This window comes from Tachyglossus aculeatus, chromosome 23 (assembly GCF_015852505.1).
Source record: "Tachyglossus aculeatus isolate mTacAcu1 chromosome 23, mTacAcu1.pri, whole genome shotgun sequence".
Classification (NCBI taxonomy): domain Eukaryota; kingdom Metazoa; phylum Chordata; class Mammalia; order Monotremata; family Tachyglossidae; genus Tachyglossus; species Tachyglossus aculeatus.
The window spans coordinates 35183146-35244093 of record NC_052088.1 but is presented as its reverse complement, the minus strand read 5'-3'; the positions used below and the strand labels follow the sequence as shown (position 1 = coordinate 35244093).

The 60948-nt window shown below is 44.5% G+C and overlaps 1 non-coding gene across 1 annotated transcript; it reads left to right on the top strand.

Moving 5' to 3' along the window:
• Window positions 1-16838: 16838 nt before the first annotated feature.
• Window positions 16839-16976, top strand: LOC119944884. Its single transcript, XR_005456026.1, has one exon. It is a non-coding gene; the product is annotated as a small nucleolar RNA SNORA7 (small nucleolar RNA).
• Window positions 16977-60948: the final 43972 nt, after the last annotated feature.

Below are 60948 nucleotides of genomic sequence, written 5' to 3'. Positions count from 1 at the left end.
TATCGATCTGGACTTCTGGCTGCCCTAAATAAAAATCATTTCCTGCATCCCTTGCCACATCTAATGTAGCAATGCTGCAAGTAAAATGTAATCTAAACTGTTTGGGCAAGAGCGGTATTGGCTCGTTCACAATGCTTTGAGGTCCAAGCTGGTGACACCCGGCATTTGGAAAACTAGAACTGATGATACACTAATGTTGAAATACAGTCTGTGAACACATAATTATTTCTTCAGGATTTATTTCCCCGCTATGGAGTATTTAATAACAAACACTAGAAGAATGGCCCTGAGTCACCCTTTCTGTGTGTATGTTTTGGTCTTTCACACGCCACTCACTTGTTATCCCCTAATTAAAATATTCTGTTTGGGATGATTGCGGATGCACAAACATGAGCACACCTGCATACACACACACACACACACACACACACACACTCACACAGCATGGAGTATTGGATAGAGCACGGACTTGGAGAAGGTCCTGGGTTCTAACCTCCGCTCTGCTTTGTGGACTTGGGAAAGTCACTTCACTTCTCTGTGCCTCAGTTACCTCCTCTGCCAGATGGAGATTAAGACTGTGAGCCCCACGTGGCACAGGGACTGTGTCCAACCCGATGTGCTTGTGTCCACCCCAGTGCTTAGTACAGTGCCGGGCATGTAGTAAGCGCTTACCAAATACCACAATCATTATTATTATTTAAGTTTCTCCTTTTACATGCTCTTCCAGATGCGGAGTGGAAATTCTTCCCTCCCGCTGATCAGGGACTAATCAGCTCCAAATGCCACATAATAGTAATCACTGTGGTATTTGCGCAGCCAAGCTGTTCTAAGCCCTGGGGTAGATATAAGCAGATCAGGTTGGACCCAGTCTCTGCCCCACATGGGGCCCACAGTCTTGATCCCCATTTTCCAGATGAGGTCACTGAGGCCCGGAGAAGTGACTTGCCCAAAGTCACACAGCAGGCATGTGGCAGAGCAGGGATTAGAACCCATGACCTTCGGACTCTCAGGCCCAGGCTCTAGCCACTAGGCCATGCTGCTTCTCACGGACTGTGAGCCCGTTGTTGGGTAGGGACCGTCTCTATATGTTGCCAACTTGTACTTCCTAAGTGCTTAGTACAGTGCTCTGCACAGAGTAAGCGCTCAATAAATACGATTGAATAAATGAATGAAAGCCACATGTGTGATTCTCCCCACCCTCCCCTGACCCTTCCCACAATGGACTGCTCTGACCATTAGCTTTCACTAATCCCTCAATTATTACCCTTCCCTGATCCCTCGGCTATTAGTATTAATTAATAAGATCCTGGAGGGCAGAGATTGTGTCTACTTACTCTATTGTACTCTCCCAGGTGTTTAGCACACAGAAGCCTCTCATAAATCCCACTGATTGATTGATTGCTCCATCCAAAATAATAATAACGATGGTATTTGTTAATTGCTTACTATGTGCAAAGCGCTGTTCTAAGCTCTGGGGGGTTACAAGGTGATCAGACTGTCCCACGGGGGGCTCACAGTCTTAATCCCCATTTTACAGACGAGGGAACTGAGGCACAGAGAAGTTAAGTGGCTTGCCCAAAGTCACACAGCTGACAATTGGAGGAGCCAGGATTTGAACCCCTGACCACTGAGCCACGCTGCTCCTCTATTTTTTCGCTGCAATAGCCAAAAACCCCAGCTATTGACATGTTCTGTGGCTGCTGAATCACAATTACATCAATCATCAGTCAATCAATGAGAGTGAGATTACATGTCCTTACCTTTCATGATTTGACTTGACTTTCAACCTTCACCTTTTTAGCAAGGGTAAAAATGGCAGATACAGTTTTTTGGTTTTTTCTTTTTAATTGACCTATGAATCTAGAGAAGCAGTGTGGCTCAGTAGGAAAGAGCCCGGGCTTTGGAGTCAGAGGTCATGGGTTCAAATCCCGGCTTCCCCACTTGTCAGCTGTGTGACTTTGGGCAAGTCACTTAACTTCTCTGTGCCTCAGTTACCTCATCTGTAAAATGGGGATTGAAACTGTGAGCCCCACCAGGGACAACCTGATCACCTTGTAACCTCCCCAGTGCTTAGAACAGTGCTTTGCACATAGTAAGCGCTTAATAAATGCCGTTATTATTATTATTATTATTATTATTATTATTAAAGACAGACAAAGCACGGGCCTAGGAGTCAGAAGGTCATGGGTTCCAATCCTGACTCTGCCACTTGTCTGCTGTATGACCTTGGGTAAGTCACTTCAGTCTTTTAGACTGTGAGCCCACTGTTGGGTAGGGACTGTCTCTATATGTTGCCAACTTGTACTTCCCAAGCGCTTAGTACAGTGCTCTGCCCACAGTAAGCGCTCAATAAATGCGATTGATGATGATGATGATGATGACTTCACTTCTCTGTGCCTCAGTTACCTCATCTGTAAAATGGGGATCAAGACTGTGAGCCACATGTGGGACAGGGACTGCGTTCAACCCCATTTGCTTGTCTCCACCCCAGAGCTTAGTACCACTCCTGGCGCATAGTAAGCGCTCAAAAAATACCATCATTATTATTATTATTATTATTATTAAATATCTGACCCTAAAATGAGCTGCGAAAGTATTATTATTAAATATCTGACCCTAAAATGAGCCTCAAAAGATTTGGAGATTGACACACTGAGAGGATTTTCTGCAACTCAGAAGTTGCTCAGTTTGTTTCTGGAGATGGAGAGGAAAGGAGGGAGGGAGGAGTGTTTGTTTTGGATCCATCCTCCCCGTCTGTAAATTTGTGCCAAGACAGATAACATTCCACACATGCTAACGTATATGTGGAGAAACCCATTTTTTTTTCTTTCTTTCCCCCCCTTCTTCTCCTTACCTCACCTCTCATGTTCCTCGGATACCGAGGACATCAAGAACGTGTAAAATCTGTGGCAGTGTCCCTGGCAAGCTATTCCCCTTTAGCCTGCCTGTTCCAATATTAAGTTCCCCTGGCTAAAGCACGAAGCCAAGATTCCATCCGCCTGAATGACTTCCACAAGTGCCACCCTCAACCGTGGCTTCTGAAACAGGTGAGGCCTTGGCCAACTGTACGGTGGACGAGAGCCAAGGCCGCAGAATGCCAGCTGTCCGACTGTTGGCCACAGGACCACCAAGCGAGGGAATGCGGATGACTCGGGGCAACTTGTCCCCGCTCCTGGAACAAACAAATCAAATAAATACCCTCTTAGAGTTGGAAACCCCTTCTTCCCGCCCTCCAATCCTAAACTGAGAACCTTTCGACCAACCTTGGTTTCTCAGTTGCTGAAAAGGCGCATTATCTTTACCGCCAGATCTACCTTGGTAGGATTCAATTCTACACCCGGCAGGGAAAATTGAATGGTTCTTAACGATCTTCATAAGGCAGTGTGGTTTAGTGAAAATCTCCTGGGCTTGGGAGTCAGAGGTCGTGGGTTCTAATCCCGCCTCCATCAGCTGTGTGACCTTGGGCAAGTCGCTTCACTTCTCTGTGCCTCAGTTACCCCATTGGCAAAATGGGGATTAAGGCTGTGAGCCCCAAGTGGGACAACCTGATTACCTTGTGATTACCCCAGTGCTTAGAACAGTGCTAGGCACATAATAAGAGCTTAACAAATACCATCATTATTAAAAAGTCTAGAAGAGGTGAAGTTTTGGAAGACACCCTGACAATGAAATCTAAGGATAATAATAATTATTATTATGATGGCATTTGTTAAGCACTCACTATGTGTGAAGCACTGTTCTAAGCGCTGAGGGGGATACAAGGTGATCAGGTTGTCCCACGTGGGGCAAACAGTCTTAATCCCCATTTTACAGATGAGGTAACTGAGGTTCAGAGAAGTTAAGTGACTTGCCCAAGTTCACACAGCAGACATGTGGTGGAGCCGGGATTAGAACCCATGATCTCTGACTCCCAAGCCCGTATTCTTTCCACTGAGCCACACTGCTTCATCTTTGAATAAGAAGGGCAGCCCCCCTACCCATCCCCTTCCCTATTTTTTTAATAGTATTTGTTAAATGCTTACTATATGCCAGGCACTGTACTAAGTCGCTGGGGTAGACACAAGCTAATCCAGTTGGACACAGTCCCACATGGGGCTCACACTTAATCCCCATTTTCCAGATGAGGGAACTGAGGCCCAGAGAAGTGAAGTGACTTGTCCAAGGTTACATGGAAGAAAAATGGCAGAGCCGGAATTAGAACCCACAACTCCCTGCCTCCTGGGTCTATGCTGTTCTCCCATCACCTAAGACTCATTCCAAGTAGTAAGGCTATTTAAACTTTCAAACTCATGCAAATCACTTTTCTGGGCTTCATAGAACTCATCTGTAAAATGGAGATGAAGACTGTGAGCCCCATGTGGGACAGGGACTATGTCGTCCAATTTAAATGATCGCCCCGAGCCCACAACCTTGGTGTCTCCTCGACTCCGCTCTATCGTTCACCCCTCACATCCAATCCATCACCAAAACCTGCTGTTCTCACCTCCACAACATCGCCAAGATCCGCCCTTTCCTCTCCATCCAAACCGCTACCTTGCTGGTTCAATCTCTCATCCTATCCCGACTGGATTACTGCATCAGCCTCCTCTCTGGTCTCCCATCCTCCTGTCTCTCCCCACTTCAGTCTATACTTCACTCTGTTGCCTGGATCATCTTTGTGCAGAAATGCTCTGGATGGGTTACTCTCCTCAAAAATCTCCAGTGGCTACCAGTCAACCTACGCATCAGGCAAAAACTCCTCACTCTCGGCTTCAAGGCTGTCCATCACCTCGCCCCCTCCTCCCTCACCTCCCTTCTCTCCTTCTCCAGCCCAGCCCGCACCCTCCGCTCCTCTACCACTAATCTCCTCACTGTGCCTTGTTCTCGCCTGTCCCGCCATCGACTCCCGGCCCACGTTCTCCCCCGGCCTGGAATGCCCTCCCTCTGCACATCCGCCAAGCTAGCTCTCCTCTTCCCTTCAAAACCCTCCTGAGAGCTCACCTCCTCCAGGAGGCCTTCCCAGACTGAGCCCCCTCCTTCCTCTCCCCCTCCCCATCCCCCCGCCCTACCTCCTTCCCCTCCCCACAGCACCTGTATATATGTTTGTACAGATTTATCACTCTATTTATTTTACTTGTACATATTTACTATTCTATTTATTTTATTTTAATATGTTTTGTTTTGTTGTCTGTCTCCCCCTTCTAGACTGTGAGCCCATTGTTGGGTAGGGACCATCTCTATATGTTTCCAACTTGTACTTCCTAAGTGCTTAGTACAGTGCTCTGCACACAGTAAGTGCTCAATAAATACAATTGAATGAATGAATGAATGAAAAGGTCCTCTGACACCTAGGCCCAGGCTCGATCCACTAGGCCATGAAATGGATTCATCGGTGGGGATGGAGTTGCTTTAATGAGTTCCCAAAGAAGAAACCAAAGTCCAATAGCTCCCATCGGCATCTGAAAATCCAGTGGTGGCGGCAGATGAACACAGAGATAATGATAATAATAATAATATTTGTTAAGTGCTTACTACCAGCGCTTAGAACAGTGCTTGGCATATAGTAGGTGCTTAGCAAATACCATCGTTATTATGTGCCAAACACTGTACTAAACACTGGGGTGGATACAGGCAAATCGGGTAGGACACAGTCCCTGTCCCACGTGGGGCTCACAGTCTCAATCCCCATTTTACAGATGAGGCAACTGAGGCCCAGAGAAGTGAAGTGACTTGCCTGAGATCCCTGGGGAATTGAAGGCCTCTATTGCTGCAGACCAGGATCTGCGTGGCGGTGGTGTGGCCTAGTGGCTAGAACCCGGGCTTGGGAGTCAGTAGGACCTGGGTTCTAATCCCTGCTCCTCCACTTGTCAGCTGTGTGACCTTGGGCAAGTCACTTCATTTCTCTGAACCTCAGCAATCTGATCTGTAAAATGGGGATTAAGACCGTGAGCCCTGTGTGGGACAACCTGATTAGCCTGTATCTATCCCAGCACTTAAAACAGTGCTTGACACAGAGTAAGCGCTTAACAAATACCATCATTATTTGTTTTGTCCATCACAAATCCCACCCACCAGTCTCTCTTTGTTGCTGAACTGTACTTTCCAAGCTCTTAGTACAGTGCTCTGCACACAGTGAGCACTCAATAAATATGACAATGACTGAAAGAATGAAAAAGAATTTGTACCTTGGAGGCGTGGAACATTTTCTGGAAGCGGGACAGAAGTGAGACCTTGGAATGGTAAAGAAAGAACGAATGGAGAATTATAGTTTTGCACCTCCCCTGTCTGGCGGCAACTCGAGAAGCCCGTGGGTCGGAGGAGATAAGCGCTCCGTTCCCATCTGCAGTCTGGATCTCCTATCGGCGAGCTGGATCTTTCTCGCCTAAGGAACAAGTGTGATTGAGCACAGAAATCCCTTATGCGGGCTCTGCGGCCTATTTTGCCTCTCGTCTCAGAGCTGGGTTTCTGTCTTTATAGACCAGCGCTATCAGGGGAGAGGGAAAGAGGGAGGGAAAAGATTGCTTAGGTAGCTGAGCAGGGAAAACTTTCACCCTTGGAAGTAAAGAAAGACGTCCAAATGAGTCAGTAGGGTGGCGCGGGAATCACGCTCGAGGAACCAGAAAGCGGTGTGTGAAATGCGTAAAGAATATCATTTTAAGAACCTGAGAAAACCAAGGGGTCCGATCCGTAGTCCGGAAAAATGACGGGAAATGGGATAATATTTTAGACTGTGAGCCCAATGTTGGGTAGGGACCGTCTCTATATGTTGCCAATTTGTACTTCCCAAGCGCTTAGTACAGTGCTCTGCACATAGCAAGCGCTCAATAAATATGATTGATTGATTGATTGATTGATAATATGGTCATCCACCCCCTACTCTTCCGCATCAATTCATTCATCCAATCGTATTTATTGAGTGCTTACCATGTGCAGAGCACTGTACTAAGTTCTTGGGAGAGTACATCAATAGACAAAGATAATCCCTGCCCACAGTGAGTTTACAGTCTAGAGCGGGGGACACAGACATTAATATAAATAAATAGACAGATCTGGACATAAGTGGTGTGGGGCTGGGAGGGGGAAAAGGAAAGGGAGGGAGTCAGGGCGACGCAGAAGGGAGTGGGAGATGAGGAAAAGTGGAGCTTAGTCAGGGAAGGCCTCTTGGAGGAGATGAGCCTTCAGTAAGGCTTTGAAGTGGGGGAGAGTCATTGTCTGGTGGATTAGAGGAAGGAGGGCTTTCCATCATCATCAACCGTATTTACTGAGCGCTTACTGTGTGCAGAGCACTGTACTAAGCTCTTGGGAAGTACAACGCTTTGTAAGTACAAGCCTGAGGAAGGACATGGGCCGGTGGGATGAATAAAAAGAAATCGATTGGAAACAGCCGCCTATCCCATGTGGGGCTCACAGTCTGAATCCCCATTTTTCAGGTGAGGTAGCTGAGGCACAGAGAAGTTAAACTATTTAATAATAAAGATAATAACAATAATGACGGCATTTGTTAAACACTTACTATGTGCAAAGCGCTGTTGTCCCATGTGGGGCTCACAGATAGGTGAGATAGAGATGCAGTGAGAAAGTTAGTGTTAGATCAATCATCATTAGGCTATACTAAGAATTCAAATCTCAAGAGAGACCTCTTGCCCTCTTGACTGTAAGCTCATTGTGGGCAGGGAATGTGTCTGTTGTATTGTACTCTCCCAAGTGCTTAGTACAGTGTTCTGCACACAGTAAGCGCTCAATAAATACCACTGACTGAACGAATGGCCCTCTTGGCCTGAGGTCTCTGTTCCATGTTGAAGAGTGGCCTGGGGTGGATTTAGAAGTCATAATAATAATAATAATAATAATAATAATAATAATAATAATAATAATAATAATAATAATGATAATGGTATTGGTTAAGCACTTACTATGTGCAGGCATTGCACTAAGCACTGTGGTGGATACAAGCAAATCAGGGTGGACGGAGTCCCTGTCCCATGTGGGGCTCACAGTCCCAATCCCCATTTTACAGATGAGGTAACTTAGGCACAGAGAAGTAGAGTTAAGGAGAAGCAGCATGGCTTAGCGGCAAGAGCCCGGGCCATTTTATTTTGTTAATATGTTTGTTTTGTTGTCTGTCTCCCCCTTCTAGACTGTCTAGACTGGGACTAGGACCCAATAAGCTCCCCCTTCTAGACTGGGAGTCAGAGGTCGTGGGTTCAAATCCCGGCTCCTCCACTTCTCAGCTGTGTGACTTTGGGCAAGCCACTTCACTTCTCTGTTCCTCAGTCATCTCATCTGTAAAATGGGGATGAAGACTCTGACCCCCACGTGGGACACCCTGATTACTTTGTATCTATCCCAGCGCTTAGAACAATGCTTGGCACATAGTGAGCGTTTAAAAAAATACCATCACAATATGACTTGCCCAAAGTCACGCTGCAAAGTGGTCATGTAGTAAGAACGGTGTAACATAATGTGACAGACTGTACCTCAAGACCACACATCAGTAGAGTTTTTCCAGCATACTAATAATAATGTGTTTTATTTGTTAAAGCGCTTACTGTGTTCCAGGTACTGAACGCTGGGATGGATAAAAAGAAATCGATTGGACACAGTTTCTATCCCACGTGGGGCTCACAGTCTGAATCCCCATTTTCCAGGTGAGGTAACTGAGGCACAGAGAAGTTAAACTATTTAATAATAATAATAATAAAAATAATAACAATAATGATGGCATTTATTAAACGCTTACTATGTGCAAAGCACTGTTCTAAGCTGTGGAGGGGATACAAGGGGATCAGGTTGCCCCATGTGGGGCTCACAGTCTTAATCCCCATTTTACAGACGAGGGAACTGAGGCACAGAGATTTGTGATTTGTTCAAGGTCACACAGCAGATAAGTAGTGGAGCCGGAATTAGAACCCAGGTCCTTATGACTCTCAGGCCCGGGATCTGTCCATTAGGCTACGATGCTTCTCATCCCTCAAACCGGTAGCCCCAGTCATCATCTTTGTCCTTCACGAGCAGCACGGCCTAGTGGAAAGCGTCCGGGCCTGGGAGTCGGAGGACCTGGGTTCTAATCCTGGATCCTCCAGTTGCCTGCTGTGTGACCTTGGGCAAGTCACTCAACTTCTCTGTGGCTTAGTTTCCTCATGCGTAAAAGGGAGATTCATTACTGTTCCCCCCTAACTTTGACTGTGAGCCCTCTGGACTGTAAGCTCCTTGTGGGCAGGGAACATGCCTATCAACTCTGCTACGCTGGACTCTCCCAAGCGTTTAGTACAGTGGTCTGCACCCAATAAGCTCTCAATAAATATGACTGATCGATTAACTTGTATCTCTCCCAGAGTTCAGGATAGTTCTTGACACAGAGTGACCTCTTAACCAATACTACAACATTAATAATAATAATAATAACAATAATGATGGCATTTGTTAAGCGCTTACTATGTGCAAAGCACTGTTCTAAGCCCTGGGGGGATACAAGGTGATCAGGTTGTCCCACAGGGGGCTCACAGTCCTAATCCCCATTTTACAGATGAGGTAACTGAGGCACAGAGAAGTTAAGTGTCTTCCCCAAAGCCACACAGCTGACAATTGGAGGAGCCGGGATTTGAACCCATGACCTCTGACTCCAAAGCCCATGCTCTTTCCAATGGGCCACGCTGCTTCTTGTGTAATAACAAATATAATAACACATATGAGACATCTGTAGACAGTAATCTGGTCTCCAATCAATCATTCATGGTATTTATTGAGTGCTTACCATGTGCTGAGCACTGTACTAAGTGCTAGGGAGAGTCCACTATGGCAGAACATCTTGGGAGTCCATTTCCCAGAAAAATGACCAACTAGAGGATGCCCAAACTGAGGGGGTGTGATGTTGCGCTGTCACCCTCTGGTGAAGCGAATTGGATTGATGGGCTTGGAAGCCTCAGAAATAGTGGGAAATAAGGGCTGGACTTAAGTGTCAGTCAGTCAGTGGTATTTATTGAGCGCTTACTGTGTGCACACCACTGTCATGGCCTAGTGACAAGACCTCGGGTTTGGGAGTCAGAGGATGTTGGGTTCTAATCCCAGCTCCATGGCTTGTGTGACCTTGGGCAAATCACTCCACTTCTCTGTTCATTCATTCATTCATTTATTCAATTGTATTTATTGAGCGCTTACTGTGTGCAGAGCACTGTTATGGCTGAGTGGCAAGACCCCGGGTTTGGGAGTCAGAGGATGTTGGGTTCTAATTCCAGCTCCACAGCTTGTCTGCTTGTGTGACCTTGGGCAAGTGGCTCAGTGGAAAGAGCCCGGTCTTTGGAGTCAATCAGTCAATCAATCAATCGTATTTACTGAGCGCCTACTGTGTGCAGAGCACTGTACTAAGTGCTTGGGAAGTACAAGATGGCAACATATAGAGACAGTCCCTACCCAACAGTGGGCTCCCAGTCTAAAAGGGGGAGACCGAGAGCAAAACCAAACATACTAACAAAATAAAATAAATAGAATAGATATGTACCTAAATCAGAGGTCATCGGTTCAAATCCAGGCTCCTCTACTTGTCAGCTGTGTGACTTTGGGCGAGTCACTTCACTTCTCTGCGCCTCAGTTCCCTCTTCTGTAAAAATGGGGATTAAGACTGTGAGCCCCACGTGGGACAACCTGATCACTTTGTAAACTCCCCAGAGCTTAGAACAGTGGTTTGCCCATAGTAAGCGCTTAATAAATGCCATTGTTATTATTATTATTATTATTCACTTCTCTTCATTCAGTCATTCAATCATATTTACTGAGCGCATACTGTGTGCAGAGCGTTGTACTAACCACTTAGAAAATACAATTCAGCAACAGATAGAGACAATCCCTACCCAACAACAGGTTCACAGTCTAGAAGGGGGAGACAGATGACAAAACCAAACAAGTAGATGGTCATGAGCAGCTCCGAAATAGATAAATAGAATTATAGATATATGCACATCATTAATAAAATAAATAGAATAATAAATATGTACAAATATACACCAGTGCTGTGGGGCGGGGAAGGGGGTAGGGCAGACGGAGGGAGACGGGGCGATGGGGAGGGGAGGAGGAGCAGAGGAAAAGGGGGGCTCAGTCTGGGAAGGCCTCCTGGAGGCATCTGTCCCTCAGTTACCTCAACTGTAAAGTGGGGATTAAGACTGGAGCCCCACAGTGCTCTGCACACAGTAAGCGCTCAATAAATATGATCGAATGAATGAATAACCTCGTCCCCCTCTCCATCCCCCCATCTTACCTCCTTCCCTTCCCCACAGCACCTGTATATATGTATATATGTTTGTACATATTTGTTACTCTTTTTATTTATTTATTTTACTTGTACATATCTATTCTATTTATTTTATTTTGTTAGTGTGTTTGGTTTTGTTCTCTGTCTCCTCCTTTTAGACTGTGAGCCCACTGTTGGGTAGGGACTGTCTCTAAATGTTGCCGACTTGTACTTCCCAAGCGCTTAGTACAGTGCTCTGCACACAGTAAGGGCTCAATAAATACAATTGATGATGAATAACCTGATTACCTTGTACCTCCCCCAGTGCTTAGTACAGTGCTTGGCACGTAGTAAGTGCTTTAACAGAGACCACTGTACTTTTCAAGCACTTAATCCAGTGCTCTGCACACAGTAAGCACTCAATAAATACTATTGAATGAATGATTGAATAACAATAATAATGATTATTATTACTAAGCCCTTGGGAGAGTACAATAGAACAATAAAACAGACTGACCATCAGAGTCCCATGTCCATCCATCAATCAGTGGTATTTGTTGAACACTCACTGTATGCAAGGCACTGTACTAAGCGCTTGGGAGAGTACAATACAACCGAGTTGATAGACACGTTCCCTGCCCATAAAGAGCTTATCGTCTCTATGCCGCAATTATTATTCTCCACTGATCAATCGAAGAATGGTATTTATTGAGTGTTTACTATATGCAGAGCACTGTACTAAGCGCTTGGGAGAGGTCGATACAACAGAATTAGCAGACACCTTCCCTGCCCATACGAGCTTACAGTCTATCGGGGGAGGCTGAATGTCTAGAGGATATGGAGAAGCCGCATGGCATAGAAAATAGAACACAGGCCCGGGAGTCAGAAGGTCATGGGTTCTAATCCCGGCTCCGCCACTTGTCTGCCGTGTGACCTTGGATGAGTCACTTCACTTCTCTGGGTCTCAGTTACCTCATCTGTCTAATGAGGATTGAGACCGTGAGTCTCATGTGGGACAGGGACTGCGTCTAACCCGATTTGTTTTTATCCACCCCAGCGCTTAATACTGTGTCTGGCACATAGTAAGTGCTTAACAAATACCATTATTATTATTATAAATTCATAAGTGTTAGCTTTAGCCAAAGGGATGATATGGCTCCGTGTTCTAGAATATTAGCCAGGGAAAGTTTGTTGGAAGAAGCGGGATTTTAGGAAGGCTTTGAATGTGGGCAGAGCTATGTTCACTCAATCAATCATATTTATTAAATGCTTACTGGGTGCAGAGCATTGTACTAAGCACTCACTACACTGTACTATACTACACTATACTACAATAATAATGGCATTTGTTAAGCACTTACTATGTGCGAAGCACTGTTCTAAACTCTGGGGGGTGGGGTACAAGGTGATCAGGTTGTCCCATGTGGGGCTCACAGTCTTAATCCCTATTTTTCAGATGAGGTAACTGAGGCACAGAGAAGTTAAGTGACTTGCCCAAAGTCACACAGATGACAAATGGCGGAGTTGGGATTAGAACCCATGTCCTCTGGCTCTCAAGCCCGTGCGCTTTCCACTGAGCCACGCTGATTCTCTATACTATACTGTACTATACTACACTGTACTACACAATACTATACTGTACTGTAGATGGAGGGAGGGAATTCCAAACCAAGGAAACAGTGTGAGGGAAGGTATAAAGGTAGGATAATTGAGAGAGGTTTTGTATATATATATATATATATATATATATATATATATATATATATATATGCCCAGTGCAGCATGGCTCACTGGAAAGAGCCCGGGCTTTGGAGCCAGAGGTCAGGGGTTCAAATCCCGGCTCCGCCACTTGTCAGCTGGGTGACTTTGGGCAAGTCACTTCACTTCTCTGGGCCTCAGTTCCCTCATCTGTAAAATGGGGATTAAGACTGTGAGCCCCCTGTGGGACAACTTGATCACCTTGTATCTCCCCAGCGCTTAGAACAGTGCTTTGCACGTAGTAAGCGCTTAACAAATGCCATCATCATCATCATCATATATACATGCAACCCCTCTCTCAATTATCTATAATTATAATTATATTATATTAATTAATTAAGTTATATATATATATATAATTATATATATGGGAATATAATTAATTCTATTCTATTATATATATGTATAGGAAATGCCCCTTTAAAGAATCTGGCCTATATGTTGGAGAGAGGTAGGGGAGAAAGTTCCAAAGAGTTATAATTGCCTTTGGAAACTACTCAAATCATTGCAGCTGCTCCATTTGACATTTTTGGAGACACTGGGTTTCGTTAGAAAATCTTTCCAAGGGCAAGAAAACATTTCTATTGGTCTAGACTGGTTGTACCACAAGATTGGATGGAGACGAAGTGTTTCTGGAGACGAAACCCTTTGGATAGTGGGCCCACTGGGCTAAGAGCCAGTCATCATATTTATTTATTCATTCATTCATTCAATCATATTTATTGAGCACTTACTGTGTGTAGAGCACTGTACTAAGTGCTTGGGAAGTACAAGTTGGCAACATACAGAGACAGTCCCTACCCGACAATGGATTCACTGTCTAGAACGGGAAGACAGACCTCAAAACAAAACAAGCGCTTACTGTGTGCAGAGCGCTATACTAAGCGCTTGGGAGAGGACAGGAGAACACTATAACAGACATGGCCTTCATCATCTTTACCTAAACCTCCCCCTCTTCCCTTCTGGCCTTCCTTCCAAGGCAGGGTGGTTTGGTGGAAAGAACCCAAGCCGGGAGTCAGAGGACCTGGGTTCTAATCACAGTTCAACACTTACCTGCTGTGTGACCTCGGGCAAATTACTTAACTTCTCTGTGCCTCAGTTACCTCATTTGAAAATGGGGATTAAGACTGTGAGCCTCAGGTGGGACAGAGACCATGTCCAACCCAGTTAGCTAGTATCTATCCCAGCTCTTAGAACAGTTCCTGGCAAACAGTAAGCGCTTAACCAATGCCACATTTATTATTATTATTTGGCAGGTGAGGTCACTGAGGCCCAGAGAAACTAAGGGACTTACCCAAGATCACCCAACAGATAGGTGGTAGAGCCGGGATTAGAACCCAGGTCCTTCTGATTCCCAGGCCCCCGCCCTATCCACTAGGCTAAGCTGCTTCTCATTCATTCATTCAGTCATAGTTTTGTTTTGTTGTCAGTCTCCCCCTTCTAGACTGTGAGCCCGTTGTTGGGTAGGGAATGCCCCTATATGTTGCCAACTTGCACTTTCCAGGCGCTTAGTACAGTGCTCTGCACACAATAAGTGCTCAATAAATGTGAATGATTGATTGATTGATTAGTACAGTGCTCTGCACACAGTAAGCACTCAATAAATACGATTGAATGAATGAATTAAGCACTTACTGTGTGCTGAGCACTGTACTAAGCTCTCAGAAAGTACAATTCAGCAATAAAGAGAGACAAACCCTGCCCATACCAGGCTTACAATCTAGAAGGGTGGAGACAAACATCAAAACAAGTAAGCAGGCATCAGTAGCATCGATATAAATTCATAGAATTATAGATATATACACATATAAAATGAGTAAACAGGCATTAATATAAATAGAATTATAGATATGTACATATATACACAAGTGCCGTGGGGTGGGGAGGGGGGTAGAGAAAAGGGAGCTGAGGAAAAGGGGCGCTTAGTCTGGGTTCTCCGCTACAGAGGGTAAAACAGAGGCTCTCCAGGGATTGCCCATCCACCTCTGTATCAAACAGAAACTTCTCACCACTGGCTTTGAAGCTGTCCATCCCCTCGCCCCCTCCTACCTCATCAATCATCATCATCATCAATCGTATTTATTGAGCGCTTACTGTGTGCAGAGCACCTTACTAAGCGCTTGGGAAGTACAAGTTGGCAACATATAGAGACAGTCCCTACCCAACAGTGGGCTCACAGTCTAAAAGGGGGAGACAGAGAACAAAACCAAACATACTACCAAAATAGAATAAATAGAATAAATATGTACAAGTAAAATAAATAAATAGAGTAACAAATATGTACAAACATATATACATATACACAGGTGCTGTGGGGAAGGGAAGGAGGTAAGATGGGGGGGTGGAGAGGGGGACGAGGGGGAGAGGAAGGAAGAGGCTCAATGTGGGAAGGCCTCCTGGAGGAGGTGAGCTCTCAGTAGGGCCTTGAAGGGAGGAAGAGAGTGAGCTTGGCAGATGGGCAGAGGGATTGGGGGCATTCCAGGCCTGGGGGATGACGTGGGCTGGGGGTAGATGGCGGGACAGGCGAGAACGAGGTACGGTGAGGAGATTAGCGGCAGGGGAGTGGAGGGTGCGGGGTGGGCTGTAGAAGGAGAGAAGGGAGGTGAGGTAGGAGGGGCGAGGGGATGGACAGCCTTGAAGCCCAGGGTGAGGGGTTTCTGCCTGATGCGCAGATTGATTGGTAGCCACTGGAGATTTTTGAGGAGGGGAGTAACATGCCCAGAGCGTTTCTGGACAACGACAATCCGGGAAGCAGCATGAAGTGGGGAGAGACACAAGGATGGGAGATCAGAGAGAAGGCTGATGCAGTACCTACCTCCCTCCCCTCCCTTCTCTCCTTCTCCATCCCAGCCTGCACCCTCCTCTCCTCTGTCGCCGCTACCCTCCTCACTGGGCCTCGTTCTCACCTGTCCCGCTGTCGACCCCCGGCCCACGTCCTGCCTCTGGCCCGGAATGCCCTCCCTCCTCAAATCTCCCCCCTTCAAAGCCTTATTGAAGGCCCATCTCCTCCAAGAGGCCTTCCCAGACTAAGCCTCACTTTTCCTCATCTCCCACTCCCTTCTGCATCACCCTGACTCTCTTCCTTTGCTCTCCCCTGCCCCCACAGCGTTTATGTACATACCTGTAATTTTATTTATTGCTGTCTGTCTCCCCCGCTCTGGACCGTGAGCTCATTGTGGACAGGAAATGTCACTGTTTATTGTTGTATGTACTTTCCTTAGCACTTAGTACAGTGCTCTGCACACAGTAAGTGCTTAATAAATGCGTTTGAATAAATAAGGGAAGTTCATGGTGAAAAAGGGTAGACTAGACAAAAGGATAAAGAGCAAATCTGGAGAAAGAAACAGAAACTGAAAAATATATGAGGCATCAGTCTGTTTAATCAATCAGGCAATGGGGTTTATTGAGCACTGACTGTTCAGAGCACCGCAATAATAATAATAATGGCATTTGTTAAGCACTTACTACGTGCAAAGCACTGTTCTAAGCACTGTACTAAATGCTTAGTACAGTGTAGTAGAGTCCAAGGTCTATCTTGGATCTTTCTCAGGGGGAAGGAACCCCATCCTTCAGATATGAGGTAGGGAGTGCCACAATCTATGCCAATTTAAGCCCCTTCTTGTCAGGGATCATGACTATTACCTCTTATTTTATTTTCCCAGGAGTTTAGTACAGTGCTCTGCACACAGTAAACGCTCAGTAAATTCCATTTGCTTGGTTGTGACAACAGAATGAATGAATTGTGATTGCTTGGTTGTGACAGCAGATTTTACCAATTGTTTCCACATCTGTCACTCCTGTGCAACTCCAAATACGTACAATATTGCTCATCACCTTGGGCAGGGGATGTGTCTGTTTACTATTGTACTCTCCCAAGTCCCTCTCAGGGTCGCACCTAGAGAGTTTCCAGTCCTCTTTCAGTCTCAATTATGGGAGGGAGAGTCAGGCAGAGGCCGACCCATTCCATTCCTAGCTTGGCCAGTGGCTAGCGAGTGGAAGACAATCTGCTACGAGTCACAACTCCCCTGTGCTGGGCAGCAGCAGCACGGAGACAGTCAAGGGCGGAGACTTGAGATGACTGTGTGGAAGGAGGCAATGGTCAACCACTTCTGGATTTTTACCAAGAAAACTCTGGATCCACTACTGGAATGATGGCAGATAACAATAATAATAATGATGGTGCTTGTTAAGCACTTACTATGTGCCAAACACTGTTCTAAGCACTGGGGGGGATAGGAGGTAATCAGGTTGTCCCACATGGGGCTCACAGTCTTCATCCCCATTTTACAGATGAGGGAACTAAGGCACAGGATAGTGAAGTGAGTTACCCAAAGTCACACAGCTGACAAGTGGTGGAGCCGGGATTAGAACCCATGACCTCAGACTCCCAAGTCCAGGCTCCTGCCACTGAGCCACGCTGCTTCACCGCAGATGGGGGGGCCCCGGGAGAGATGTGTCCGTTGCGTCGCTATGGGTCGGAGATGACTCAACCGCATAAGACAAGATGAGACTCTCCCAAGACCTTATTTCAGTGCTCTGCACACAATAAGTGCTTAATAAATATGATCGAATGAATGAATGAATGAATTTAAGCAACTTCTCAGTCATATATTCCATTCCCCTCTTCCTCCTTTCTGTAAATTATTTTTTGACTGTCCCCACATGCCCCTCCATTTCACCTCCTTCCCTTCCCCGCAGCACCTGTATATATGTATATATGTTTGTACAGATTTATTACTCTATTCATTTATTTATTTATTTATTTTACTTGTACATATCTATTCTATTTATTTTATTTTGTTAGTATGTTTGGTTTTGTTCTCTGTCTCCCCCTTTAAGACTGTGAGCCCACTGTTGGGTAGGGACTGTCTCTATATGTTGCTAACTTGTACTTCCCAAGCGCTTAGTACAGTGCTCTGCACACAGTAAGTGCTCAATAAATACAATTGATTGATTGTTAGATTTTAAACTTCCTTGAGGGCAGGGATCAAGTGTTTTAACTCTGCTGGGCTCCCCTACTGCCCTATTCCCAGTAGGTGCTTAATAAATACCAATGATTTTTCAAATTTTCAAATGGTATTAGTTAATCACTTACTATGTGCCAGATCCTTTACGAGGCTCTGGGGTAGATTCAAGCTAATCAGGTTGGACACAGTCCCTGTCCCACATGGGGCTCACAGTCTTAATCCCTATTTTATGAGGTACCTTAGGCCCAGAGAAGTGAAATAATAATAACAATAATAATAATAATAATGGCATTTATTAAGTGCTTACTATGTGCAAAGTACTGTTCTAAGCACCGGGGAGGTTACAAGATGATCAGGTTATCCCACGGGGGGCTCACAGTCTTAATCCCCATTTTACAGATGAGGTAACTGAGGCACAGAGAAGTTAAATGACTTGTCCAAAGTCACACAGCTGACCTCTGACTCCAGAGCCCGTGCTCTTTCCACTGAGTCACGCTGCTTCTCAAGGTCACACAGCAGACAAGTGGCAGGGCTGGGATTAAAACCCAGATCCTTCTCACTCCCAGGACTATGCTCTATCCAAAATACCACACTGCTTCTCTAGGAGCATGAGAGCTTTCTTTTCCTTTGCAGAGAAATGTGCTTCTTGGTAGCTTGAATGAGGAAAGGGACCCAATAATAATAAAATCTGAGTGGATTTTAAGAAGTATTTTGGAAGGGAGGACAGAAGAGCAGAGTTTCTTGGTCTCCTGGAAAAGGAGCTAATTTTTAGCCTTATTAATAAATCAATCATTGGTTTTTATTGAGTGCTTACTATATGTGCAGCACTGTTCTAAGCGCTTGGGAGAGTATAATGCAAGAGAATTTAACCTCAGGATCTATCCTCCTCTTTGCAGGGCAAAGGATAGATCCTTCTAAGTTCTGAGGAGAGTACAATATTAGAGAATTAAAGGTAAGGATGTAACTTTCTGTTTGCTCCCAAAGAGAATGCCAAACTCACTAAGCCCAGAGGAGAGGGAGAGAGAAAGAGAGCCAGATACCAAATCTCTTAGTTTTCCCCCTCACACTCATACTTCCTGAGGAATAATAATAATAATGATGGTATTTGTTAAGTGCTTACTATGTGCCAAGCACTGTTCTAAGCACTGGGGTAGAGACAGAGTGATCAAGTTGGACAAGTCTGTGTCCCATGTGGGGCTCACACTTTTAATCCAGTTTTACAGATGAGGTAACTGAGGCAAAGAGAAGTTAAGTGACTTGCCCAAAGTCACACAGCTGACAGGTGGTGGAGCCAGGATTAGAACTCAGGACCTCTGACTCCCAAGCCTGTGCTCCTTCCACAAAGCCATGCTGCTTCTTAAGGCATGCCGCTTCTTGGAAGGGAGGAATAGCTCTTCAGGAACTCCAAAGGGAAAAGGAGAAAAGAGAGGGAGAAATGGAAACGGAGACAGAGAACCCCAGAGGCAGACATGAAGAGACACAGAGAAAGGGAAAGGGAGATAGAAAGACAAGGTGAGAGATAGGGAGAGATCTAGAGAGGGAGACAGAGACAGAGAGAGAGAAAGAGAGAGAGAATCCCAGAGGAGGATCCAAAATAACGCAAAGGAAGGGAGACGAAAGAACAGAGGCTTAGAGAAAGAATCCCAGGGGCAGCCATGAAGAGACACAAAGAAAGAGAGAAGTGGGGACAGAGACACAGAGAGAAATCCAAAGGCAGAAACAAAGAGATACACAGAGAGATGGGGACAGAGACAGAGAGATCTAGAGAAAACTCCAAAGGAGAAGCGGCATGGCCTAGTGGAGAGAGCACGAGCTTGGGAGTCAGAAGGACCTGGGTACTAACCCCAGCTCTGCCTATTGCTTGCTGTGTGATCTTGGGCAAGTCACTTCACTTCTCTACGCCTCACTTTCCTCAACTTTAAAATGGGGATGCCTGCTCTACCTCTCACTTAGACTGTGAGCCCTATGCGAGACAGAGACTGTAACTGACCTAATTCATTTGCACCTACTCCAGCACTTAGAACAGTGTTTGACACACAGCACTTAAATACCCCCCGAAAAGAGGCACAGGGACAGAGACATAGAAACTCAGAGAGAACTCCAAAGGCAAACACAAAGAGACACAGAGAGAGATGGGGACAGAGACATAGAGACTCAAAGAGAACTGCAAAGGCAAACACAATGAGACAGAGAGAGAGATGGGGACAGAGACCGAGAGACTCAGAGAGAACTTCAAAGGCAAACACAACGAGACACAGAGAGAGATGGGGACAGAGACCATGAGATTCAGAGAGATCTCCAAAGGCAAACACAAAGAGACAGCAGAGGGAGATAGGGACAGAGAAATAGAGACCCAGAGAGAACTCCAAAAGGAAATACAAAGAGACATAGAGAGAGATGGGGACAGAGACCAAGAGATTCAGAGAGATCTCCAAAGGCAAACACATAGAGACAGCAGAGGGAGATAGGGACAGAGACCCAGAGACCCAGAGAGAACTCCAAAGGGAAACACAGAGAGACACCGGCGGGAGATGGAGACAGAGACAGAGAGACTCAGATAGAATTCAGTAGAAAGAGCCCGGCTTTGGAGTCAGAGGTCATGGGTTCAAATTCCGACTCCACCAAATGTCAGTTGTGTGACTTTGGGAAAGTCACTTAACTTCTCTGGGCCTCAGTTACCTTATCTATAAAATGGGGATGAAGACTGCAAGCCCCCCATGGGACAACCTGATCACCTTGTAACCTCCCCAGCGCTTAGAACAGTGCTTTGCACATAGTAAGCGCTTAATAAATGCCATCATTATTATTATTGTTAACTCCAAAGGCAAACACAAAGAGACACAGAGAGAGATGGGGACAGAGACCAAGAGATTCAGAGAGATCTCCAAAGGCAAACACAAAGAGACACCAGAGAGAGATAGGGACAGAGAAATAGAGACCCAGAGAGAACCCCAAAGGGAAACACAAAGAGACATAGAGAGAGATGGGGACAGAGACCAAGAGATTCAGAGAGATCTCCAAAGGCAAACACAAAGAGACACCAGAGGGAGATAGGGACAGAGAAATAGAGACCCAGAGAGAACTCCAAAAGGAAACAGAAAGAGACACACAGAGAGATGGGGACAGAGACACAGAAACTCAGAGCAAACTCCAAAGGCAAACACAAAGAGATACAGAGAGAGATGGGGACAGAAAGACTCAGAGAGAACTCCAAAGGCAAATACAAAGAGATACAGAGAGAGATGAGGACAGAGACATAGAGACCATGAGAAAACTCCCAAGGCAGACACAAAGAGACAGAGAGATAAAGAGACAGATGACCTTAGAAGGGGGTTCTGGTCATGCACTAAACACCACTGCCTCGGAAGGACAACTATATAACTGTATTCCGAATGCCTAATTTAGCGCTTTACACATTGCAAGCATTCAATAAAGATGGTTGGTTTTGCCACCGCTGCTGTCATTTGATGGGGAAAAACATTTAACCAACGTGATTGAATTATTGGGTGTCAGTGAACTACCATTTTGAAGTAATTATTTTAGCTAAGTAACCACTTTTCAGTTCGTAGTCTGGATGTCATTTAGAGATACAAATCACTACAAATGTTTCATTACCAATGTTTTACAACTCCTCACCACCTGCAGGTCTTTATAGAGGCAGAAAATGATTGTTCAAGCCCTTGGTCTATATTACCTCTCGGGAGTGGTCCGTGCTTTTTTCGAAGGGGTTTTTTTATTTTAAAATTTAATTTTAATTACCTTTTAGTATTATTAAATACTGTGTGCCAGGCACCACACTAAGTGCTGGAGTTGTTGTGAGATTTTTAGGTAGGACCCAATCCACATCCTACATGGGGTTCACAGCCTTAACCCCATTTTGCTAATGAGGGAACTGAGGCACAGAGAAGTGAAGCGAGTTGCCCAAGACCGAGAGCCCCATGTGAGACAGGGATGGTGTCCGGCATGGCGTAGTAGCTAGAGCCCGGGCCTGGGAATCAGAAAGTCATGGGTTCTAATCCAGCCTCTGTCACTTGTCTGCTGGGTGACCTTGGGCAAGTCATTCCACTTCACTTGCACTTGTATATTTTTGTACATATTTATCACTCTATTTTATCTGAACATATTTACTATATTTACTTTATTAATGATGTGCACATGGCTATAATTCTCTTTATTCTGATGGTATTGACACATATCTACTTGTTTTGGTTTTTTTGTCTGTCTCCCCCTTCTAGACTGTGAGCCTGTTGTTGGGTAGGGACCATTTCTATATGTTGCCGATTTGTACTTCCCAAGCGCTTAGTACAGGGCTCTGCACACAGTAAGCATTCAATAAATACGATTGAATGAATCAATGAATGGACTTCCTTGGGCTTCAGTTGCTTCATCTGTAAAATGGGAATTGAGACCGTGAGCCCTGACGTGAGGCAGTGACTGTGTCCAACTCAATTTGCTTGTATCTACCCCAGTGCTTAGTACAGTGCCTGGCACACAGTAAGCCCTTAACAAATACCATCATCATTATTATTATTATATCTACCCCAGTGCTCTGTACAGTGCTTACGGTAATCACTTAACAAATGCCACTATTATTACTAAACATCTCTCGTGTTCCTTTAGAATTCCGGGAAAATGGGAAGAATGTTTTGCGGCTTAAACGCTTGGCATTTTCATTTTTCCATTCAAATCAAGCATTCTTTCTACATCTTTACCTTAGGAACTACCGAACTATGAACATGCTCCCTTGAATTTTTTGTGGCTTAAATATTTGCCATTTTTATTTTTCCATTCCAATCCAGCATTCTTTCTCCATCTGTACCTTAGGAACTACCAAACTGTGGAAATGCGGTCCCACGAATTTAGCTTTAGATATTGTCCCCTGCCCCATATAGTGTGGTCTAGTGGATAGAGCATTGGCCTAGAAGTCAAAATAATAATAATAATGATGTTATTTGTTAAGCGCTTACTATGTGCCAAGCACTGTTCTAGGCGCTAGGGTAGCTAAAAGGAAATCAGGTTGTCCCACGTGGGGCTCACAGTCTTCATCCCCATTTTCCAGATGAGGTAACTGAGGCACAGAGAAGTGAAGTGACTTGCCCAAGGTCACACAGCTGACAAGTGGCAGAGGTGGGATTAAAACCCACGTGCTCTGGCTCCCAAGCCCGTGCCCTTTCCGCTAAGCCACGCTGCTTCTCAAAAGCAAAATAATCTGCTGCGCTGCCACTCGTTTGCTGTGTGACCTTGGGCAAGTCACTTCACTTCTACATTTCCATCATTTATAGAATGGGGATGAAGACCGTGAGCCTAATTGGGTCATGGACTGCTTTCCACCTGATTATCCTGTATCTACCCCGATGCTTAGTACAGTGCCTGGCACGTAGTAAGCACTTAATGAATACCATAAAAAGACATAACACTGGAATGGTGCTGTTTCGTTCTTAATTTGTGTCCAACAGAAGAATAGCATCTTGCAGAGTAACTGCACGGAAGAAATCATTTTAATATGGGACTAATCTCGGCACCATTGGCTTCATTGTGGAATTCTCATCCCTTGCAACTGATGAATAGGAGAAAGACAGTGGAGTTAACAAAACAGTAGTTAACCAGTTATTCGTAATCCTTCCTTCATAGAATCATCTGGGCTATATTAAATACATCTCCCCTCTCCCACTCTATAAAATTTAAAGGGAAGTAAATAATTTTGAAGCGGTGAATCACTCCCATTCGCAGGCCGAGGGATACTCATGCTTCTTTCTTTGTTAAAGAAATCCAAAATACGATATACCGCACACGGTCTGGTCTGGCCCAAATGAAAAGAAAAATTGGAACCAAGATTCAGGGAAAAAAAATGGGTGTAGTATACAGGATCTGCGATGGGAAATACTCAGAACGACCGAGAAGGAATTTTACATATAGTCTACGCATCATATGTCTTTACATATTAGTAACGTCTTCCAAAGCTGGACATAAAGCGGAAAGTGTAAAAGCCAAAACCGTGTCAATGTGGACCTCGGAGATGAAAAGCAGACTATCTGAAATCTTTCTCATGTGCTCTACCAAATCCTTTTTTTCATTAACTTGTTTGTGAGTTCTCAGCCATAGGTGTAGGGTACGTGATCTGGAAGTGGGTATTTCCGTGGCTGTGGGGGGAAAAAAATGGGGCAATGAAATGTGTTTTCACAGTATCCACACGCAGATAGGGGAGTGTCTGATGTTTGGAACAGGCAAGAAATGGAAGTAAGATCATAACACTGGAACAGATTTCTCACTTTCTCTAACTCAACCTGGAGCTCTGCTGTAGCTGGAAGACTTTTGTGAGGGTTTTTGATCTTCATGGGTGAAGCCGAGTATGAAGAGACTTCACTCCCATCAACAGCTCACAACAAGCCCGGCGTAGAAGAGACATTTTCAATTCCCAGCGGTGACTTTTCCATAAAAACATTTAATCAAGGAAGCCTAGAATGATTATGTTTTTTAAATATTGAGGGGTGGTTTACTGAGGGAATCAGAATTGCAAGAAGGCAGTTCTCGCAGGAATGATGCATAACTGTGCAGTAATAATAATAATAATAATAATGATGATGGTATTTGTTAAGAGCTTACTATGTGCCAGGAACTGTACTATGCACCAGGATGAATACAAGCAAATCGGGTTGGACACAGTCCCTGTCCCACATGGGACTCACAGTCTTAATCCCCATTTGACAGATGAGGTAATTGAGGCCCAGAGGAAGTGAAATGACTTGTCCAAGGTCACACAGCAGACAAGTGGCAGAGCTTAGATTAGAACCCATGTCCTCTGACTCTCAAGCCTGGGTTTTACCACTAGGCAATTCCTAGTGGAAAGAGCCGGGCCTGGGAGTAAGAGGACCTGGGTCCTAATTTCATCTCTGCCGCATGTCTGCTGTGTGTCTTTGGGCAAGTCACTTCACTTTTCTGGGCCTCAGTTTCCTCATCTGTAAAATGGGGATTCCCTCTTACCTAGACAGTGAGCCACACAGTGAACAGGGACTGTGACCCCACCTAATTAATTATCCCTGCACTTAGAACAGTGCTTGTCATGTAGCACGTCATAAAGCACTTCACCCCCTTGCCCCTTCCTACCTCACCCTGCTTCTCTCCTTCTCCAATCCAGCCCTCACATTTGGCTCCTCTGGTGCCAACCTTCTCACTGGGCCACCATCTCACCTGACAATAATAATAATAATTGCATTTATTATGCGCTTACTAAATGCAAAGTACCGTTCTAAGCATCAGGGAGGTTACAAGGTGATCAGGTTGTCCCATGGGGGCTCACAGTCTTCATCCCCATTTTACAGCACAGAGAAGGTAAATGACTTGCCCAAAGTCACACAGCTGACAATAGGCGGAGCCGGGATTTGAACCCATGACCTCTGACTCCAAAGCCCAGGCTCTTTCCACTGAGCCACGCTGTTTCCTGATGTGCCACCAACCCCTTGCCCACATCCTGCCTCTGGCCTGAAACACCCTCCCTCCTCAAATCCAATTAGAGAAACAGTGTTGGCTCAGTGGAAAGAGCCCGGGCTTGGGAATCAGAGGTCATGGGTTCTAATCCTGGCTCTGCCACTTGTCAGTTGTGTGAGTTTGGCAAGTCACTTCACTTCTCTGTGCCTCAGTTACCTCATCTGTAAAATGGGGATGAAGACTGTGAGCCCCACATGGGACAACCTGATCACCTTGTATTTCCCCCCAGCACTTAGAACAGTGCTTTGCACATAGTAAGTGCTTAACAAAAAAAACATCATCAAATCCCACAGACAGACAATGACTTTTCCCTCCTTGAAAGTCTCACTGAAGACCCATCTCTTCCAAGAGGCCTTCCCAGACTAAGCCCCACTTTTCCTCATCTCCCTCTCATTCATTCATTCATTTATGCAATTGCATTTATTGAGCGCTTACTGTGTGCAGAGCACTGTACTAAGCGCTTGGGAAGTACAAGTTGGCAACATTTAGAGATGGCCCCTACCCAACTACGGGCTCACAGTCTAGAAGGGGGAGACAGACAACAAAACATGTAGAAAGGTGTCAATCATCAGAATAAATAGAATTATAGCTATATGCACATCATTAAAAAATAAATGGAATATTAAATATGTACAAGTAAAATAGAGTAATAAATCTGTACAAATATATACAAGTGCTGTGGGGAGGGGAAGGAGGTAGGGCGGGGGGGAAGGGGAGGAGGAGAGGAAAAAGGGGGCCCCACAGCCCCTATGTCAATATCTGTCATTATATCTCCCCCTCTATACTGTAAGCCTGGTAGGGAGTGTGACTTTTTTGCTGTATCGTACGCTATCAAGTGCTTAGTACAGTGCTCTGCACACAGTAAGCTCTCAATAAATACAATTGAATGAATGAATAAGTACTTAACAAATACTATAATTATTATTACTATTATTATTATTGTTACTGGCTCTGCTTCTCATTGGCCCCAGCTCCATGCAACTGGGGGAGACACCCCTGTAGACTGAGATAATTAGAATCACTGTGCTATTGATTGCTCCCTGATGAGCTTCCTCAGCCTGCCCAGGACATAGAACATAATAATAACAACAATAATAATAATAATAATGGTATTTGTTAAGTGCTTACTATGTGCAAAGCACTGTTCTAAGCACTGGGGGGATACAAGGTGATCAGGTTGTCCCACGTGGGGCTCACAGTCTTAATCCCCATTTTACAGATGAGGGAACAGAGAAGTTAAGTGACTTGCCCAAAGTCACACAGCTGACAATTGGTGGAGCCAGGATTTGAACCCATGACCTCTGACTCCAAAGCCTGGACTCCTTCCACTGAGCCATGCTGCTTCTTCTCCGCATTAGATAGGAACTCATTACCATCGACTTTAAAATACTCAAGATAATCAATTTGGACAGTCTCTGTTCCACAGTGTAAGCCCGGAGGGAGTATAGGTATTTACTATTCATTCATTCAATCATATTTATTGAGCACTTACTGTTTGCAGAGCACTGTCCTAAGCCCTTGGGAAGTACAAGTTGGCAACATATAGAGACGGTTCCTACCCAACAAAGGGCTCATAGTCTAGAAGACATTTTACAGATGAGGAAACTAAGGCATAAAGCCCTTAAGTGTGCCCAACACTTAGTAAAGTGTCCAGTGCTTAGTTAATGCCTGACACATAGTAAGCGCTTAACAAATACCACCATTATTATTAAGTGACTTGCTCAAAGTCACACAGTGGACATGTGATGGAGTAAGGATTAGAGCCTAGGTCCTCTGACTTCCTTCCTCCACACCATGCTGTTAACCACTACACATTACGGCACACATTAGAATGTGATGTTGAAATAACACGAGTCTCTGCTGGCTTTCAAATTAATTTTCTAAACCATTTTGCGTAGATGAATACTATCTCATAGAACCATTCATTCATTCACTTATATTTACTGAGCACTTACTGTGTGCAAAACACTGTACTAAGCATTTGGGAGAGTACAAAAACAGACACATTCCTTGCCCACTGTGAGCTCACGCCTAGAGTGGGAAACAGACATCAATACACATAAATAAAGAAACAAATTACACATATATACTGATATATATGAAAGAAGGGAGCAAGTCAGGACAGTGCAGAAGGGAGTGGGAGAAGAGGAGAGGAGGGCTTAGTCAAGGAAGGCTTCTTGGAGGAGATGGGCCTGCAATAAGGCTTTGAAGTTGGGGGAGAACAAGTATCTACTTGTCATGAGGAGGTAGGACATTCTAGGCCAGAGGTAGGATAGGGGTGAGAGGTTGTCTGCGAGATCGACTAGATCCAGGAAATCAACCACCAGAGCTGCAGTTTGGCCTAGTGAATAGACTCTGGACCTGGGAATCAAGTGGTCACGGGTTCTAATCCCAGCTCCGCCACTTATCTACTGTGTGGTCTTGGGCAAGTCACTTTACTTCTCTGTGCCTCAGTTCCCTGATCTGTAAAATGGGGATTAAGACTGGGAGCCCTTTCATTCATTCGTTCATATTTATTGAACGCTTACTGTTGCAAAGCACTGTACTAAATGCTTGGGAGAGCACCATATTACAACAAAGAGACACTTTGTGAGTTTTATTTGAGCCCTATGGGAGACAGGGACTGTGTCCAACCCAGTTTGCTTGTAATAATAATAATAATAATAATATTAATGACATTTGTTAAGTGCTTACTATGTGCACAGCACTGTTCCAAGAGCTGGGGGGATACAAGGTGATCAGGTTGTCCCACATGAGGCTCACAGTCTTAATCCTCATTTTACAGATGAGATAACAGGCTCAGAGAAGTTGTGACTCGCCCAATGTCACAGCAGACGTGTGGTGGATCCGGGATTCGAACCCATGACCTCTGACTGTATCCACCCCGATGCTTAGAACAGTGCCTGGTTCAGAGTAAACACTTAACAAATACCACAGTTACTATTATTTTATTACCATCCTTGCTTGAGTTGCAGTGTGAGTTACTATCATATACCCTGCCAGGGAAGAATAAGTAGAAAATCAGAGCCCTTTGAAATCGTGGCCGTGAAGTGTCTGTTGGACCAGGAATTCCTTACCCACTCTTCTGATGCTTCATACCTTTCTTGAAATCTTGTATTTATAATTTAAAAATTTTTTTTAAAAAAACTTTGTCAGCTTCTTGGATTCCACGAGCATTCCAAGACCAACAGAAATATTTTCCGAAGCCAAGGATTGAGAGGTTGTGTAATTGCTCAATGTCGTACTCCTCAGCTTTCAAAAGGCAAATCCGTCTCCAAAATTAATTTATGAGACGATACTTGAGCCATGAAGTATAAGCCTGAAATTTCCTTTCCCACTTGTGAACCTCTGAAAAGAAGTCCCAGTCAGTTTTCTGAAGTGCCACAATTATTATTAAATAACACTTTATTATTATTACTATTAAAGGGCTAGATGTGATCGCAAATAACCAAGCCTTAAGACAAAGTCAGACTCCCTGCCCAGAAGCCATGCACTACTTAACACAGCTGACCACTCTAGATGGTAAGATGTTTTAGGGCAGGGATTTTGTCTACCAACTCTCTAATAATAACAATAATAATTACAGTATTTCTTAAGTGCTTACTATGTGCCAAGCACTGTTCTGTGCTCTCCCAAGTGCTTAGAACTGATTGACTGATACAAGAAGTGGATAGAGCCTGGGAGTCGGAAGGTCATGGGTTCTTAATCCCCTCTCCACCACTTGTCTGCTGAGTGGCCTTGGACAAGTCACTTCACTTCTCTGGGCCTCAGTGCCTTCATCTGCAAAATGGGGATTGAGGCTGTGAGCCCCACGCGGGACAGGGACTGTGTCCAACCCGATTTGCTTGTATCCACCCCAGCACTTAATACAGTGCCCGGCACATAGTAAGCACTTAACAAACACCACAATTATTATAAGCACTTAGTATTCATTCATTCGATTGTATTTATTGAGTGCTTACTGTGTGCCAACACCTTGTAACAACCCCAGCACTTTGAACAGTGCTTTGCACATAGTAAGCTCTTAACAAAAAAAAACCAACCATCATCATCATCAAATCCCACAGACAATAACTCTTCCCTCCTTGAAAGTCTCACTGAAGGCCTTTCTCTTCCAAGAGGCCTTCCCAGACTAAACCCCACTTTTCCCCACTCCCTCTCATTCATTCAATCGTATTTATTGAGCGCTTACTGCGTGCAGAGCACTGTACTAAGCGCTTGGGAAGTACAAGTCGGCAACATATAGAGACGGTCACGACCCAACAACGGGCTCACAGTCTAGAAGGGGGAGACAGACAATAAAACGTGCTTGGCTCATAGTAAGTGCTTAACAATCAATCAAATTTATTGAGCGCTTACTGTGTGCAGAGCACTGTATTAAGTGCTTGGGAAGTACAAGTTGGCAACATATAGAGACGGTCCCTACCCAACAGTGGGCTCACAGTCTAGAAACAAATACCATCATCATCATCACTGTACAAAGCGCTTGGGAGAGAACAGTATAACAACATTTCTGCCCACAACAAACTCACAGTCTAGAGGGGGCATGCAGCGCTCAGCACACAGTCAGCGCTCAACGAATAGGACTGAATGAACGAATAAGTGCGTTCGATCAGTCGACTGATTCTCCCGGGACAGGAGAGAACCAGTTCCTCCACCTGCAAGCCGGAGCTCGGCGCCACCTCCTTGCTTCCTTTCTAGTTGTGGAGTCTTTTGGCCTTCTCCCGCACGCCTGGGCCCGGCTCCAAGGGCTGGTTAAATCCTTGGGAGGAAGAGAGATTTCTTCCTCAGCCCTCTTGCTCCAAGCGGCCAGACCCAGTCGGCAGAGACGCCAAGGCCGGAGGCTTCTGGGAGCAGACAACCGCTCTCCCCCCGGGAATTCGACGTGAACCAGAGCACACAAGGGACCAGGTGCATTCCGCTGTTGGGCTCCTAAACCACGCTCTCCCGCCCGATTCTTGTTCTGCTGCCAGGCGGCCCACGTGCTTTCTGCTTCTGGAGGCAAAAAGAGGCCGCACTCCAGGTGTGCTGTATTACCCTGCATTTTTGCAGAGGAGTTTTCAGCTGGTATTTTGTTTACCTGCACTGTTGGCTGGGAGCATCGCAATAACCGCTTAATCACTTAAGTGAGAGACTGTGAGCCCGTTGTTGGGGCGGGACTGTCTCTGTCTATTGCCAAATTGGACTTTCCCAGCTCTTAGTTCAGTGCTCTGCACACAGTAAGCGCTCAATAAATACAACTGAATGAATAACAACCGTTCCATCGAACCACTTATAAATTATAAATGACAATAATCGTCATTTTGGTAAGAAGAAGAAGAATTAATAATAACTATGGTACTGGTTAAGCCCCTACTTTGTGCCAACTCCTGCTCTAAATGTTGGGGTAAATATGAGAAGCGACATGCTTTGGTGGAAAGACCATGGGCCTTGGGACCATGGGGGTCAGAAGTCGTGGGTTCTAATCCCGGCTCCGTCCCTAGTCTGCTTTGTGACCTTGGGCAAGATACTTAACTTCTCTGGGCCTCAGTGACCTCATCTGTAAAATGGGGATTAAGACTGTGAGCCCCACCTGGAACAACCTGCTTACTTTGTATCTACCCCTGTGCTTAGAACAGTGCTTGGCACATACTATGAGCTTAAAAACTGCCATAATAACTACTATTATTATTATACGAGGTAATTGGATTGGATACCATCCCTGTCCTGCATGGAGTTCACACTCTTAATTGGTCAGGGATTGTCACTGTTCATTGTTGTATTTGCCCAAGTGCTTAGTACAGTGCTCTGCACACTTTAAGCACTTAATAAATAATAATGATGGCATTTATTAAGCACTTACTATGTGCAAAGCACTGTTCTAAGCACTGGGGAGGTTACAAGGTGATCAGGTTGTCTCACGGGGGGCTCACAGTCTCCATCCTCATTTTACAGATGAGGCAACTGAGGCCCAGAGAAGTTAAGTGATTTGCCCAAGGCCACACAGCTGACAATTGGCGGAGCCGAAATTTGAACCCATGACCTCTGACTCCAAAGCCCGGGTTCTTTCCACTGAACCACACTGCTACTTTAAGATTGAATGAATAATCCCCATTTTACAGATGAGGTAACTGAGGAGCAGGGAAGTGAAGTGACTTGCCCAGGGTCACACAGCAGACAGGTTGGGGTGGAGAGGAGTTTTCAGCTGGCATTTTGTTTACCTGTATTGTTGGCTGGGAGCTTACAGCTGGCTGTTTCACTGTACCACCAAATAATAATTCAGTTATTCATTCAATCGTCTTTATTGAGCGCTTACTATGTGCAGAGCACTGTACTAAGCACTTAGAAAGTCCAATTGGGCAAAAGGTAGCGACAATCCCTACCCAACAATGGGCTCAATAATAATCATTTTGGGAATAATAATAATTATTAATAATTATGGTACTTGTTAGGCACTTACTTTGTGCCAAGCACTGTTCTAAGTACTCGGGTAGGTACAAGACAATCAGGTTGGACACAGTCCCTGTCCCACACGGGGCTCACAGTCTAAGAAGGAGGAGTAAGGGTTCACTGGCTTTTTCTAAACAGACTGGAGTTCAGACTGCATGGGTTTTTTTAAAATGATATTTGTTAAGCTCTTACTTACTGTGTGTCATGTACTGTTCTCAGCGCTGGGGTAGATACAAGCGAATTAGTCCCTGTCCCGCATGTTTGGCTCTTGATTCCTCAGAATATTTTCTTCCCTCTCCAAGAAACTCCCAGAAAGCATGATGCATTTCGTTACAATCCCACTGTTAGTATCAGCGGGATGCTAACCATTTTCTCTCTCCTCCCTCTCTTTCCATTCGTTCAATCAATCAACCAATCAATCATATTTATTGAGCGTTTACTGTGTGCAGAGCACTGTATTAAGCGCTTGGGAAGTACAAGTTGGCAACCTAGAGAGACAGTCCCTACCCAACAGTGGGCTCACAGTCTAAAAGTTCAATCAAATTTATTGAGCGCTTCCAACCGTTCAAAGAGCCCACTATTCCTCACAACTTCCATGAATTCGAGGGATGGTAGTGGGATGATTTTTCCATCCTCTCCGGCGGAAGAAATCCCTTCTGAAGCCTCCACCCTGCAGGTGAACACAAGACTCACTCTCCAGCCTTCTGATGTTTCCCTCACGCTCTCCAACCTGGATCATGCGGATCGTAAAAGAAAACCAACATTCCTGAAGTTGGAAGGCTTCCTGGGGTCTTGAAATCGGTTCTGGGCCTCGGGCGAGGGAGTTGAAGACTATAAGACTTTGTTGTTGGATGGAGAGCAAGATGCCCCAGCCACCAGGGAGCTGGCATTAAATATTTTCTGATCTGTGCAGTCATGGATGCGTTGTCTTTCGGAATTGTCCGCGGCTTCTTCAATCAATCGATCAATGACATTTATTGAGTGCCTACTGCGTGCAGAGTACTGTACTAAGCACTTGAGGGAGAACAATGCAGCGTGGCTTAGTGGAAAGAGCCCGGGCTTGGGAGTCAGAGGACGTGGGTTCTAATCCCGGCTCTGCCACTTGTCTGCTGTGTGACCTTGGGCGGTGCCACTTCATTTCTCTGTGCCTCAGTTCCCTCATCTGTAAAATGGAGATGAAGACTTTGAGCCCCACATGGGACAACCTGATTACCTTGTATCCGCCCCCCCCAGCGCTTAGAACAGTGCCTGGGACATAGTAAGTGCTTAACAAATACCATTATTATTATTACAATGTAACGGAGTTGGTAGGCATGTTCTCTGCCCACAGTCTGAAATTTTCTGTGGATCAATTTCCTGATCTGTAAAATTCATTCATTCATTCATTCAATCATTTACTGAGCGCTTACTGTGTGCAAAGCACTGGACTAAACACTTGGAAAGTTCAATTCAGCAACAAAGAGAGACAATCCCTGCCCACAACGGGCTTACAGTCTAGAAGGGGGGGAGACAGACATCAATACAAGTAAACAGGCATCGATAGCATCAATATAGATAAATAGAATTATAGCTATATACACATTAAAACAAGTAAACAGACATTCATTATAAATAAATAGAATTATAGATGTGGAAATATATACACAAGTGGTGTGGGGCCCAGGGGCGCGGGGGCATAGAGCAAAGGGAGCAAGTCAGGTTGATGGGGAGGGGAGGGGGATTAAGACTTTGAGTCCCCTGTGGGACAGGGACTGTGTCCAACCTGATTACCTTGTATCTACCCCAGCACTTAGAACAGTGTCTGGTACATGGTACCTGCTTAACCAATACCATAGTAATAATAATAATTATCATTATAAAATTCACCCCAACATGGCATTTTATTGGCCTACATGTTCCTTTTAGCCAAAATTTTTCAATCTGCTCCTTTCTTCTCTTTTTATGGTATTTTTAATAATAATAATAATAATGATGGTATTTGTTAAGTGCTTACTATGGGCAAAGCACTGATCTAAGCACTGGGGAGGTTACAAGGTGATCAGGTTGATCCAGGGGGGGTTCACAGTTTTAATCCCCATTTTACAGATAAGGTAACTGAGGCACAGAGAAGTTAAGTGACGCCCAAAGTCACACAGCTGACAGTTGGCGTAGCCAGGATTTGAACCCGTGACTTCTGACTCCAAAGCCCGTGTTCTTTCCACTGAGCCACGCTGCTTCTCAAGCACTTTTAAGTGCTTACATTGTGCCATTGTGCCAAATGCTGTTCTAAGTACTGGGGTAGATACTCCTCAAGACCCTCAGTTCATCTGAGAAACTGTGTGTGTGTGTGTGTGGGAGGGGTGTTCTTGCAATTTAATCGACGTCTTCCTTCTCCCTAATTATAATTACTAGGATGATTATCATTATTTTGTTTAGTGTTTACTATGTGCCAGGCACCGTGCTAAACACTGGGATAAACATGAGTTAATTAGATTGGACACAGACCATGTCCCCCCCCCCGGGGCTCACAGTCTTCACCCCCATTTTGCAGATGAGGCACCTGAGGGCACAGAGAAGTATAGCGACCTGCCCAAAGTCACACAGCAAGGAATTGGTGGGGCTGGGATTAGAACCCAGGTTCTCAGCTCCTATGCCAGTGCTCTTTCCACTAGGCCACGCTCCTTCCCATAATCTATTTTACATATATTTATGTCATGCCTAAAATTCCCAAGCACTTAGGACAGTGCTCTGCACACAGTAAATGCTCAATAAATATGATTTATTTATATCGTCCCCCTCTCCATACCCCCATCTTACCTCCTTCCCTTCCCCACAGCACCTGTATATATGTATATATGTTTGTACATATTTTTTACTCTATTTATTTATTTATTTATTTTATTTGTACAAATCTATTCTATTTATTTTATTTTGTTAGTATGTTTGGTTTTGTTCTCTGTCTCCCCCTTTTAGACTGTGAGCCCACTGTTGGGTAGGGACTGTCTCTATATGTTGCCAATTTGTACTTCCCAAGCGCTTAGTACAGTGCTCTGCACATAGTAAGCGCTCAATAAATACGATTGATGATGATGATGATGATGATTGAATGAATGAATGATTATCTCTCTGTGTGTGTGTGTGTGTGTGTGTGAGACTGTATCACCTCCCATGCTGTTCCCTTGGCTCCCCTCTGGGCCTGTTCCTTGCACCTTCAGTCAATCAATCGACAGTATTCATTGTCATTGTTGTCTTATGCTTTCGAGTTGTGTCCGACCCACAGCGATGCCATAGACACATCTTTCCCTAGCATGCCCCACTTCCACCTGCAATCGTTCCGGTAGTGGATCCAGAGAGTTTTCTTGCTAAAAATCCAAAAGCGTTTGACCATTGCCTTCTTCTTCGCAGTCAACTTGCGTCTCCGCCCTCGACTCGCTTCCGTGCCGCTGCTGCCCAGGTCCCAGGCCCATGCTCTATCCACTAGACCATGCTGGGCAGGGATAATGACTACCCACTCTGTACTATTTTACTTTCCCAAGTGCTTAGTGTAGTGCTCTACACATAGTAAAGAGTCAATTGATATCAATCAATCAGTGGTATTTATGGAGTGCTTACCGTGAGCACAGCGTTGTACTAAATGCTTGGGAGAAAACAATATAACAGAGCTGGTAGACATGTTCCCTGCCCACAGGATCTTACGGTCTAGAGAGGGATCTTGTCCATGATTTATATATAAATATTATCTTGTGTTGTCGAGTCAACTCTGACCCATCGCAACTCCACGGATGCATCTCTCCCAGAACGTCCCGCTCTCTCCCTGCAATCATTCCGGTCATTGATCCATGGAGTTTTCTGGGTAAAAATCCGGAAGCGGTCGACCATCGCCTTCTTTTCATTCATTCATTCAATCGTATTTATTGAGCGCTTACTGTGTGCAGAGCACTGTACTAAGCGCTTGGGAAGTACAAGTTTGCAACATATAGGGATGGTCCCTACCCATCAGCGGGCTCACAGTCTAGAAGGGGGAGACAGACAACAAAACATATAAACCAAATAAAATAAATAGAATAAATATGTACAAGTAAAATAAATAGAGTAATAAATATGTACAAACATATATACATAAACTCTATTCTTCTCCCTCGACTCTCTCCCATGCTGCTGCTGCCCAGCTGCCCAGAGGGAATGCACTGAGCAGTTTCTGTATAATGAGTAGTAGTTCGATAGATACAGTATAATCAGGTTGGCTATAGTCCCTGTCCCACACAAGGCTTGCGGTCTTAAACTCCAGTTGATATCTGTAATTTATTTATTTATCTTATTGTCTGTCACCCCCCTCTAGGCTGAAAGCTGGTTGAGGGCAGAGAATGTATCTAACCAACTGTGTTACATTGTTATATTGTACTCTCCCAAGCACTTAGTAAAGTACTCTGCACATAGCAAGCACTCAATAAATAGGATTTGATTGATTTTACTGATGAGATAACTGAGGCTCAGAGAAATGAAGTGACTCATCCAAGGTCACACGGCAGACAAGTGGCAGAGGTGGGATTAGAACCCAGATCCACTGACTCTCAGGCCCGTGCTTTTTCTATTAGCTTGTTATTTTTGTTATTAATAGGCACGTTTTGTAGAGTGCTAAAAGCCTTGATGCCACGGTTGCGATCCTTTTGCGTCTCAGATGTAGTCTTGCCGATTTTAAGAGCGGCTCCAAAACGTGTTTGATTTATCTTCTGAATGATAGCATCTGTTAGATTGGAAACTACGGTTTCTTTTAAACCAAGTTGGGTCGTCAGAATAATTCGAGCGTTTATAGCCTCTGCCAGTACAAAGAGGGGAACTGGTGTTGGAGATCTGACACTGATTTGATTCCCTGAGTCTTTGCAATAGGCCGATCATTGTCTCTTCTTAAACAATAAGAGAGAAGGGCCCAGAATTTAGAGCACCAATGACGAAATATTTTGCATTGTTTTTCTGTCTTTCACCTTGAGAGTTCAAGGACTGTATGTCTCGCCCTTACTTTGGAGATGCTCATTTTCCTAGCTAAACAGTGCTTGGTGGGAGCCAGGATCGTGGCTTATTGATCAGAGGGGTACATATTGACTCAAATAAATCCCAAGACACTAGAGTTGGCGCTTGACCGCAGAGAAGGTGGTCTGTCCAACCTTACAGGATTTGGAAGGCTTGGCGTATTTTCTGGCCCTTCGGAGTTTGATAAAACAGAAAACACATTTTCTGATGCTGTTTAAGCCTTATTTTTCTTTTTATAATTAGGGGTGTTTTGCGGGCCTTTCAATCCATGTGTTTTAGATTAAGTTGTATTTAAGTAATCAAAATATTGTTGTTGAAGAATTGGTTAATGTCCATGGAGCATTTTGAGCGTTTTCAGTAAGCTTTCGAAATTATTTTTTCTTACCAACGGGAAATCACCACTAAGGTTAAATGGATTCCGATCAAGAAGGCTAAAAAGAGTTAGGGAATCCATCCAACCAATCAATCAATGGCATTTACTGAGCGTTTAGTCTGTGTCGAGCCTATTCTGGGAACTTCATTCAATTCATTCATTCAATTCATTCAATCAATATGATTGATTGATTGATTGATTGACTGTGACTAGACTGTGAGCCTGCTGTTGGGTAGGGACCGTCTCTATATGTTGCCAACTTGTACTTCCTAAGCACTTAGTACAGTGCTCTGCACACAGTAAGCGCTCAATAAACACGATTGAATGAATGAATGAATGACCTTGGGAGAGTACAGTAGAGTTAGTGGGTTCTAATCAAGAGAAAACCATGATCCTAGACTGTAAGCGTGTGGCAGGCAGGGAACATGTCTACCGATTCTGTTATATTGTACTCTCCCAAGAGCGTAGTAGTCGTAATAATAATAATAACAATAATAATAATAACGGTACTTGTTAAGCACTTACTATATGCCAAGCACTGTTCTAAATGCTGGGGGTAGATACAAATTAATCAGTTTGGACACAGTCCCTGTCCCACATGGGGTTCACACTCTTAATCCCCATTTTCCAGATGAGGTAACTGATGCAAAGAGAAGTGAAGCAACTTGCCCAAGATCACACAGCAGACATTTGGCGGAGCCGGAATCAGAACCCAGTTCCTTCCAACTCCCAGGCCCGGGCTCTACCCACTAAGCCACACTGCTTCTCTTGAGTGCTTACTGTGTGCAGAGCACTGTACTGAGAGCTTGGGAGAGTACAATACAACAAACAGTGCTCTGCCCACAGTAAGCACTCAATAAAAACGATTGATTGATTACAAATGCCTCTCTAGACTGCAGGCCCTTCTGTAGGCATTTTTCATCATTTCTGAGTTCCTTCAACTTATCCATGAACTGGAGTTTCCATTTCTTCTTCTTCGGCTTTGTGCATTTCAAGGCTTTTTGTTTCTTGGTTTCTTTTAGGCTTTTAGTTTCTTTTAGTTTCTGTCCCCAAAATGGACTGAGTTTCCAACATGGATGTACCTTAGCGGGGAGAGAATCAGTTCCAACTTTCATCTTGGATCTACCTCAGTGGGGAGAGAATCAGTTCCACCCTCTATCTTGTATCTACCCTAACGGGGACAGAATCAGTTCCACCTTCCATTTTGGATCTATCTCAGCAGGGAGAGAATCAATTCTCCCTTCCATCTTGGATCTAGCCCAGTAAAAAGAGAATCAGTTCCACCTTCCATCTTGTATCATCTACCCCAGCGGGGAGAGAATCAGTTCTACCCTCCATCTCCATCACCTGAGGGCCACTGTTCCAATGTCACACAGCCGACAAGGGGTGGAGATGGGATTAGAACCCATGACCTCTGACTCCCAAGTCTGTTCTCTTTCCACTAAGCCACGCTACTTCTGTTTTAATAAAGTTTCTCAGTATGCTTAAGCCAAGAGATCATAGTCAATCAGTCAAGCCCTAGACTTTGGGAAAGTCACTTAACTTCTCTGTGCCTTAGTTACCTCATCTGTAAATTGGGGATGAAGACTGTGAGCCCCCCGTGGGACAACCTGATCACTTTGTAACCTCCCCAGCGCTTAGAACAGTGCTTTGCACATAGTAAGCACTTAATACATGCCATCATCATTATTATTACTAGATTGTAAGATTCTTGAAGGCAGGTATTATGTTTACCAATTCGATTGATGGTATCTATCAATCATTAGTACTTATTGAGTGTTTACTATATGTATAACTCTGCACTAGTCAATGGATGGTATTTATTGAGTGCTTACTGTATGTAGAGCACTGTATCAAGCGCTTGGGACGGGAAAATATCGTACCACCCAGTGCTCTGCACATAGTAAGCCCTCAATGAATACAATTGAATGAATCAGATCTTGCTTCTGCTTGCCTGGTACCCGCAAGGAAGACTGTTCTTCTATTCACTTCTCCACCCTGTCTAGCGGGAAGGGATGAGATGAAATAAACTTAATAGCAATAATAATGGTATTTGTTAAGCGCTTACTCTGTGCCCAGTCCTGTTCTAAGCACTGGGGTAGATACAAGTTAATCAGGTTAGACACAGTCTCTGTCCCACATGGGGCTCCCACTCTCCTCCCCATTTTGTAGGTGAGGTAACTGAGGCCCACAGAAGTAAAGTGACTGGCCCAAGGTAACATAGTAGATGTGATGGAGCTGGGATTAGAACCCAGGTCCTTTTAACTCCAGGCCCAGGCTCTACCACTAAGCCACACTTCCTTGCTATTTAGACTTTAAGCTCTGCGTGAGACAGGGACTTTATCTGACCTGATTATCTTGGATCTACTCCATCAGGGAGAGAATCAGTTCCACCTTCTATTTTGGATCTACCCCGGCGGGAAGAGAATCAGTTCCACCTTCCATCTTGTTGTATCTACCCCATTTGGGAGAGAATGAGTTCCACCCTCCATCTTGCATCTACCCCAGCGGGAAGAGAATCAGTTCCACCTTCCATTTTGGATCTACCCCAGTGGGAAGAGAACCAGTTCCACCTTCCATCATTCATTCAATCGTATTTATTGAGTGCTTACTTTGTGCAGAGCACTGTACTAAGCGCTTGGGAAGTACAACCATCATGCTGTATCTACCCCATTTGGGAGAGAATGAGTCTCACCCTCCATCTTGTATCTACCCCAGCGGGGAGAGAATCAGTTCCACCTTCCATCTTGGATCTACCTCAGCAGAAAGAGAACCAGTTCCACCTTCCATCTCGCATCATCTAGTCCAGCGGGGAGAAAATCAGTTCCACTCTCCATCTTGTATCTATCCTAGCGGGGAGAGAATCAGTTCCACCTTCCATCTTGAATCTACCCTAGTAGGAACAGAATCAGTTCCACCTTCCATTTTGGATCTATCCCAGCAGGGAGAGAAACAATTCTCCCTTCCTTCTTGGATCTAGCCCAGGAAAGAGAGAATCAGTTCCAACTTCCATCTTATATCATCGACCCCAGTGGGGAGAGAATCAGTTCTACCCTCCATCTCCATCACCTGAGGGCCACTGTTCCAATGTCACACAGCCGACAAGGGGTGGAGCAGGATTAGAACTCATGACCTCTAACTCCCAAGCCCATGCTCTTTCCACTCAGCCATGCTGCTTCTGTTTTAATAACGTTTCTCAATACGCTTAAGCCAAGAGATCATGGTCAATCAATCACTAGATCATGAGATTCTTGAAGGCAGGGATTATGTCTACCAATTTGATTGATGGTATCCATCAATTATTAGTGTTTATTGCGTGTCTACTATATGCACAACACTGTACTAGTCAATCGATGGTATTTGTTGAGTGCTTACTGTGTGTAGAGCACTGTATCAAGCGCTTGGCACGGTACAATATAATAGAGAAACATCGTGGCTTAGTGGAAATAGCCCGGGCTTGGGAGTCAGAGGACGTGGGTTCTAATCCCAGCTCCGCCATTTGTCAGCTGTGTGACCTTGAACGTCACTTAACTTCTTGGTGCCTCAGTTCCCTCGTCTATAAAATGGGGATTAAGACTGTGAGCCCCACGTGGGACAACTGATAACCTTGTATCTAGCCCAGTGCTTTGAACAGTGTTTGGCACATAGCAAGCACTTAACAAATACCATTATTATTATTATTATTATTAGATTTGGTAGACATGATCCCTGCAACACAGCGAGCTTACAGTCTACAGGGAGACACAGACATTAAGCACTTGGGAGACTATAATACCAACTCTATTGAACTGTACTATCCCAAACACTCAGCACAGTGCTCTGCACTAAGTGCTCAATAAATACAATATATTGATTGACTGATACAATCAATTGAGTTGGTAGACCCCATCCCTCCCCTCAAGGATTTTACAATCAAGCGGAGCTTACGATTTAGCCAGGTAGTTTAGTCTCAGTTCCTATTGCCCAATCTCTACGATTTCTCGAGCTTCTCCAAGGTATTTAAAGAAGCCTCTATGTATTTCAGTTTCCCACTAACCACACCAAATTAGGACTCATGCGCCGGTATTTTTAAAACTCTTTTTTACTAATGGCCATTTAAATGCTTCTTAGACCATTAGCTAGTTTATGGGTTCTCAGTTGAGAGAAGAGTTGCTTTGGAAATAGGCAAGGCAGGAAATCAGTAATGATTCATCCCTCTTTTTTTTACATGCTTCTCTGATGAGTTTTAATTACAAAGCTGTGTCCACTTGTATAACAAAAACATTAAAGAGGGCGTTTTTTAACTGCGTCCTTTTTATTAATCATGTATTTAATCTTGTAAATAATATACGCAAGTAAATCCCTGTTACGTCAGTTGAACTTTAATGATTAACTACCTGTTTAACTGTGAGACAAATGTATCGTCAAATTTATATGCACTTTCTCAACAGCTATATGTTTTCTCTTATGCCGTGTGATTCGATAGGAGTGGATGTTTTGAAGTTTGGATATGCCCTGTGGCCTGTTCTTTTGAATTATCACCACTATCTCCATTTATTTTAAAGAGATTTCAGGGCCTTTAGCAAGGATTTTTCCCACTGGAACAAACATTTTTGAAAAAGGAGCCTTCATTAGTGAGAAATGTTCTCAGGTAAGCTATTTCTGAATGAAATTTCCAGAGACTGCTTTTATTTCAGAGTAAATTTTCCCCTTCCCAGCTCAATTCCTTCTCCCGTTTGATCCGTGCTGGATGAGGTAATTCTAGCATCAGAACTCTGTCATCTTTTGCGATGGAAATGATTGGGATTTCCCTAGTCCGACCATATTTTTACTGGGAATGAAAAATAAGAAAAATGGTAGCAGATTCTCTCACTGCTCATCTCAAGAGGACAAGCTATCTTTATTTTTCAGAAAGAGAAAAGAGTCTCATGGGGAAAAGATCACAAAGGGGAGAAAGAGAAAGGTAAAGAGTTTGTGCTGCTATTACTACTACTACTACTGTGCTACTATTATTACTACTACTACTGTGCTACTATTATTACTAGTACTACTATGATTACTACTGCTATAAGCAGTAGTAACAACATGGTGTAGTGGCTAGAGCCCAGGCCTGGGAATCAGAAGGTCATGGGTTCTAATCCTGCCCCCTCCACTTGTCTGCTGTGTGACCTTGGGCAAGTCACTTGACTTCTCTGGGCCTCAGGTACCTCATCTGTGAAATGGGGATCGAAACCATTATCCCTACCTAGGACAAAGGACTGTGTCCAACATGATTTGTTTGTATCCATGCCAGCACTAAATAATAATAATAATAATGATGATGATGGTATTTGTTAAGCGCTTACTATGTGCCAAGCAGTGTTCTAAGCACTGGGGTAGATACAAGGTAATCAGATTGTCCCACGTGGGGCACACAGTCTTAATCCCCATTTTACAGATGAGGTAACTGAGGCACAGAGAAGTGAAGTGACTTGCCCACAGTCACACAGCTGACAGCTGGCGGAGGAGGGATTAGACTTTGGGCAAGTCACTTAACTTCTCTGTGCCTCAGTTCCCTCATCTGTAAAATGGGAATTAAGACTGTGAGCCCCACGTGGGACAACCTGATCACCTTGTATCGCCGCCCCCGTGGTTAGAATAGTGCTTCATATATAGTAAATGCTTAACAAATGCCATTATTATTATTATCAATCTATTGATTAAGTCTTTATAATATACCTCCACTTGGCTGGTAAATATCCCCCGGATGTCCAGCCAAACCCTTTAAACTCAATATACCTAAAAACTGAAGAACTTACTCTCCCCACTAAACTCACATCTCCGCCGAAATTTCTCATCTCTCCTGATAGCATCATCTTCCTTTTCCCAGAAACCCATCACCTCACTGTCAGCTTTAACTCCTCACTGCCTTTCCAGTCTCACATTCAATCTACTGCTGGTTCAATCAACCCATCGTAGTTATTGAGCGCTTACTGTGTGCACGACACTGTACTAAGCGCTTGGGAGAGGACAACAGAGTTGGCACATGTACCTGGTCCACAGTTGTAGCAACTCAGAGTGGCTTAGTGGATAGAGCACGGGCCTTGGAATCAGAAAGATCTGGGTTCTAATCCTGGATCCACCCCAGGTCTGCTGTGTGACCTTGGACAAGTCACTTCTCTGTGCCTCATTTACCTCATATGGAAAATGGAGATTAAGAATGTGAGCCCCATATAGGACAGGGACTGTGATTAACTTGTATCTACTCCAACTCTTAGAACAGTACTTGGCACATAGTAAGCGTTTAACAAGTACCATTATTATTATTAACAATATAACAGACACACTCCCTACTCACCACGAGTTCTTTCTACATAGTATCTCTTTGATATGCCCCTTCCTCTTCATCTAAAGGGCAGTCACTCCTGGTCCCAATTCTAGTCATATTGTGGCTAGAATATTTCATCAACCTCCTATTTAATGATATTTGTTAAGTACTTACTACGTGTCAAGCACTATTCCAAAGTCTGACCTCAACTGTAAAATGGGGAGTAAGAGTGTGAGCCCCATGTGGGTCAGGGACTGTTTCCAACTTGATTACTTCGTATCTACCCCAGCTCTTAGAACAGAGCTTGGCACACAGTAAGCAGTTAGCGAACACCATTATTATTATTTCATTCATTCATTCATTCAATCGTACTTATTGAGCATTTACTGTGTGCAGAGCACTGTACTAAGTGCTTGGAAAGTACAATTCGGCAACAGATAGAGACAGTCTCTACCCAACAATGGGCTCACAGTCTAGAAGGGGGAGACGGACAACAAAACAAAACAGGTAGACAGGAGTCAATGCCATCAAAATGGATAAATAGAATTATAGATATCAGTCCAGAGACTCTCTCCATCCCACATGGGGTTCACAGTGCCCCCTCTTTCCTCTCCCCCTCCCCATCCCCCCACCTTACCTCCTTCCCCTTCCCACAGCTATATGTTTGTACATATTTATTACTCTATTTATTTTACTTGTACATATTTATTCTATTTATTTTATTTTGTTAATTTGTTTTGTTTTGTTGTCCGTCTCCCCCTTCTAGACTGTGAGCCCGCTGTTGGGTAGGGACCGTCTCTATGTGTTGCCAACTTGTACTTCCCAAGCGCTTAGTACAGTGCTCTGCACACAGTAAGTGCTCAATAAATACGATTGTATGTATGTACAGTCTAAGTAGGAGGGAAAACTGAGATTGAATTTTTATTTTTCAGTTGAGGGAACTGAGGCAAGGAGAAGTTAAATGAATTGCCCAAGGCACAGCAGGCAAGTGGTGGAGCCAGGATTAGAATCCAGGTCCTATGGGAACTGGGTCCTCTCTTGTCTTTCCATTAGGCCAAACTGCTTCCTTGCTGGTCTCCCCACCAAAGCACGGATCTTCTTTTCAGAATGTCGCTCTTCACACTTGAAAATCACCCACTGGCTTCCTATATCCCTGAGCATAAAAAAAACAACTCCTTCCTCTCAGCTCTTCCTCTCCTGCCCATCAAGGGAAGAGGCGTAGCCTAGTGGATAGAGTTTGGGCTTGAGAGTCAGAAAGACCTGGATTCTAATCCTGTCTCCTCCACTCGTCTGCTGTGTCGCCTTGGGAAAGTCACTTCGCTTCTCTGTTCTTCAGTTACCTCATCTGTAAAATGGGAATTAAGACCATTAGCCCCATGTGGGACAGGGACTGTGCCGATCTGAGCGTTTAGTACAGTGCTTGGCACATAGTAAGTGCTGAACAAGTACCATAAATAAAAGATGCTAGATCTAGGACCCGTAATCCTTTGAGATCCCTTAGGGACAATGATCTGGAGGAAACTACCTTTTACCATTTTATCCAAGTAGTTTTAGTCGCCAGCCCCCACGATGAGAGCAACTTCAAAGAGTCTGAGTGGTGGAATGGAAATGTTAAGCCCTGCTTTGCTGGTTCAAGAGAAAAAGCTGAAGATGTCAGTGACCCCGATATTTTACCAAACAGCTGAGTCGAGCAGAGGAGATTTGTTGACTCCCATAAATGGGCATCTGGATCTAAAAAGACTCAGTAAACGGCACCCAGAAAATTGCTTGAAAAATTTGGGCCATTCAATTGACACCGAGTAAAATATCTGTTTTCTAACTTTTTAAAACACGCTGACATTTTAAACAAAAACAATTGATGTATCGCTTTCCAACTGCATTTCCTTGAACCCATCCTAGCCTTTTGGTGCTAGAATTTCAGAACTGTTTCTTTCAAATCCACCCTCTCCTTGGGCTAACAAGTTAAACTCCAAGAGGGAAGAAACTAGGGGAACTGTTCTCTATCTAAAAGGAAATCGATCATCCTATTTCTAAGCTGAAAAAACAGAGAAGAGGAACAAACCACAGAAGTTGAGAAAAGCACCCTTAGATTGGCATAATTAAGTTTTAATAATCTAAGTAGGCTATTAGTAAAAACAGAGAGGAGGGTGAAGAAGAAGTGAGTTTTATGTTGACAATGTCCCTGTAAAAACCCAAGAGTTTCAGTGGTGAAATGGGGAGGGAACACTGTGTTCTAGGATGATGCTTTGATGATTTATCATACAAAAGACATTTATTATTTTCATGCAGCAGATGTTAGATAGTTCAAAGCGCTTAGCTAACAACCAGCGAATTGGCAAGACGTTTTTTCTTAAGAGGAAGGAGAGACTATGCATTGATTTTGTGTGTGTGTGCGTGTGTACATATGTGCGTATTCCTGTCAATAATGTAAAGTCTACGTTTTGGATTTGGACAGCTTTATAAATTACACTAGCATGGATTAGTGGAAAAAGTACAGGAGTGGGAGTCAGGAGATCTGGATTCTAATTTCGGCTCCACCCATGCCTGCTGTGTGACTTTATGTATGCATTATCCTCTCTGTGCCTCTGTTTCCTCTTCTGTAAAGTGGGGATTCGGTTCCTGTTTTCTCTCCCCCTTGGCCTCTGAGAGCCCTGTGGGGAAAGGATTATGTCCAATCTCATTGTATTGTATCTACCAGAGCACTTAGTGTGGTGCTTAGCTCAGAGAGAGCACTTTAGAAATATCACAATTATTATCATCATCACAATCAACCCCCAAATCGATTTTCCGCACACTTTGTGCAGAGCACTCTACCGGGCTCTGTGGGGAGTGATCAGAGGAAGTACAAAGGTACCATCTTTTGGGCCGAACGTCCAATCCGAGGGGCTGACAAGTGCTTTGAAAATTTTAAGGATACCGGATCAAGAAAACAGGACGGCTTTTCTAAACAATGGAAAAAACAGAGAAGAATGAATAAGGAAAAGAAACAAATTGTCCAAGATGTCTCAGCAGCTCTGTCATGGCCTGTGATTCCTGTGCTGGCTAGCCCCGCGGCCCCCTGGAGAGAGTTTACATTTCACAACTCTCTCTAACTTTGCCTGGAAGGCCCTCAAAAGCACTCTGAAGAGCTCCCTTTGAAATCCTTCCTGGTTCTCCCCAAGATATCCCAGGAAATCCACAGTAGTCATAAAGGGATGGCCAGCTAAACAATTCTCCATTCAACTGCTACCTGTCCTTAGAAGTTCCCCAGGTAGGGTACAAAGACTGAAGAAGAGACCCCATGGCATCATGGCAAAACAGGATCTCTAATCTATAATTGTGGTATTTGTTAAGCATCTACTATATTCCAGGCACTGTACTAAACGCTGGGGTACGTACAAAGCAGCAAGACCTAGTGGCAAGAGCACAGGCTTGGGAATCAGAGGTCGTGGGTTTTAATCCCGGCTCCACCATCGGTCTTCTGTGTGACCTTGGCCAAGTCACTTCACTCTTCTGGGCCTCAGTTCCCTCATCTGTAAAATGGGGATTAAGAGTGTGAGGCCCATGTGGGACAGGGACTGTGTCCAACCTCATTACCTTGTACCTACCTCAGTGCTGAGAACAGAGCTTGGCACATAGTAAGCGCTTAACACATACCATAATAATTATTATTATGATTACCAAATGATCGGGTTGGATACAGTTCTGGTCCCATGTAGGGCTTGCCGTCTTCATCCCCATTGTACAGATGAGGTAGCTGAGATCCAGAGAAGTGAAGTGACTTGCCCAAGCCACATAGCAGACCAGTGGCAGGGATGGGATTAGAAACCAGGTCCTTCATTTTAGCACTGTACATGTGTTGAGAATGATGCTAGTAGTAGTAGTTAGTAGAAGCAGCGTGGCTCAGTGGAAAGAGCCTGGGCTTTGGACTCACAGGTCATTGGTTCAAATCCCGGCTCCGCCACTTGTCAGCTGTGTGACTTTGGGCAAGTCACTTCACTTCTCTGGGCCTCAGTTACCTCATCTGTAAAATGGGGATGAAGAATGTGAGTGCCTTCCGTGGGACAACCTGATCATCTTGTAACCTCCCCAGCGCTTAGAACAGTGCTTTGCTCAGAGTAAGTGCTTCATAAATGCCATTATTGTTATTATTATTATTAATAAGTAACAACATTTATTGAATGTTGACTTGGTGTAGTGCCAAGGTACTAGGCTCTTTGGGGAGTACAGAATGAAAAAAAAATGACACGTTTGCTGTGCCCGTAGAAGCTTACACTCTAGTACACTCTACTGAGAGCTCACCTCCTCGAAGAGGCCTTCCCAGACTGAGCCCCCTTTTTCCTCTCCTCCTCCCCATCCCCCCACCTTACCTCCTTCCCCTCCCCACAGCACTTGTATACACATTTGTACATCAGCCTCCTCTCTGATCTCCCATCCTCCTGTCTCTCCCCAATTCAATCTATACTTCACGCTGCTGCCCGGATCGTCTTTGTGCAGAAACGCTCTGGGCATGTTACTCTCCTTCTCCCCATCCCCCCCACCTTACCTCCTTCCCCTCCCCACAGCACTTGTATATGCATTTGTACATCGGCCTCCTCTCTGATCTCCCATCCTCCTGTCTCTCCACACTTCAATCTATACTTCACACTGCTGCCCGGATCGTCTTTGTGCAGAAACGCTCTGGGCATGTTACTCCCCTCCTCAAAAATCTCCTGTGGCTACCAGTCAACCTACGTATCAGGCAAAAACTTCTCACTCTTGGCTTCAAGTCTCTCCATCGCCTCGCCCCCTCCTACCTCATCTCCCTTCTTTCCTTCTCCAGCCCAGCCCACACCCTCCACTCCTCTGCCACTAACCTCCGCACTGTGCCTCGATCTCGCCTGTCCTGCCATCGACCCCCGGCCCATATCCTCCCCCTGGCCTGGAATGCACTCCCTGTGCACATCCGCCAAGCTAGCTCTCTTCCTCCCTTCAAAGCCCTACTGAGAGCTCACCTCCTCCAGGAGGCCTTCCCAGACTGAGCCCCCTCCTTCCTCTCCCCCCCATCACCATGCCCTACCTCCTTCCCCTCCCCACAGCACCTGTATATATGTTTGTACAGATTTATTACTCTATTTTACTTGTACATATTTACCATTCCATTTATTTTACTTTGTTAATATATTTTGTTTTGTTGTCTGTCTCCCCCTTCTAGACTGTGAGCCCATTGTTGGATAGGGACTGTCTCTATATGTTGCCAACTTGTACTTCCCAAGTGCTTAGTACAGTGCTCTGCACACAGTAAGCGCTCAATAAACACGATTGAATGAATGAATGAATGAATGAATACAGACTTATTATTCTATTTTACTTGTACATATTTACTATTCTATTTAATTAATGATGTGCATCTAGCTTTAATTCTATTTGTTCTGACGACTTTGACACCCATCCACCTGTTTTGTTTTGTTGTCTGTCTCCCCCTTCTAGACTGTGAACCCGTTTTTGGGTAGTGGCCGTCTTTATATGTTGCCAACTTGGACTTCCCAAGCACTTAGTACAGTTCTCTGCACACAGTAAGCACTCAGTAAATATGATTGAATGAATGAATTGAATGAATGAATAATGGGAGAAACGCAAAAACAATTTACAACTAAAGATGCTAGATATGACAGATTAAAGAAAGGGAGTGAAGTTGTTTGGATAGGAATGGTTAGGAGACCAGAGGAAATGAGAGAAAAAGGAACTTGGACTATTCTATTTGTAAGCAGTTTTATGTCGGTTTCTCCCACTAGACTCTAAGTTCCTTCTGGGAAGGTATTTTATGGGGAAAGAGAAAAAAAAACACACACAGCATGACACCTCCACAAAACCTCGTAAAGACTGGGTGGTTCCAGAAGTGATCGCTGCAGTGATGTGTATGTCTTGGACTCTGAGTCCCAAAGTGTGCCAAATTCATCTACTAATTTTGGTTTTCCTTTGTGTATTTGTCTGTATCCTGTTTTATTATTTCATCATTCCTGCTGCGTCTGTCTTCAGTCTAGCCACACGCATGGTTAGATTGTAAGCTACTTGAGGGACTGGGACTGTGCTTAAATTTCCACCTTTGGCACAGGAAATGTGTCTGTTACAATAATAATGATGGTATTTGTTAAGTGCTTACTGTGTGCCAAGCACTGTTCTAAGCGCTGGGGTAGATATAAGGCAATCAAGTTGTCCCACATGGGGCTCACAGCATTAATCCCCATATTACAGATGAAGTAACTGAGGCCTAGAGAAGTGAAGTGACTTGCCCAAAGTCACGCAGCTGACAAGTGGCAGAGCAGGATTAGAATCCATGACCTCTGATTCCCAAGCCAGGGCTCTTTCCACTAAGCCACGCTAGTTCTATTGTACTCTCCCAAGCGCTTACTACAGTGCTCTGCACACAGTGAGCGCTCAGTAAATGCGATTGACTGACTGACTGTTGAGCTCTCTATAGACTGTGAGCTCACTGTGGGCAGGGAATGAGTCTGTTTATTGTTGTATTGTACTCTCCCAAGCACTGAGTACAGTGCTCTGCACATAGTAAGCACTCAATAAATACAATTGAATGAATAAATGAGTGGAAAGATCTGAGTGTCTGAGGTCCCAGGTTCTAGTATCGGCTCCACCATGGGTCTGCTGTGTGGCCTAGGGAGAGGGTCACTTAACCTCTTCAGACCTCAGCCTCCTCATCTGTAAAATGGAGTTAATGTACCTGCCTCTCCCTACGTCACAGGAATCCTATGAGGACAAAAATGAGAAAATAGACGGGAAATCACTTTGGAAAAAGCAAGACGCCATACAAATTCCAGGTATTGTATTGCTATTCTTTCTTTCCACTCTGTGGGAATTAAGGACAGAGATCTTTTGGCCTATGAGGACAAAAATGAGAAAATAGACGGGAAATCACTTTGGAAAAAGCAAGACGCCATACAAATTCCAGGTATTGTATTACTATTCTTTCTTTCCACTCTCTGTGGGAATTAAGGACAGAGATCTTTTGGATGGACAGAGAAGCAGCATGGCTCAGTGGAAAGAGCATGGGCTTGGGAGTCGGGTCATGGGTTCTAATCCTGCTCTGCCACTTGTCAGCTGTGTGACTTTGGGCAAGTCACTTCACTTCTCTGGGCCTCAGTTGCCTCATCTGTAAAATGGGGATTAAGATTGTGAGCCCCATGTGGGACAAGCTGATTACCTTGTATTCCCTCCCAGCGCTTAGAACAGTGCTTGGCACATAGTAAGCGCTTAAGAAAAGCCATCATTCATTCATTCATTCAATCGTATTTATTGAGTGCTTACTGTGTGCAGAGCACTGTAGCAAGCGCTTGGGAAGTACAAGTCAGCGACATATAGAGATGGTCCCTATCCAACAATGGGCTTACATTATTATTATTATTATTATTATTATTATTATTATTATTATGAATATAAACCACAGAGAATCCCCAAATTCTCTTTTTAGCCAATAATTCTAATCCCCTTCCCTTCAAAATCTTTCCCCAGAGCAGCTAACAGAAATCAACGTTGACGTTCTTCCACCCAGCATCTGGTGCAGATATTAATGAACAGGAAAACTGGCCAAAGGCAAGTGATTTCAAAGGCAAGAGAAAGCCGAGATTGGAATCATCCAACCAGTGGAGAATCGACTCTGCGATGTAGAATTGAGGGCTTGGTGGGAATGCTTTTTTCCCAGAAGTAAGGTTTTCACGTTCACTCAACCTGCGCATTGTTTTTCTGATGTCTCATTGGTGTTCCTTATGCCCACAGGGCCCTGCTATACCAGCACTTTACAGTAATAATAATAATAATAGTAATAACAATAATAATAATTGTATTTGTTAAGCACTATTGTACTAAGGGCTGGGTTGGATACAAGCAAATCGAGGTGGACACAATCCCTGTCCCAAGTGGGGCTCACAGTCTCAATCTCTATTTTACAGATGAGGTAACTGAAGCACAGAGAAGTGAAGTGACTTGCCCTAGGTCACACAGCAGATAAATTGAGGAGCCAGGATTAGCACCCAGGTCCTTTTGACTCTATCCACTAAGCCACGCTTCTTCTCTACTTTACCCCAGGATGGGGGAGACCCCTGATGAGGAAGCAGCATGGCCTAGTGGAAAGTGCACAACCCTAGGAGTCAGAGGACGTGGGTTCTAATCCAGGATCTGCCACGTGTCTGCCACATGTGTGACCTTGGGCAGGTCACTTCACTTCTCTGGGCCTCAGTTCCCTCATCTGTAAAATAGGTATTAAGACAGGGACTTTGTTCAACTGGATTACCTTGTAACCACCAGCACTTACAGCATTGCTTGGCACATAGCGCTTAACAAATACCACAGTGATTATCCTTATCATTATGAAGAAGTCAATAATAATAATAATAATAATGATGGTATTTGTTAAGCGCTTACCATGTGCAAAGCACTGTTCTAATCGGGTTGCTTTTTGCCATCAAATCCATCAATTGATCAATCAATTGATAGAATTTATGGAGTCCTTACTCTGTGCAGAGCGCAGTACTACACTTGGGAGAGTAAGACAAAATTAGAAGAAGTGATCCTTGCCCTCATATCAGTGTCCTTCTCCCCCTCCAGACTGAGAAGCAGTGTGGCTCAGTGGAAAGAGCTCAGGCCTGGGTGTCAGAAGGACCTGGGTTCTAATCCCAGCTCCGCCACTTGTCTGCTCTGAGAACTTGGGCAAGTCTCTCAGCTTCTCCATGCCTCGATGACCTCATCTGTCAAATGGGAATGAAGCCCGGGAGTCCCGTGTGGGACAGGGACTGTGTCCAACCTGACTATCTTGTAGCTGTCACAGCATTTAGAAGTAAAGGCTTAACAAATACCAAAACAAACAAACGTAAGAACTTACCATCTAATTGGGGAGAGAGGCTCTCAGTAAATTACAGGTAGGGGGAAGAGCAAGAGGGTTTAAAGATAGGTACATAAGCGGTGGGGTGGAAGGGAATAAGTGCTTAGTGCATAACTGATTATTGGAGATAAGTAGCAGAGCCGGGATTAGAACCCATGACCTTCTGACTCCCGGGCCTGTGGATCTATCCATTATGCCATGCCACATCTCAGAGATTACCTCCTTCCCTTCCCCACAGCACCTGTATATATGTATATATGTTTGTACATATTTATTACTCTATTTATTTATTTATTTTACTTGTACATATCTATTCTATTTTATTTTGTAGTATGTTTGGTTTTGTCTCCCCCTTTTAGACTGTGAGCCCACTGTTGGGTAGGGACTGTCTCTATATGTTGCCAATTTGTACTTCCCAAGCGCTTAGTACAGTGCTGTGCACACAGTAAGTGCTCAATAAATACGATTGATGATGATGATGACTGAGTGTCTTAAATCCCCTCCAGGGTGTTTGGGGTATCTGCTGAAGCTCTGAATTTCTCCGTGCACTAATTTCTCCGTGCTCAGCTGCATGTTCTGAATGCCAGCTGTTGGGAAGGCTGGCCTAGCCAAGCACAGACTTGGAAGTCAGAGGATGTGGTTTCTAATCCTGACTCCACCACTTGTCTGCTGTGTGGCCTCGGGTAAGACACTTCACGTCTCTGGGCCTCAGTTACCTCACCTGTAAAATGGGAATCAAAACTGTGAGCCCCATGTGGGACAGGGACTGTGACCGATCTGATTACCTTGTATCTTCCTCAGTGCTTAAAACAGTGCTTGGCACACAGTAAGCACTTAACCAATACCATAATTAATACTTAATTAATACCTATTAGACTGTGAGCCCACTGATGGGTAGGGACTGTCTCTATATGTTGCCCATTTGTACTTCCCAAGCGCTTAGTACAGTGCTCTGCACACAATAAGCGCTCAATAAATACGATTGACGACGACATATTAATTCTCCGGGTCTCAGTTACCTCATCTGTAAAATGAGGATTGAGACTGTGAGCCCTACGTGGGACAGGGACTGTTACAACCCGATTTGCTTGTTGAGGGCAGGAACATAATAATAATAATAGTAATAATAATAATAATAATAATAATATCATTTTTAAGTGCTTACTATGTGCAAAGCACTGTTCTAAGCGCTGGGGAGGTTACAAGGTGACCAGGTTGTCAAATGGGGGGCTCGCAGTCTTAATCCCCATTTTACAGATGAGGGAACTGAGGTGCAGATAAGTGAAGTGACTTGCCCAAAGTCACACAGCTGACAATTGGAGGAGCGGGGATTTGAACCCATGACCTCTTACTCCACTGAGCCACGCTGCTTCTCTTAAAGAAAATGTCTGCTAACTCTGTTGCATCGTCCTCCCCAAGCGCTTAAGACAGTGCTCTGCACATAGTGAGCACTGAAAAAATACCATTGATTGATTGATGGTGTGGCTCAGTGGAAAGAGCACGGGATTTGGAGTCAGAGGTCATGGGTTCAAATCCCGGTTCCGCCACTTGTCAGCTGTGTGACTTTGGGCAAGTCACTTCACTTCTCTGGGCCTCAGTTCCCTCATCTGTAAAATGGGGATGAAGACTGTGAGCCCCATGTGGGACAACCTGATTACCTTGTGTCTACCCCAGCGCTTAGAACAGTGCTTTGCACATAGTAAGCACTCAATAAATACCAACATTATTATTATTATTATTATTGATTGAGTCAGAAGTCTTGGGTTCTAAACCCGGCTCCACCACTTGCTTGCTGTGTGACCTTGGGAAGGACACCTAATTTCTCTGGCCCTCAGTGTCTTCAACTGTAAAATGAGGATCCAGTACTTCTCCCTAATAATAATAATGACGATGATGGTATTCGTTAAGCGCTTACTATGTGCCAAGCACTGTTCTAAGCACTAGTCTGTGAGCCTTGTGTGGGACAGGGATTGTGTCCCACCTTGTTTGATCTGAATCTATCCCAGAGCTTAGTAAGTGATTAATAAAGACCACAAAAACGCCCAAAACCTTATTATTACCAGTGTCCCAGAAACAGAAGACTGGTGATTTTTCTAACAGACCTACACCTCAGCGTGACACCGCTCTTACAAACTCCTATTCCATTTGTTTGCCATATTGTTCCATTGCACTCTCCCGAGGGCTTAGTACAGCGCTCTGCACCGAGCAGGCGCTCAATAAATACAATAGACTGATTATAAAAGACCCCCTTTTGAGTCCTCAGTCGGGAGCAACTTATCTCTATTTGACGGGTGCAGACTGGAGGGATTTTACTGTTTACGCCTGGGTATAAACAGATTTTATCCAGCACTTACCAACAACTTGACCTACGTTTTGCACAGTCTAACGGAAAAGCTTCAGTGAAAAATGGAAACCAACAGTCCTCAGTTCCGAGCCAGGGACATTGAAGAGGCGCGTTCAGGGGTGTTCTTCTTGGCTTAATGTCATGTAACGTGTGCCTGCCGAGCTTGAGTTTGGGTGCTTCGCTTCAGCCGGCGTTTCAAAATGATCCGAATAAATGCCTGGGGTTAACTTTTGTAAAAATGTTTACAGAGCATGGCCGAACGGAGCTGGACGTCCATTTTTAACCTCAAAATATTAAGCGTTTCACTAAGTAGGGGGAGGTTGGTTGGGTAAGGTTATACCACAGCTGCCTTTATCTTGGGTTCTGAGTCAGTCATTAGGTTGTATTTGTTGAGCACTTACTGTGTGCAGAGCACTATAGAACAACATAACAATGTTGCAGACACATTCCCCACCCACAATGAGCTTAAAGTAATGATAATAATGGTATTTAAGCGCTATGTGCCAAGCACTGTTCTAAGCGCAGGGGTAATAATAATAATAGTGATGTCATTTGGTAAGTGCTTACTATATGCAAAGCACTGTTCTAAGCGCTGGGTGGGATACAAGGTGATCAGATTGTCCCACGTGAGGCTCAAAGTCTTCATTCCCATTTTACAGATGAGGGAACTGAGGCACAGAGAAGTTAAGGAACTTGCCCAAAGTCACACAGCTGATAAGTGGCGGAGCTGAGATTAGAATTCACGACCTCTGACTCCTGAGTCCAGGCTCTTTCCACTAAGCTACACTGCTTTGGTATCTGTTAAGTGCTTACTATGTGCCAAGCACTGTTCTAAGCACTAGTGTGTGAGCCTTGTTAGGGACAGGGATAATAATAATAATAATAATAATAATAATAATAATAATAATAATAATAATAATGGCATTTATTAAGTGCTTACTATGTGCAAAGCACTGTTCTAAGCGCTGGGGAGGTTACAAGGTGATCAGGTTGTCCCACTGGGGGCTCACAGTCTTCATTCCCACTTTTTACAGATGAGGTAACTGAGGCCCAGAGAAGTGAAGTGACTTGCCCAAAGTCACACAGCTGACAACTGGCAGAGGCGAGATTTGAACCCATGACCTCCGACTCCAAAGCCCGGGCTATTTCCACTGAGCCACGCTGCTTCTCTATAATAACGGCATTTATAAAGTGCTTACGTTGTGCAGAGCATTGGGGAGGTCACAAAGGGCTCACAATCTTCATCTCCATTTTACAGATGAGGTCACTGAGGCCCAGAGAAGTGAAATGACTTCCCCAAAGTCACACAGCTGACAAGTGGTGGAGCCGGAATTTGAACCCATGACCTCTCACTCCAAAGCCCGGGCTCTTTCCACTGAGCCACGCTGCTTCCAAGCATTGCTTCTTCCAAGCAATGCCAAGCATTGTACTAAGCGCTGGGGTATATACGAGCAAATCAGGTTGAACACAGTCCCTGTCCCACATGGGGCTCACAGTCTTCATCCCCATTTTACAGATGAGGGAACGGAGGCCCAGAGAAGTGAAGTGACTTGCCCAGGGTCACCCAGCGGATAAGTGGTGGAGCCAGGATTAGGACCCAGGATATTTTGACCGCCAGATCCGGGTTCTATCCCCTAGGCCCCGCTGTAGCGTGGGAGACGGACAATAATATCAATCAATCAATCAATCAATCGTATTTATTGAGCGCTTACTATGTGCAGAGCACTGTACTAAGCGCTTGGGAAGTACAAATTGGCAACACATAGAGACAGTCCCTACCCAACAGTGGGCTCACAGTCTAAAAGGGGGAGACAGAGAACAGAACCAAACATACCAACAAAATCAAATAAATAGGATAGAAATGTACAAGTAAAATAAATAAATAAATAAATAAATAGAGTAATAAATATGTACAACCATATATACATATATACAGGTGCTGTGGGGAAGGGAAGGAGGTAAGATGGGCGGATGGAGAGGGGGACGAGGGGGAGAGGAAGGAAGGGGCTCAGTCTGGGAAGGCCTCCTGGAGGAGGTGAGCTCTCAGCAGGGCCTTGAAGGGAGGAAGAGAGCTAATATGAATTAACAAAATTATAGATATGACTATAAGTGGTGTGGGGCTGGGAGTGGGGAGGGGGGGAAGGAGAAAGGAAGAAAGTCAAGGTGATGCCGAAGGGAGTGGGAGAAAAGGGAAAGAGGGCTTCCTTGCTCCTACCATTAACGCTGCTAATCCTGCTTGGAAGATTTTGTCCATACTGAACCCCCAGCTCAGCTGCTACCCAAGGAGAAATATTCATTCTCCATCCCTCTCCATCCCCCATATCTTACCTCCTTCCCTTCCCCACAGCACCTGTATATATATTTTTGTACATATTTATTACTCTATTTATTTATTTATTTTACTTGTACATATCTATTCCATTTATTTTATTCTGTTAGTATGTTTGGTTTTGTTCTCTGTCTCCCCCTTTTAGACTGTGAGCCCACTGTTGGGTAGGGACTGTCTCTATATGTTGCCAATTTGTACTTCCCAAGCGCTTAGTACAGTGCTCTGCACATAGTAAGCGCTCAATAATTACGATTGATGATGATGATTCATTCAGTGGTCCTTACTGAGCGTTTGCTGTGTGAAGAACACTGTACTAAGCGCATGGTCAATTTAGTAGTAATAATAATGATCATAATGATCGCAATCATTATGATCCTGGTGGTTATTAATAAGAGAAGCAGCGTGGCTCAGTGGAAAGAGCCCGGGCTTGGGAGTCAGAGGTGGTGGGTTCTAATCCCAGTGTGTGACTTTGTGCAAGTCACTTGACTTCTCTGTGCCTCAGTTACTTCATCTGTAAAATGGGGATTATTACTTTGAGCCCCACCCGGGGCAACCTGATTACCTTGTAACTCCTCTAGTGCTTAGGACAGTGCTTGGCACATAGTAAGCACTTAACAAATCATCATCATCATCAATCTTATTTATTGAGCACTTACTGTGTGCAGAGCACTGTACTAAGCACTTGGGAAGTACAAATTGGCAACATATATTATTATTATTATACTATTAATTATAGTATACTATTATACTATTAATTATATGCTATTGTCATTATATTATTATATTATATATTATTATAATATATATTATTATAATATAATAACAATAGCATATAATTTTATTAATTAATTATATTAATGATTATCATTAATATTAATGATGGCATTTGTAAATGCTTACTAATGGCACCATACTAAGCACTGGGGTGGATATAAGCAAATCAGGCTGGACAGAGTCCCTGTCCCACATGGGGCTCACTGTCTCAATCCCCATTTGCAGATAAGGTAACTGAGTCCCCGAGAAGTAAGGTGACTTGCCCAAGGTCATGAAGCAGACAAGTGCTGGAGCCGGGATTAGAACCCAGGTCCTTCTGAGTCCAGGCCCGGGCTCTATCCGCTACGTCGGGCTAGTCTAGAGGTGACTTGGCCAAGGTCGCACAGCAGATGAGTGGCAGAGTCGGGATTAGAACCCAGGTCCTTCGGACTCCCGGGCCTGCAGTCCACCCACTAGGCCATACACCTTCTCACTTGTCACAGTGGAATTCAAGGAGGCTCCGGGAATTGTTTGAGGGAAGCGGGACAGGCTGCAACGGCGGAAAGGGTGCCTGGCCCGGGTGAGCTGACAGTTGGATGGGATAAGCCACGTGCAATCTGCATCCTTCCAAGGTCCCTTGGCAAGGGAAAAACACATCTGGTTGGGAAAGACTTTGTTTGATTCTCCGGGCAGAGGATCTAGCAAACGATGATGGCCCGCGGGCCATCCTGTCCTGGAGCCAGGCTCAGTCCCGAGAGGAAGGGACAGTCGAGGGGGACCGAAGCAGCGTGACTCAGTGGAAAGAGCCCGGGCTTTGGAGTCAGAGGTCCTGGGTTCAAATCCCGGCTCCGCCAATTGTCAGCTGTGTGACTTTGGGCAAGTCACTTCATTTCTCTGGGCCTCAGTGACCTCATCTGTAAAATGGGGATTAAGACTGTGAGCCCCCGTGGGACAACCTGATCACCTTGTATCCCCCCAGCACTTAGAACAGTGCTTTGCACATAGGAAGCGCTTAATAAATGCCATCATTATTATTATTATTATTGGCCTGTGGGATCGATCTGCGGTGGGATCGGGCTATGAACTCTTTTGTGACCTCTTAGGAGTAGCAGCATGGTGTAGTGGATAGAACGCAGGCCTGTGAGTCATGGGTGGATGAACGTAGGTCATGGGTTCAAATCCCAGCTCCGCCACTTGTCAGCTGTGTGACTTTGGGCAAGTCACTTCACTTCTCTGTGCCTTAGTGACCTCATCTGTAAAATGGGGGTGAAGACTGTGAGCCCCCCCATGGGACAACCTGATCACCTTGTAACCTCCCCAGCGCTTAGAACAGTTCTTTGCACATAGTAAGCGCTTAATAAATGCCATCATTATCATTATTATCCTGGGTCAGTCACTCAGCCAGTTGTATTTACTGAGTGCTTACTGTGTGCAGAGCACTGTACTAAGCACTTGGGAGCGTACAATACAACAATAAACAGATACATTCCCTGAAACTGGGAAACCGAAAGCGAGTAGGGCAGAACAAATGTTTTAAGGACATGGGAAGATAAAGTCTCAGAGGGTGCGACATGCTAGCTGAAAACTCGGAGAAAGTTGCGGAGGATAAAACAACGCGATCACTGCTATTGAAGGATGGAGGGGCTCTCTGAGGAAAAGTTCCAAATGGCTGAGCAACAAGGAAGCAAACAGCACCAGATGCTGAGAATATGAACTTAAAAATACAAAAAGGAGTTGCTTTTTTGTGCCCACCTTGTGGCTGGGACACTGGGTTTTTCACTGATCTTTGCAGCCACACATGCACTCATCATCAATGGTATTTATTGTGTACTAACTGTATGTAGAGCACCGTACTAATTGCTTGGGAGAGTACAATACGACAGAGTTGGTAGACACATTTCCTGCCATCATTGAGCTTATGGTCAATCGGTTTTGGCACTTACAGGTTAATTTTTTATGGTATTAAAGTGAGGTGTCTTCTTTGAATATGAAAATCAATGCAGTCTCATGCTAGGCTTCTTTATAAATAATAATAATAATTTTGGTATTTGTTTAGCGCTTACTATATGCCGAGCACTGTTCTAAGCGCTGGGGGGGATACGAAGTAATCAGGTTGTCCCACGTGGGGCTCATAGTCTTAATCCCCATTTTCCAGATGAGGTAACTGAGGCAGAGAGAAGGTAAGTGACTTGCCCCAAGTCACACTGCTGATAAGTGGCGAAGCTGGGATTAGAACCCATATATATCTATTCCGTCTGGACTACTGCATCAGCCTTCTCTCTGATCTCCCATCCTCGTGTCTCTCTCCACTTCAATCCATACTTCATGCTGCTGCCCGGATATATATGTATATATGTATATATATATGTATATATGTATATATGTATATATATATATATGTATCATCTCAGGGTTGCACCAGGAGAATTTAAAATCCTCTACCAGTCTCGGCTATGGGAGGGAGAGTCAAGCAGACTCATTCCATTCCTAATGTGGCCAGTGGCTAATGAGTGAAAGGCAATTAGCTACGAGACTAGACTGTGAGCCCATTGTTGGGTAGGGACCGTCTCTATATGTTGCCAACTTGTACTTCCCAAGCGCTTAATACAGCACTCTGCATACAGTAAGCGCTCAGTAAATTCGATTGAATGAATGAATGAATGAAAATCAAAACTCACCCATGCTGGGCAGTGGAGACATGGGAGAGAGTTGAGGGCGGAGACTCGAGTTGACTTCGCGGAAGGAGGCGATGGTCAACCACGTCCAGATTTTTACGGAGAAAATTCTGTAGATCCACTACCAGAACGATTGCAGACGGAGAGCGGGGCGTTCTGGAAGAGATGTGTCTGTGGTGTCACTATGGGTCGGAAATGACTCGACGGCATAAGACAAGAACTACTTTAAAGACACTTCTGGATTTTTACCCAGAAAACTATGGCTCCACTACTGGAACTATTGCAGGTGGAGAGGGGGGCGTTCTGGAAGAGATGCGTCCATGGAGGTGCGATGGGTCGGAGATGACTCGACATCGGAAGACAAGACAATATTTATATATAAATCATGGACAAGATCCCTCTCTAGACCATAAGCTCCTGTGGTCAGGGAACATGTCTACCAACTCTGTTATATTGTTTTCTTCCAAGCATTTAGTACGACGCTCTGC